Below are 72,089 nucleotides of genomic sequence, written 5' to 3'. Positions count from 1 at the left end.
TATAAATTCAGAACTGGAAGGACTATCTTTAAAGGTATTCAACTCAATCCCCTGATTTTACCAAAGAGCAAATTAAACTGAGAGAGTTTAGGTTATTTGCCCAGGATCACACAGCTAGTAAATATCTGAGGCAGGATTCCAACTCTGACAACTCTTTACCACTATATCATAGAGCTTGGGATAGTATATCTAAAATGCTTTGCTGACTTTAATTCTCTATATGAATTCTAGTTACTTCAAGGGTATTTTGCCTGATACATTTTCTTAGCAGCTAATTTTTAACCAGTTTTTGCTTTCTTCTAGACTTCCCAGTTTCTGCCTCTCTCCTGATCAATAGCTTAGTTGGGTGTGGAGAAAAATAAAATATGCCCTTAATTATTTCCATAGCAACAATCTCAGATCCATCTGTTGTCTTTTCGGAACTGTATTCTTTCATAGACTCCCCTCTTTCTACTTCCAACTGTTGAACAATACTATGCTTTATTCTAGGTAGCTTAAGAAATTTTTAAGAGTAATTTTGACTACACATTTCTTCTTGTTCACTGACTTTAGAAAATAACTCTTGGGTAAGATGTAAATCCATTCTTCACTTTTCCAAAGCAATTCTAATAGATGGAAACCCTTTCCAAATGGAGAGATTTGTTTGCCTTTCCGGTGGTAACCAATCCTTCCAATTTTTGTCATCATGGCTATGTTTCCATTTTTAATGGGAAGGCTGGGGCTTTTGATGGAACTGTTTAGTCACTCTATTAGATGTAAATGTGAAGAACAACAGTTAAGCCTGATTTTGAGAAGCTTTTCTTTCACAACAAACTCATGCCAGTTTCTTTGCTCAGTGGGAGTTCTCACTACAGCTGCTGCCACAGCTGTTCACCTCCAGAGGCAGAAAGGTAATCTTAGGGCCTGGAGCTATTGCAGATAAATAACTATACCAACTACAGGTGGCATCAAGCCCAAGTTCTTTGCAAGATAATAGTGTTTATTCATTAGTCGAGTCAGTATTAGAGGGAGTGTCTGGAGCTCTGGGGATCTGGAGAGAAAAGAGTTATAGGTATGTCCAAAGAGGACTTGAGGCAGATTTCCTCAATTGTTCTTTTAGTACTGGAGTTTCTGGGAGCACTTAAAGGAGCAGTTGATCACAAAGCATTCCCACCAAAGTCTTTAAGAGAACTAGATCCTGGAAAGAGAGCTAGTCTATTTGGAATCAGCCTCTAGTTTAAAGGATGAATAATGAAGCAAGTAAAGAATAGCCCTTGTGATAAGGGAAAGGAAGAATGGTAGAGGTCTCTGCAGTATTTGGTACCAAGTCTCATCCTTTTAAGTTATCACTCAATATAATTTAATCTGACCTCTAGTCCCACATCAATTACTTACTAGTTGTGTGTCTTTGGCCACACTTAACCTGGCAGCTGTTGAATTCTGCCTGAGACATTTATTATCTGTGTATCCCATGGTGAGTTTCTCCGTCAGCAAAAGATAAAGTATAATCTACTTCCTTTTTTCTTTGTTCCAAGGCAGATACATCATGGAGCCTCTTAGTTCTCTAGGTGTCTTTCTAAGGCTATAAAGTATAGAATGTGCTGACCTGAATTGGTAGAGTCTCCTATTCCAGTAAAATTACAGAACCAGATCTCTAACCTTAATCAGGCTCCTAATTGAAACCTGATCCTAATCCAATATCTAACTCTAATTGGACCCTTAACTCCAATCTATCAAACCCCTAACTTCTCCCTCTCCTTAATCCCCATCTCTAATTTCTTTGTGATGGAGGATGATTTTTGGATTAGAAAAAACAATCAAAATGGCTAATAGGAAATGGTATACAAAATATATAGGGAGTAAGAAAATTTCTTATTCTTCTTATTGGATTCAGCTATATCTCAGAGTACTGAAAAGAGTAGCTGACTTAATTGATGAGCCACTTTGAAAAATCATGGAAAATAGGAGAAATGCCATAAGAATGAAGAAAGAAAAATGTCAAAATTCTCTCCTTTCTCTAATGAAAAAGGAAAGATAGTAAGCTATGGGAAAGAGAGCTTCACTCTAATTCCTAGAAAAATTCTAAAATTGTTCATTGAAAGAAATAGTAAGGGAATAATCAATGAACATCTACAAGCTGGGATCATAAAGAACCAGCATGGGCTCACCAAGAACAAACTAATTCCCTTTGTTGCTAGCTGATAGAGCTGAACTGATAAATGAGAGATGTTATATACTTTCATTATATTTTAGCAAAATTCTTATGAATAAGATGGAGGAATGCAAGCTAAATGATAAGTCTAGTTAATTTGATTTTGGAACTGGTTGAATGCATAGAACCACCAGAATGTTGTTCCTTGAGTCCATTCCTTAATCCAATCCCTACTATTTCAATGTCATTCTGAGAGCAGATCTCTAGGGGATACTAAGGAATCTTCACTTTTGAAATCTATTTGAAATCTTTATAATAACTTGTATAAAGGCATAGGCAACACACCTATCAAATCTGTTTATGATGCAAAACCACATTGGAGGGGGAAAAGGTAGTAAAAATTTTGGCTGACAGACTACAAATCCAAGAAAAACATCCACACTGGCTAGAACAAGGGCCAATTTTATTCAGATAAACTTTAATAGAGATCAATGTTAAAGTCACATACTTAGGTTCAAACAATAAATTTCACAAGAGAGAAATAGAAGTAAGTCTAGCAAGCAATTCATTTGAAAAAATTCTAGGGGTTTTAGTCTGCAGCGCAATGTGAGTCAACAGCATGGTACCATAGAAGGAAAAAAAAATTGGAATTACACCAAGAGCTATGTTCAAGCACTGAAAAAGCTGTCATGTGGAAGAGGAACAAAGATTGTTTTACTTGTACAATTGTACAGATAGAAAAAAATATTGTTTTTTGCACAAGGAAAACTCTTATAATCAGAGCTATTCAAAACTGACATAGGCTGCTTTTGCAGGAAGGTGCTTTTTGGAGCAAAGCAGCACAGTGGATAAAGCATTGGCCCCAGAATCAAGAATATCTAAGTTCAAATCTGCTCTTAGACATTTGCTAGTTTTATGACCCTGGGTAAGTAATTTCACCCTGTTTGCCTCAGTTTCCTTAATTATAAAATGAGGAAAATAATTGCATCTACCTCCCAGAGCTGTTGTGAGGATAAAATGAGAAAATATTTGTAAAGTGTTTAGCACAATGCCTGACACACAGTAGGTTTTATAGATATGCTTGTTATGAAATGTGAATAAGTGTACTCTCATAACAGAGTTTGAAACAAAGGTTGGATGACTATTTGTTGGATAAGTTATAGGGAACATTCTTTATTAAGAACTGGTTGGACTTGACAATCCTCAAAATCCCTTTCAATTCTAGGATTCTAGGATTTTAGAGGTGACCACCTTTAGACATGCTTGGGCTATGAATTCAATTCAAGAAATGTTTATTAAGCAGCCACTATGTGCAAGACTTTGTGTTGAAAAGAGTTGTTCACAAGTATCTCTGGTAATCTGGAGATAAAACTCTATGCTATTCTAGAGGTAATGTTCAGCACACCCTGGAGCTGAAGGGGTCAGCTATGATAATAATTGTTGTCAAATCCAGCCTAAAGTTGTCATAGTGAGTAGTAATAGCTGAGTGTTTGAACAATGTGGCCAATCCAACCTTCCAATAGAATTGGAATGCTTGGAAATTTAGTTTATGAAAGGACCTCAGTGTCTGGTATCTTATCCTGTCAGGTGATCTTCATAATCTTCCTAAGACAATTCATATTGCAGTGATTCAGTTTCTTGGCTTGGCAAAGACTATTTTATGGAGAACTCATACAGGACAGTGCTCACAAGGTGGTCAGAAAAAAGTAATACAAGGTCACTCTCGTAAGAATGTTAGAATTGATGGAAAACACTGGCACAAGACTGCCCAGAATGGCGTGCCCTCATCATAGATGGTGCTGTGTTCTATGATCAAAGTAGAATTGAATCAACTCAGAAAAAACTCGAGATGCACAAAGTTACAGAAATCACCCCAAAAGTTTATGTGGATTATTTGTGTGTGACCTGTGGCAAAGCATTCCAAGCTCATGTTGGGCTGATCAGCCATGGTAAGACACATTCATTTGATTCTAACATAGTGATGTCATTTTGGTCCTTTTCAAGAAAGGAGGACAACAATCAACCAGCTAGCTGAGCAGGTCACCGATACACCATCCCTTTTCTGTTAGACTGAGTTGATGCCATTTTGTCTAGCTATACATGGTGGAAAAACTCAGGATGCTTGGTTTCTAAAGCTGGCTATGGCATTTATTTGTTCTGAGATCATAGAAAAGCCCCAGAGTTTTTCTAAACTTCAATTCCCTCTCCTGTTTTTATTAAAGGGTGGGTGGGAGATTGAACTAGATTCTTTTTTATAAAGCTTTTTATTTGCAAAACATATGCATAGATATTTTTAACATTCACCTTGCAAAACCTTGTGTTCCAATTTTTTTCTCCCCCTTTACCCCCACCTCCTCCCACAGAAGGCAAGTAATCCAATATGTGTTCAGCATGTGCAATTCTTCTGTACATATTTCCACAATTATCATGCTGCACAAGAAAAAATAGATCAAAAAGGAAAAGAATGAGAAAGAAAATACAAAGCAAGCAAACAACAACAAAAAAGTGAAAATATGTAATGATTCACACTCCATCCCCACAGTCCTCTGTCAGGGTGCAGATGGCTCTCTCCATCAAAACTGGCCTGAATCTCCTCACTGTTGAAAAGAGCCATGTCTCAGAATTGATCATCTTATAATCTTCTTGTTATTGTGTACTGTGTTTTCTTTGTTCTACTCGAACTAGATTCTCAAAACTTTCTACTTCTAAGTATCTGATCAGGAATATCATGAGAGGTCATCTAGTCCAACTTTCTCATTATAATGAAAACTGTAGCCCAGAGAAGTGAAAGAACTTGGCTAAAGTCATACAGCTCAGTCAGTCAATAAGCATTTTTAAGGACTTACTATGTGTCAGGCACTATGCTAAGTGATGGGGATATAAAGAAAGACAAAAGACAGTTCTTGCTCTCAAGGAGTTTACACTCTAATGAGAGAGGGCAGAGCTGGGGTTTGAATCTCGGTCTGCAGATGGCAAATTCAATATTCTTTCTGCTATGGCTTAGAATTCCAGAAAAATAAACTTGATCTTTTAAAAATGCATTCATTAAACAACAGAAACCACAAACACACCAACAAAAAAGCAACAAAACATGACATAGTGGAGGCAACATAGATCTATAATTAGTAAAACTCAAGTTCCACTCTTTGCTCCAATGCTTATTAACTATGTCACTCAATTTCCGCTGTGAAATGGAAACAAAAAGATTTGCATTATCTATCTTGTAAGATTGTTGTGAAGAAAACTATAAACCTCCAGGTATTGAGTTTTTTTTTCCTTTTCATTAATAATTTTTTTAATTTTACCAGACAATTGGGGTTAAGTGATTTGCCTAGGGTCACACAATTAGTAAGGGTCACACATTTGAGTGTGGTTTTAATTCATGTCCTTTGGACTCCTAGGCTGGTGCTCTCCTGAACCACCTAGCTGCCCTCACTCATAGATTTCAGAAAGAAGAATCATGGGATGTTAAAAATGAAAGGGTCATGAGGAACCTGTTCCTTTGAAGTTCATTTTGATGAGTGCTCTATTGTTCTCAGCCCTAGTTTTATGCCCTTAGCCTTTAGGGAAAGTGTTGTTTAGCCAAGCATGGGGATGGAGACTTGGAACAAGTCACTGGCAAACTCTCTGGAGATATATGTTGGAACATATTTTATAGAGAATTTCTCAATCCTTTGGGATGAGATATTTTAAGAAAAAGAGGTCTTTTATTCTTCTTTAAGACACTCTATCATTCTTCCCAATTAAAATGGCAATTGAACTCTTCTGTCAAGATATAGAAAGTCATCATTGATCTAAGTGCTGAAGTAAATTGAAGTCAAGCAGACTCATCTTTGTGAGTTCACATCTGGCCTCAGACACTTACAATCTATGTGACCTTACACAAGTCACTTACCTCAGTTTGCTTCAGGTTCCTCATCTTTAAAATAAGCTGGAGAAGAAAATGGCAAACTATATCAGTTTCTTTGTCAAGAATGCCTCAAAGGGGGTTATGAAGAGTTAGAAATGATTGAAAAACGACTAAAAACAACAACAAAAATCAAATTGAAAGCATTCACCTAGTTTGATTTCAACTTGATAAATTTTAGCAAACACTCAGTAAAGTTACATGACTTGCCAACGATTGCACAGGTTAATAGAATCATACATTTAGACCTGGAGGGACCTTAGAATATGAAAGCTGAAAGGGATCTTAGAACAGAGATGTTTGGGCTGGAGGATTACTGAGAAAGAATAAAGGAAAAACATTGTCTAAGGTCTATGTTGCAAGACTGTGTTAAGCATTCAGGACACAGACAAAAATAACAATAACAAAAAAAATTAAAGTCCCTGCCTTCATGGGGCTTACATTTCTAGAAGGAACAACAAATACTCATAGAAGAATGAACATTTTGGTTTGGATAATTATCTACCTAGGAGAGATTATAAATCAGAACTGGAGGGGAGGAAAAAGGGAAGGGCAACTGGTTGGCTGTGGGGAGATACTTCAAAGGCAGGGACTGGGATGCATGGTCCATGGCCCATGGCCTGGGCTTTCCTGAAATACAGTTAAGACTTTCAAACCGTAAAGTACATTTAAACACTGCCTAATCCAACCTTTCAACTTCTAAATAAGAACCTTGAGGCTTGAGAAGTAATAAAACATTCACAGAAGTAAATATGGAGCCAAGGCTAGAACCCAGATCTGACCTAGATTTCTTTCTTTTATATTACATAGGCTACATAATTTCTCACCATTTACTTTCAATTATTGGTCAGTCTTATTTTGGGGAGATTTTTCCTCCATTTAACTAACTGCTAGATTAAAATGAATTTTCAAAGACAACAACTTGATGTATGCTTCAGATAAGACAATTTCTCCCATTCCCCATATTTCTACCAACCCCTTCAAGGAGGTAATAACCCCTTTATTTTTCAGACCTTGTCTCTCATTTTTGAAATACATTTTTCTAATATTCCTATTACATAAGGTACCATACTATTTCTGTGTTGGCATCATAAAGCTTTTTTTTTTCTTTAAATCTCCTAAAATTACAGTATATAGGTCTAATGATTCTGCTCACAATAGGTATTTAGTAAATAGGAGTTTGGGCATTTATATGCTGGTGACTTTTAACAACCAGCTTACTGAAAAAAGAATAGAGAATGTTTTTAATTAATTGATTAATTAAAATTGAAATTTTCTCCATCTCTATCTGAAATTTAAAAGATCAAGAATACAATAAACTAAGCCCTAATGTGTGATGTTTACTATTTTCCAACATATAAATGCTCACACTGAAAATTTAATCATCAGCTTCCTATTTAAGCAGTATATCCTGAGATCTTTGATGCCGTCAATATGTCAATATAGTGAACTCCATGATGAGGAATATTTCTCTATCAATTGATACCAATACCTTCTTTACAAATTATAATTATTTGAGAGTTGTCTCAGAATAGCAGAATTTGAACCTTGATCTTACTAGCTTTGAGACCAGTTCTTTGTCAAATAGGCAAGTTGCTGCTACACTTGATAAATAACAACAAAGAACAATATTAATAGAATATGACCTCCTTCAGGATAGGGACTTAATTTTTTTTAATTTTTTTTTTTTTTTGCTGTGTGTTTATATTCTCACCATTTAGCATGCTGTGTTCCAGGATCCAGATTAGAGTGGTTGTGAAGCACAGTGAGAACATGAAGATGGAAAAAGGCTCCCTTCCCTCGTGGAGTTTACATTCTACTAAAGAGAATATGACATACACAAAAATAAATATGATTTAAGGCAAAATGTCACATGGGCAAACGTTTGACCTGAAAGCAATACTCTAGCATAATTTGAGGAAGGAGGGAGGGATCACTTTTAACTTTCACATCACTTTAATAAATGTGAATCAAATGGAATAGACTCAAACTGAGGAGAGGCTAAAGTTGTTGTTTCCAACAAGGGGTGATCACTAAATTCTGTTTCTCTTTAAGGTTCCGGAAGACCCAGGGCCAGGATGCATCAAATCCAACATTGCATCAGGAAGCAGGAAGAATTGCATAAGCCGGGTTTTGGCAGCCCCCAGCTTTCTGAAGAACTTGTTTTTCCCCAGGACATAAGAAAACCAAACCTCCCTCTGGCCCACTTAAATAAGGAGAAGGTGGAATGCAGCCATTCTTGCTTCATCCAGAAGACTCCATGCCCCCACCCATGACTCAAAGAAAGAGGATCTTGGACACATTACAACATACTTCCATAATAGTACTCACATCAACAAGCGCTTCTGTGGTCTTCTACATTTTATAAAATGTTTTATTCCCAATAGTCCTGAGAAATGACTCCATTTTACAGATAAAGAAACTGAGGCTCAGACTTGTCCGTGGTCACATAATCAGGAAATGTTAGAAACTGGCTTGGAACGTAGGTCTACTGGCTTCTAGCCCATTGTTCTTTTCACTGTTGAAACTCTATTCCATGATAAGCTGTCTTATTCTTTATACACCCTTTTGCTTTCCCCCCTCATTTTCTTATCTATAACTATTGTTTAAGCTTGGACATTTATCCAGCTTTTCCCAGTTCCCCAGAGCAGCCTCACCTCTCTGTGCTGGAAGTTAATGAGTTGTTTAAAAGTATTGAGATGAATTAATAAGGTGAAATCCAACAGGGATAAACAAGAACTCTTATGATTGAGTATCAAAAAAATCAGCTGCATAATACAAGATAGATGAAAAACATCTGGGGATTTTAGTAGACTGCAAGTAGAATGATGTGACAGCCAAAAAAATTAGACTTCATTAAGAGAGGCATAGTTTTCATGGATGCAGAGGTAAAAGTCCACTATATTCTACCCTCGTTAGATTTCATCTGGATTGTGTTGTTCAATTCTGGGAAATGTGGCTTAACAAAAGTCCAGAGGAGGGCCACCAAGAAAGGTGGCAAAGGACCTTGAATCCATGTCACATGAGGATCATTTGAAGGAATTGGGTGAAGTTAATGTGGAAAAGACTCAGGGGGCATATGATAGCTTTGTGTAAAATTTGAAAGCTTATATTAGAATGAGGGTTGATGCATGGAAGTTAGAAATTAGAAAAACTTGTTAAAACTTAGAGCTATATAGAAAAGTAGGATGGACTACCAATCAGAGATTAGATAACCGCTTATGAGATGATTCCTTTAATGGCCCTTGAAATCTCAAACAACCGTCATATTCTGTTTCAGTCATAAGATACTCCTAAATGTTGTGCATCTTCCCACCTAAATATAAGTTTTCCTTATTATGGCAGGATTAGGGTTACTTGATTGCTTATTTTAAACCACTGTTTCTTTTGACTTGTCAAATACAATTATCACTGACTATGTAAGCAAATTAGACTATTTCCATGACTTTCTACTTAAGATATGTGGATCCTATACCCAATTCCCCTGCCAGTTCTTTCTCTGGCCTTATCTTTCTCTATTCTTAGAATCTTGCCCTTCTCTCCAAACAGATTGCACCTCCCACCCCAACATGCACACTCTGTGCTTTCTCACTTTTGTTCCTTTTCTCGTGATATTCCATAGTGCATAGAAAGCAGGCATATTGACCAATAAACTGTGGATACCTTTTACCTCTCATTGATTATCGAATGGCCTCAGGATCAGGGAGACCTGTGGTCAAATTCTGCCTTTGGTACATACTTTTTTGTGTGTGATGTTGGGAAAGTCAATTAACTTCTCAGTACTAGTCCAGGCAACTTTCTAAGACAGATCCGTGGCCAAGGATAGAATGTTAGTCTTGGTATTGGAAAGATCTAGATTCAAGTTCTGTCTCAAACACTATCTTTGTGAGCCAGAGTTAAGTCACCTTTTCAGATTCAGTTTCCTTATCGGATAAAGGAGAATAGTAATACTATCTCTCACAAGGTGGCTTTAAGAATCAAAAGTTTCAACACATGGCACTTTAAAAACTGTAAAGTACTAGGTAACTGCTGATGATCATAATTATAATATTTATAAAAACTATATAATATTTATCAATTATAATTATATTACATACATACATGCACACATGCTTGTATGTGTGTGTGTGTCTGTGTATGTATGTGTGGCAATTGGAGTTGTGACTTGCCCAGAGAAACACAGCTAGTAAGAATCTGAGGTTGGATTCAGGTCCTTCTGACTCCATTATATATACCTGTATCACCTAACTGCCTCTAGTGTTATAATTCCAATAACTAACATTTTTAGTTCCAGAGAAGTGGATATCTTTAGTATTAGTAGAGGAAGCAGAGGAAGTCTTATTTGGGAGGTCGCTGAATCAATGAACTCTCAGGGATAGTCTCTTTTTCTATACCCTGTGCCTGAAATGCTCTTCTTATTCTTTCTCCCTATTAATAAGCCTCATCTTCCAAGGTCCAACTCAAATGTTACCACCTCTTTAAAGTTTTCCCAGACTGTCCCTTTCCCCATTTCCTCTAACAGATGAGATCTCTCTCAAGTCTGACCTTCAGTAGTAAGCCTCCTGCTTTGTACTCCGTCAGCTGTTTACTTTCCCCTGGGGAGTTGTACGACAAGCTCTTATGAATTTCTTTATCACATTTTTTAATCTCATCATATTGGCTGCAATTTGGACAGCTTAACCCCAGACTTCACCCTGGTTATGGCTTCAAAGCACAAACAGGGAGCACAGCTTGGCAAAAGTAGGATTACCTAGAAGAGTTAGTACACATTCCAACAACATTTGGCTTTTCTTTTGAAATAAAAAGAGATCTTCTCAAAACATCTGAGCACAAACACTGACCACTTAGCAATATTTTAAAAATAGAATATGTGGTTGCATACAAATCAAAAGTAAACACATGCCACCAGAAAGGCTGGATTCCCACCCATGTTAAGGGATAGCAGGCTAGATAAAACTGAGGGGAACAAAGGCATCAACCAAAATATTTGAGAGAGATTGGGGGGTAGGGAGGCAGAGGAGGAGGGAGAGGAGGAAGGAAGGAAGGAAGGAAGGAAGGAAGGAAGGAAGGAAGGAAGGAAGGAAGGAAGGAAGGAAGGAAGGAAGGAAGGAAGGAAGGAAGGAAGGAAGGAAGGAAGGAAGGAAAGAAGGAAGGAAGGAAGGAAGGAAGGAAGGAAGGAAGGAAGGAAGGAAGGAAAGAAGGAAGGAAGGAAGGAAGGAAGGAAGGAAGGAAGGAAGGAAGGAAGGAAGGAAGGAAGGAAGGAAGGAAGGAAGGAAGGAAGGAAGGAAGGAAGGAAGGAAGGAAGGAAGGAAGAGGGAGGGAGGGAGGGAGGGGAGGGAAGAGGGAATGGAGGAGGAAGGAAGGAAGGAGAGAAGAAAGGAAGGAAGGAAGAAAGAAAGAAAGAGAGAGAGAAAAAGAGAAAGAAAGAGAGAGAGAAAGAAAGAAAGAGAAATAGAGAAAAAGAAAAGAAAAGAAAGAAAAAGAAAGAAAGAAAGAAAGAAAGAAAGAAAGAAAGAAGAAAGAAAGAGAGAGAGAGAGAGAGAAAGAAAGAAAGAAAGAAAGAAAGAAAGAAAGAAAGAAAGAAAGAAAGAAAGAAAGAAAGAAAGAAAGAAAGAAAGAAAGAAAGAAAGAAAGAAAGAAAGAAAGAAAGAAAGAAAGAAAGAAAGAAAGAAAGAAAGAAAGGAGGGAGGGAGGAAGGAAGGAAAGAGAGAGAGAGAAAGAAAGAAAGAAGGGAAGGAGGGAGGGAGGGAGGACAAGTGGAAGACTCATTTTGATGAGGGCAGAGTTCCAAAGTTAAAGGTTACTAGTTTTAGAGCTATAAAGGACCTTGTTCTTTTTTAGATCATCATTCTTATTATCTTATGGATAAGAAGGTTGAAGTCCATAGTGGTTTAGTGACCTAATATCAAACAGGTAGTAAGTGTCAGAGATGTGGGGTTGGATTTAAAGAAATACAAATATTAATATCTAAATACATTTAAATGCCTTACTAGAGGTTTCTCACTCACAAATCATAGTTTTATCTGGCCCAGGTTTTCTCCTGCTTTTGCTCAAAATAATTTAGACTTACTTTTTGAAACTCCCCCAATTTTTTGTGATCCCTACATTTAGTTATGTGACCTTCATATGGGTTGCAATCTACAATTTAAGTTTTGCCCTAGACCTCTTAGCTGCCTGTCACTAACTCAAGAAATAGTATGAGAATTCTCCCAGGTATATCATGAATATTTCAGATACTAAGGAAGTGCTCACTCTGGAATCACAGGACCTGGATTCATGTCCCATCTCTGTTGTAACTACCTGTGTAACCATGTATAAATCACTCATCTATCCAAGCTCTAGTTTTCTCATTTGTAAAAATGAGGGGGCTGGTTTAAGAGGCGTCTGAAGTTCCTTCCCAACTTTGCTTTATGATCCAAAGTTCTATGAATTATTTCCATTCAGCTTTGTTCTAATTGTAGAAAGAAGTGAGCATGATAGCTTCTTGGTTGGGCATTGTTCTTTGTGGGCATATATAAAGGAGTGAGGTGGGCAGATCTAGTCCTGATCAACCCTCATCCTCAGCTCTCATCACTTACAATCCCACGCACCTCCTCCAATCCTGTTTCCCCTCTCTTTTGGCTGTCCACAGATAAACACAAGTTTTGAGAGACTTTCTTCTCTGGGGTTTCCATTTTCCTAGGCTTCTTCTCCTTAGATCACTCCAGGATAAATAGATGCAAAATGAAGCAGTTTGTGCTATTTCTCTTAAGGATCACTACAGCCCTTGGGATACCTCCCAGTTTTTGAGGTTCCCCTTTATCACAGAAACAAAAATTATTGAGGTAAAAGTGAAGTATGAGACAGCTAGGTGCTGGCCCTGGAATCAGGAGGATCTGAATTCAAGTCTGTTCTCAGATATTTGATATGTACTGGCTATGTGACCCTGGTCAAGTCACTTAATCTCATTGCCTTGCCCCCCCCAAAAAAAGGAAAACAAAAATAAAATGCTGAATAAAATAAAACAATCAAGAATGGCCTATGCAACCAAGTGACTATTTCCTTATTTATATAAAATGGTCTTGTTCAAAACTCTCAGCCTGGTTTTAAAATAAGATTGTTAAAGAAAAAAAGCTCTCAACGAGTAGGTGAGACTTAACTCTACTTTGTGCCTGTGATAAATCCAATGTGAGTTCTCCACTGCCAGCTTCATCAAGAGACAAGTTGGCAGCTTGTCATATTGTATTTAATTTGACTTGCCATAGACACTCAAGATAGCAGAATGCTTAATCCTGAGCATCCCAGAGGCCTTGGGCTTGGATGGACCAGACTTAGGCCCTAGGAGTGTCTTCCAGCCATGGTGCTGTGCCTGGAGAAGGAGAATTAGGGACTAGATCACCAACCCTTGCTTCCATGTGCTTTTTCTGACTGTTCCTATAGCCCTGGAGCCATTTGGGAATTGCCTTGGCTATGTACGGAGCTACCCCCCTGGCCCAAAATGCTATGGAGATAGCCTCCTAAGGGATTCTACATTGATGGGGAAAAGGGGCAAAAGCACCATGATCTCACAAATAGCAGGATGAAGGAAGGAGCTTCAAGAGTAGCTTGTCCATATATCATGTTCTTGCTTTGAGATAAAAAGTTATCTCATTTAATCCTCACAACAACCCTGGGAAGGTGCTGTTATAATCCCTGTTTTACAGGTGAGGAAACTGAGGCAGATAGAAGCTAAGTGTCTTACCCAAGTCAGCCAGGCAGAATTTAAACTTAGGTAGCCTTTTCAAGCATTCTCTTCAAAACCTTGGAAATAGAGTATTTGGATCTGAAAACACATTTTTCACTCTGTGTGGTTTGGATTGGGGGCGAGTGGTGGGTGGATGAAGACTGGAAGTAATGAGTTTAATCTGTTAAGAGGCAGATTTCAGCTCATTATAGGTAGCTGTTGAGAAGCATCTTGTCTTAAAATGGGTGGTCCCTGATATGTTAGCTGTATGATCATAGAAAAATCACTGAAACTCAGAATTGTACAGAAGTGTTCTCCCAACTATTTTGACAAAATACCCATCACTTAAAAAAACACTTATAAAAAAAATCTATGCATGTACCACTGTAATTATGTGCTACATTGTGAAACATATTCCAATAAAAAGATGAGATAAACAATTTGTAGTTATTTTTTATTATTGGTGAGATACATAAAAGTGAGATAAACAATTTAAAGTTATTTTATTTTTATTTTTATGGGTTCAAAACCCTTTTTGTTATCACTAAAATATTAATTTTTAAATTTTTAAATATTGAGATGAATACCATATACTCTATATTCTGAGCTGTTAACTATGCTTTGTATTTGCTTCTTAGAATTTCTAATGTATCCTCTATTGACTGCTTCAATATTCTGGGTGTTTTAGCTAAATTCTTTTTATATAACAATCACTGTTTCTTAAAATTTGTTTTAAAAAGTTTTTAATTATTAATGTCATGACTATAACTGTAATAAACTTTTAAATTTTCTCCTTTAAACAAGGAGCAGATGAACAGTTGCCATCAGATTGTGCTTACGTGTTAGCTCATATTGTGTAGGAGTAGGGAACTTTCCCCTTATGAAAGTTTATTGTGGTCAAGGCCATTAGCTTTCCAGAGGCATTTCCAGATCCTTAACTCTTCCCTCTGCAGTTTTTACCTCCTGAAATGACTTTTTGTGTTTTTATGTTCTCTCTCAGCAGAATGAAAACTTCTATTTTACAGCTGTAGAAACTGTACAGAAAACTCTTTGGGGTACAAAGAGATTAAATGATTTATATAGGGCATATAGCCACTAATTGGAGATTTGTTTTTTGTTTCTGTCTTTCCATCTTCAGCACAATGCTTATGCTTCTAGGGACACTTCATACAGTCTTGCTTCTTAAACGAGACCCAGATGGGGGTCTCCCCACAAAGTGGGGGGGTCACAGAATTATAATTTATTAACAGTAGATGTTTGATTTGTATACACATTTTATATCCCTATATACAACCATCTAAAGATTTGTCAGGTGAAAAGGGGTTGTGAGTAGGAAAAGTTTAAGAAGCCCAAATACATAAAGGATGTACTTGGAGTCAGGAAACCTAATTTGGATTCTGTTTTAGAAATTTACTAGGAATTATTTAATCTCTTTTTGCCTCAGTTTCCTCATGTGTGAAAATGGGGGCAATAGTGCCTGCCACCCAGGTTTGTTGTAAGGTTCAAATGAGGTAATTATATATACAAAGTGCTCCATAAAATTTAAAGAGCCATATTAATATGATTAATATTATTGTCATTACCTTGCATAGATGATAAGGGGGACTTAATAAATGCTTACCCTTGGCCTAGCACAATACCTGTACATAGCAGGTGCTTAATAAATGCTTATTGACTGACTGGATTGAATTGTGTTGCCCATTGGTTGGTCTGATTTGGGCAAGAGAGTCTGAGCAATAACAATTTATTTCTTTCCAGTCTTTATCCCAGACTTTGTCTCCCCTGGTCCAATTTTCAGCACTTACCTGAAGTTCTACTTTCTTCAGAAAGGCCTTTTATGTTCCTCCCCACTGCTAAGGTCTTCCATGTGAGATTACCTCCTATTGACTTGACATATAAAATATAGATATATATGTAGATTTATAACACATATCTACCTAGTCATTTGCATTTTCTATCATTAGAATATGAACTCATCAAGGGCAGGGGTCATGTAGTCTTTTTCTGAATCTCCCTGATTAGCACAGTGCCTAAAACATAGTAAATTCTCAACAAATCTTTGTTGTCTAACTGATTAGATCAGGCTCAGTGATATTTGCTGCTCTCTTATAATGTTTGGATTTGCTTGAACAAACTTGAAGAGAACATTTATTTTCTTATAGGCCTAACATCTGTAATTCATAAAGCTTCTGCCAGGCTGATAATGAAACCTGATTTTTGACAAGGAAGGTCTCCCTCGCAGTTGGCCCATGAATGAATAACTGGGATAATATGGTTTATACACTTGTAATTACAATTTTTCTGTAATTACAGTTCTTTAATTAAAAAAAAAACCCAGCATAAATGTAGTGTCTACTTACTAATTATTAATACTTTTAAAACTAAATGAAATCCAAATATAATATGGAACAATCTTAAAGGAAATAAAGTATTATGTAGGGAGTAGTATCTTTCAGTAGGAATCAGATGAACTGAGACAAACTTGTAATTACAATTAACTAACTGGGTGCTGTTGGACAAATTGTTTCTTTTGGGTGCCTCGGTTTCTTTAACTATTTAAAGAATAGTCTCTAAGATCTCTTGGAAAGTCTATTTTATGTTCCAAAGTCCCTCCCAGCTCTGATGTTTTATGTTTTGAGGTCCTTCCCAGATCTTTCTAAGGCCTCCCAACTCTGACGGTCTATGTTCCATGGTCCCTTGTAGCACTTACATTTTAAGTTCTGAGATCCCTCCCAGCTCTCATGCCCTGTTTTTTTATATTCTATTGCCCCTTTCAGCTCTGATATTCTACATTCTATGTATCAGCCAATTTGGACATAACAAATGTCTAATAAAAAGAGCTCATCTACTGTCAGGAAATATCAATATAAAATGGAGGTGGGCAAGGAGCTATAGAATTATTTGTGAGTACCTGCTTTGTGCATGGCAATGTGTTGGATAGAGATCCCTAAGAAAGGAAGCACAAGTTGAGAAGGCTCAAAGAAAAAAAAAATAAGCTTCTGGCACAGGTATAAGAACAATTTGCTTGTAAACTTTAATATTTTCTTACAGTAGAAACATACAGTACAAGCTACACTGAGTATTCATTTTACAGTAAAGCCTGCCGATATAATGTAAAAACTAATCTATACCCAAAATGTAAAAAAAAAAAAAAAGGCATATTATTTTTTCACATCATCTGCTTGTTTTTTCTCATATATATGGTATTAATTCTATAAGAATCATTTACTCTCTTCCAGCACTGCATGACCTAGGTGTCAGCTGCTGCAGCCAATTACCACATTTGTTCCTTCTGAGGGTCATGAGAAGGGTGAGACTGCATGGCAGCAAATGGATTAAGTTAGGAGTCAGGTGACTAAGTTCTCACCCACCACTTTGCCACTAACTGAGAGACTTTGGGCAAGTCCCAAGTCCCCATTCTGGGCCTTGGCTTCCATCTGTGGATGGGGCCATCACACCAGATCGTCTCCAAGGTCCTTGTCAACTCTACAAGCCTAGGATTCTGCCACGAATCTCTCCACTACAGCCTTGTATTAACTCAAAGTGGGGAAACTGTTTCCAAATATGATTTCACATTCAAGAGGACATGAAAAGCACAGCTTTCCATCCAAAGAGCTTCATGCTACAGCACGAGATTTGGATCTTACCCAATCTGATGGGACCTCCCCTTTAGAATATGGCCTTCTCCCCAGCAATAGGGTTCCTGGAGAGTCTGGCTCTTTCTTGAGTGACACTCAGAAGCTTCTGTACAAGGAAAATATTGTGACTCTCTACTTTTTTTCTAATACAACAGATAATTTTAAAATACTCTAGCACTAAAATTCAGAACCACTGGGTCCAATTTTGCCTTAGAGCAACACCAATCAAAGGTATTTCGGGCTCCCCTAAAGGCAAAATTTGGTCCATCGTTTTAATTCTGTGACATTAGAATCAATTGTCCCTGTACAGAAATGGCTCAGGCTCACACATGTTAGGCCACCTTGTCGTTAGTCAACAGGATATGGGATTAGTTTGAAGAAGAGGTATCCAATATTCCAGAATCCAAGAAGTTGACAAGAGCGTGTAGGGATGCCTTCCTCTACATGACCACTTCAGGCTCAATATTAAAGAGCAAATCATCGTTTCCTCTTCGAACTTCAAGTAATAGGGGTGACTCCTTCATCACAGCTTCCTGTAGTTCGCTGGAGTTTTTCAAGGGACGGCCATTTACTTTAACAATGATGTCTCCATCTTTGATTCCACCTCTGCAAAAGAGATGCATTAGAATAATTACACAGATGTAAGTCCCAAGTGGCTTAAGATCAGGTGTTCACCTGTGGCTGAGGTTACTTATGCTCACTTGGATGGAGTTAGAGAAGGTAAACTTGATATTATACTGTTGCTACTTTTTGTTGCCTAGGAAACACAATATGGTATGTTAGAAATATTACATATAATTACTCAAATTTAGATTTCATCTCTTTTGGTTTGAAATATTTTAATAATCTCCAAATTAATTTCTCAACTTCTAGTCTTTCTTTTCTCCAATTCATCCTTCACACAATTTGAACATCAATCTTTATTTAATTAATAATAATTAATAATAACATATTCTAGAATATTAATATATATTATATATCAATTTAGTCATTTCAGTCATGTCGGACTCTTTATGATCCCATTTTCAGCTTTTCTTGGCAGAAATATCAGAGTGGTTTGCTATTTCTTTCCCCAGTCACAAGTCACACTAGTCACAGTCAGACTAGTCACACAAGTGTCTGAGACCATATTTAAACTCAGGAAGATGAGTCTTCCTGACTTCAGGTCTAGTATTCTATCCATTGAGATACCTAACCACCTTTTCTAATATATAGACCTGATCGTATCATTCTCTTGCTCAACAGATTTAAGTGACTCTAGAACAAAATGCAAATTGCTTTATTTGGAATTGAAGGCCTTATAGAATTTAATCTCATTTTATAATACTCCCTTTTCACATATTTCCCTCCTGAATTGGGTCAGGAAGTTCATAAGATGTTAGAGCTGGAAAGGCCTTAGAAGGAATTTAGGCCAAATGAAGAAACTGAATCCCAGTGAACCTAAGACTTATGAGGGTCACTTGGCTAGTAAATAGTAGAGCTGAGATTCAAGCATGACTCCAAATCCCTGACTCACAAATCTCTTAATTCCCAGATCAATATGCTTTTCATTACCCTACATAGCTTCTTCCAAAGAAGTGATCAGAGTGGTCAACAAATGCCCCAATTTAGATTTCCTTTGGTTTAATGTGAAAAGTTAAAACTAAATTCATACCCTAAGACCCTTTACCTTTAATAATTACAAAACATGACTTAAATAAGAACTATAAATCTTAATAGGTTTCAACTGCTTAAATGATGTCTTTTGGACTCAAAACTACTTGCTCGCTCACCTCTGAGATGGCGAATTTGGGACTACTTCATGCACATAAATCCCACTGCTGACATCAGGAAAATCAGGATTGTTATCCTTCAGTTCTTCCACCAAACTGAAAAGAGATGGAAAAAATTATCATTATTTGCCTTAAAATCCACCTAAGAAATCTCAGACTGTAATAATCAAAGCACTTGCCTTAGACTGCTCAAAGGTAAAGTGACAAGGATGTAGTAGAAAGATCACTTGTCTAGACACTCTTCCTACACTACTCCCTTTTTCAGCTTTGACATTCAGTGTTCTTAAGTCTCTTATCATTTCTGACATTTTTTGTTCTAAGATCTCTTATGCTCTGAGGTTCTATGTTGTTAAACCCCTTAAGCTCTGACATTCTGTACTCTAAAGCAGTGATTCTCAAAACTTTTGTTTTTTGGGGGGTCTGTTTGTTTCTTTTGAGTATCTGTCCAAAAAGTTTTTATGTGGGATATATATGTGTGTGTGTGTGTGTGTGTGTGTGTGTGTGTGTGTGTGTGCCTTACTGGGAAAAAATATTTTAGATTTGTAGACCTCCTAAAAAGATTTCAGAGACCACAAGGATTCAACGGACCACACTTTGAGAACCATTGCTCTAAAGCCCCTTCCAGCTCTGACATACTATGCTCTAAAGACCCTTCTAGGTCTGACTACCATATTATAATTTTATCATGAGTCAGATTAGTCATGAGAAAGAAAATGAATATACAAAGACAACTGTAACAGTACTTAACATATTATGGGATCCCCAGCCCCTTCAGACACCTACACTGGAGTAATGGTTCGCATCCGTATACCAATGAAACGCTTTTTCACATCTGGAAAAGAAATGGTGGGATATTGTTAGTTTCAAGTGATTAGTTTCTGCTTTGAGATAATGATCCTAGCAGACAGAGCTCTCCCAACATTCACATCCCTGCTTCATACCCTCAAAGGTTTAAACAGGAAATTGGCTTTTTATTCATATAGTATATGGTACAATGTAGTACATAGTACCATGTTAAGAGAATCTTCCTGACCCCAAATCCAGTGCTCTTGAGTCTAACTACTGAGCATTAGAAAAATACAAAGAAGCACATAATTATTTAAATTATATTTACAATAAAAAAATGTTAAACATACAATTTGGGCAATATAGCTTTATTTTCTATCATAAGAACAACTGTATAATCACCAAATATAAAGGATGCCTCAAAAGTCTTAGTATAGTTTTAGACAATAAAGCTCTAATAATTTAATAATTATTAATTTTCTTGTTAATTTAATTAATATGTTTAAATAATTTAATAAATTCAAAAGTTTAATTGCTTAAAAGCACTCTAAATTTTTGAGGCACCCTCCATTAAGGCAACAGAAGGAATATTAGATCAAAAAACAAAGGGAAACTTCTAGTCTTAGCACCATCATGGACTATCTTTGAGCAAGTATAATAGAGTCTGGGCTCCAGTCTTTCCATTGATCAATGGGGATAAATTGTAGTTTTATTGATTTTATGAGGATCAAATCAGGTAATGAATATGAACCAGCTTTTCATGTTATAAGCCTTAAATATCAGTCTCATTGGGCTATTATTTATTTTTTTTCCCATTGGGCTATTTTTAAAAAAAAGATTTCTTAATCAAGATTGTGTGAGCTTTTTTATTATAAAGACATAGATAATATCAATTCCAACTAGGGCATATGACTTTGAGAAATCATCATGTGTTTGGAGTGAGCTCATTCACATTTTTAACCCAACTTTTCTGTTACTCCCTGCTGTTAGTACTATGGTAGTAAGTCTATATCCTGTTTTATATTTTAGGTTACTTGATTATAAGCTATGTGTAGGCAAGGAATAATGTTCTTGTCATCTCTGAATCCTTCCAGTTTCTAGATCTTTGTCATTCAGTCTACTTATCCAAAGTTTAACAGTCCAGACATATAGTTATCGCATCTCCTCAAATATGTCCATGGATGAGGATTCACTACTCCTTGGGGTGGCCCATGCAATTCCAGGAAGAAGAGAAAGAAAAGAAGTATTTATGTTCTAATTGTTAATAAATTTCATCTTATATTAAAGAAAAATCTGCTTCCTGTCTTCCACTCATTGGTCCTATTCCTGCCCTCTGTTGATCCGACATGTCATTTTACACATAAAATTAAATTACTTTTTCTTAAAGAAATAAAAGTAATGTGCCATCAGCTGCAGACATATTTTAACCAATGAATCAGTTCTCTGTGGACAGATTTTTTCCTTAGAATTATAGTTCATCTGTAAGATCTTTAGGGATAAATGATACCTTAAAATTTTGGTAAAAAGTCTCTACCCCCTCTCAGTGTTGACAACTACTGGGTAAGTAACAACAATAACAAACATTGGATTTGGGAGTCAGAAGGTCTGGATTTGAATGCAAGCTCTGCTATTAATTACCTATGTAGCTCTGAGCAAACCATTAGTCTTGCCCAGGCGCATTATACTCTGTGACTTGATAAGTGCATCGAATGATATTAAAAAAAAGTCCTACTATGTGAGATTAGTGTGGGAAAATTAATGCTAACCTACTGTGTAGGCTCTTAGCTATTTTAAAAGCCAAAGTATACTAAAAAAAAAAACTATCAGGGTATACTTAAGGAAGAGAGAACATTTAGGCTAATTGGATATGTTTTCTAATTAATAAAGGATCAACTAGATTTTTTTTTTTTTGCTCTGTTGGAAAACCAAGAGGTTTTATTAAGGACATAAGCTGAGCAGCTAAATGGCTCAAGGGATAGAGCACCCAATAGAAGTCAAGGAAACTCATCTTCCCGAGTTCAAATCTGGTCTCAGACACTTAACCATGTGACCATAAGCAAAGTCTCTTAATCTGGTTGCCTCAGTTTCTTTTTCTGTAAAATGACCTAGACAAGTGACAAGAAAACCTCCAATGGGTCAGGAAGAGTAAGATATAAGACTGTGTGGTAAAAAGAGCACTGGAGACAATGGTTCTGGATTCCAATTCTACTTCTCTTCACTAACCAATTCACTTCTTACTGAATCTCAATTTCTTTGTAATTTGGGAGTATTGTTTCTAGCCCTACATACCTCCCAGGTGTGTTGTAAAGATGAAATGATACAATGGATATGAAAGTAATTTGAAATTTCATGTTTAATCATTATTCCCTTTTTAGTAAATATATGCTGAACACGGTGAATTTTTGAGTATTATAATTTTGTAGGTAAGTACACAAGATTATTACTCTATATACATTAGATCCTTTTAGGTCCCAGGGCAACGATTGCAAAAATTCCAGAAGAGGGAGCTACAGTGTAGAAGTGAGTTTTCTAATTACATGTCTTAGAAATTTCTGAAAGTGAACCCTATTTATTTGTTTCTCTGCAGTTGTAGTTCAGATGGTCATATCTAAAGTATCAGGCATCTCCAACTCATTAACTTAAAATGGTCACCTTGCAACAAAGTCTGTCTGGGATCAGTTGATCCCCAATTGATAAGGTTTTCATTCCAAAGTTCTTCTGATTTCTAGTTTGGATTGTAGCAGTGCTGACGGATCTTTGGCTAGTCACACAGTACCTAGCACATAGTGAACAATTGATGTCTGTTGACTGTGGATCAGAGGCAGCTTGTATGGTGGACCCCATGGATATTGGGATTGGGAGTAAAGATTGGGCCTGAATCCCAGGAATTTCTTCTTTCTAGCTCTGTGATTCTGAGCAAGTCATTCACCTCTCTAAGATTCAGTTTTCCATATGTAAAATGGGACCAATATTACCAATATTACTTAAACTGCAGTGATTCAGAATAATATAACGTATTACATCGGGAATATAAAATATATGGTAGGCTACAAAGGGTTATAGAAATATGAACTAATTACTCTACAAAACTCAGGGGTGGGGGGTAAAACAACAACTGGGAAATAAAGAGAACTAAATTCATAATTGGAAGACCCAGATTTAAATCCTATTTCTTCTTACTTCTTGTGTAAATTTGAGCAGGTGATTTCATTGCTTTTAATCTCACTTTCCTCAATTGTAGCATGGAGAGGGAAGAAGTTGTGCTTAATTATTTAAAAAATTCTTTTAGTTCTAACTTTTTTGATCCACTAGAAAATAATTTGATGGCATTTAAATCACTAGGTAAGAAGTGGAGGGCTACCCTTGAGTCAAGAAGACTGGGTGTAAGAGTTGCCTCTGATACATTGTGGCCATGTAATTTGGGGCAAGTCACCACTTTAGGATGAGGACTTCTCAGAAGGTCTCAGGAAGGAAAATTTATAAGAATACTAAGTTGCAGTATACCTGACCATTAGCTCCAGTAAAGGGAGTTTCCCTTCTCACAGTTTCCAACACCATTGAAATTATATAAGAAAGAACAAGAGAAGGTTTGGTTTCCACATGGTTCATAGAGATTGGTGGGGATGGATTCACTGCCATCACATGAACTTTGGTGAAAATTATCCAACATGGCGCTCAAAAAAGCACTCTATTCTCTAAAATGTTTAATAATAATAATAATAATATGATATTTGACATTTATATAGAACTTTATGGCTACAAAAAATTTTCCTAGCAAACATGATCTCATCCTTACAACAGCACTATGAGGTAGACAGTTAAAGGATTACTATATTCTTTTGATGAAACTGATGCTCAAAAAAAGGAACCCAGGAATATAATATGTAATAAAATTGCTTAGTTTGTATATATTTGTATATATTTGCATGTTGTCTTTCCCGTTAAGTTGTAAGCTTCTTGACTCTTTTGTATCCCTATAACTCAGCACAGCTTCATAACAATAATTTAATAAATGTTTATTGATTGGTTATTGATTGGAGATTCTGCCTAGTCACAGAAGGTAGAAATGGGAGCAATGGCAATAGAAAGGAAATTTTCAACTCAGGCTAAGAGTTCCTAATTACTATACTTGTATAACAGTGGAATTGGCTGTAAAATAGACTTAGAAAATAATGATTCTTCTATCCCCAGAGGTCTTTGAGTAAAGTCTGGATGGTTGCTTGTCAGGGATTTTGTAGAGGGGATTTCTGTCTAACTACGGGTTCTTGAGATTATGGATTGATTAGATGCAAATTACATACAAAAAAAGTGAGTCTATGTAGATGGGATATTATAGCTATACAGGTTTTGGAGAGGTAATGGAGATGAATGCCTTCATTTTACAGATGTGGAAACTGAGGTAGTATGGCAAAGTGACCTATGCACATAGTTCCATAATTCCATAATTAGGACTCACGTCTCTTAGCTCTTTTTACTCTATTGACAATGAGTCTCTGTAACATTCTTTCATCAGCCAAATTAAATTTCATATTGCGACTATCCTGCAGGCCAACAAACTAGAAACTCTGGCATGAGCTTTGGAATGACCAAATGGTTTCCACTTCAAGGGCCAGATGTTACACCTGAGAAGCCAGAGGAACCAGCCGGGAACGAATCCACAGCCTGTCTCAGAGCGACTCCCATTTCCATGGGCTCAGTGCTTACAGATGATTGTTGTCACCTTTGGTCCATTTCCACACATGTCATGGGGCTTCAAGGGTTTGAAAAAAGTGGCATTAATTATTCACACTGTAAACATCCAATGAAAACTTCATACCAGTTATACATTGTACTAGGATTCCTAGTGAGGATTATGACAACTGGAAACATTAGAAGATCTTTAATTTAAAATGCAGAGATAAAAGGACTTTAGATTAACAGAGTTTGGATTATCTGATGCTTTTATTAGAGGAAATATCAGACCTTTGGGATCAGCTGGGAGACCCAACCTATGAATCTTTTTTGGTAAATGGAAAATGGCTTAAACTTCTGAAGAATTACAGTAGTGGAAAGTATTTTCTTTCACTGGCAAGTGAGATGGTAGACACTGTACGAAACAATATCTGTCCTCTAAGAGCTTATGTTCTTAAATATAAATGCACCCATCTACTTTGTTTGGTCCTTTGTAGTACAGACATATAGAGAAGTAACAGTTCCTTGGTCTTCTCTCTGGTTAGACCATATTGGGAAACTGTTCAGTTTTGGAGTTCATGTTGTTGAAAGACATTGATAAGCTAGAATCACCAATGAAGGACAATCAGATCACAATCAGAAACCAAGTCATATGATGATTAATTAAAGGAATTGGAGATATTGAACTTTGAGAAGAGAAAATTTGGGGTGGAATAGGAATAAAAAGGGGATTGTAGTTATCTTCAACTATGTGACAAGTTATTATATAGAAGAGGGATTTGTGAAATTCCAGAGAAAGACAAAAGGATGAATACATGTTAGCACAGTATAAGGAAGAATTTTCTAACAACAAAAACTATCCAAAAGTGCAATGAGGTAGTAAGCTCCCTTGCAATGTCCAAGATGATGTTGGAAAGGCACCTATGAGAATCATTTAGAAGAGATTTCTGCAGTGGGAGCAGAGTTGGTGATCTCTTAGTTCCCTTTTAGTTCAGATTCTCCTGGAGAGAATATGAGAAGAAGAAAACCAAAATGGAAGTTTAAGCATGGTGGGTGACCAAAACTCGACTGCGGGAGGTTCAGTTTCCTTAGATGGTGGGGTCGAAGGGAAAGTGATTATAGTTGACATCTTCTCTTTTCCAGATGATTATGATGACATCTGAACTGGAGCTTTAAACCAATGGAATATTCTAAGTTAGCAGCTGTTTTTAGAAACTTACAGATTCAGTTTTAGAGAATGGCAATGGGGAAATGGCAACAACAACAAAAATCAACAAGTGACATCAATGGTGTTTTAAGGTTTTTGAAGCCCATTACAGACGTCACCTCATTCAATCCTCACAACAACTCTGTGGGATAGGTATTATTAACCCAAATTTACAGATGAGGAGACAAAGGCTTAGACAGGTTAAATGCCTTGCTTAAAGTAATAGAGTTAGTGTCAGAAACAGGTTCAGATATTCCCATTTCCAAGAAATGAACAGGTAAAACTGTGAAGGAGATTAGATCAGCAGATGATGAGAAATATAATGGGATCAGAGATGATTCTGTATAAGAAGGATCATCCACCTGAATTCAAGGTGGAACATTATTGGACACCATTGATTTTATTAAGGGGTGCAATATCATTCCTCACTCTACTTTAATGCTTTGCCATTCTCTGGGCTCTCTAACACCCACCATTTCAATATTTCTCCCAAAAGACCTATTAGATAGGCACTGAAGAGACCCAAAGAAGTAAGAATGATTCTACCAAGATTACAGTCAGAGGAAGAATGAAGAACAAAGCAACAATCCTTCTTCCTGTCTGTAGGAGGTGAAAATGTTTGTTGCTAACAAGAAAAGGGGAAATATTGAAATCAGGGAATAAGGGATGATACACACCCAGACATAAGATACTAAGGATTTGAATTAGGAACTAATGATGACAGGAGTATATGATAATGGAAAGAAGGCAGGTTCTGCATAAGTAGCTTGGATTTTAATTTTAATCTTCTCCCCTACTTTACTGTTCAAGTTATATTGAGCAAGCCACTTCCCCATTTCTGGGCTCAGTTTCCTTTTCTGTAAAATGAATGAGTTGGAATAGAGCAAGGTATTGTAACAACTTTTGTTCTATGGATCCCTTTGGTAGTTTGGTAGGATATATCCTTTCATGTTTAAAATTTACAATATAGGGGCAGCTAGCTGGTATAGTAGATAGAATACCAGCCCTAAAGTCAAAAGGACCTGAGTTCAAATCTGAACTCAGACACTTAACACTTCCTGGCTGTGTGACTCTAGACAAGTCATTTAATCCCAATTGCCTCAGAAAAAAAAAAAAAAAAAAAAAAAAATATATATATATATATATATATATATATATATATATATATATATATATATATATACATGTATATGCATATATATACAATATAAAAAATTTAGGATTACAAAGGAAAACAATTTAAACACAGTTATCAAAATATTAAAAAAAAAAAAAAAAAAAAAAAAAAAAAACAAGTTTAAAGACACCTTCCCCCAACCTATCAGGTTAAATGTCCCTGGACTAGCTGATCTTCTAAAGTTCTAATTCTTATGATGCTATGAGATGAATATTCCCTATTGAGGATAGAAAAGGAAGAAGCTGGGCATGGAAACTGCCTGAGTGTGCAGTGAGGTGAGTGATGGGACACAGGAGAGAGAAGGAGAAGCTGGAGATAACTCAGTGTCTCCAATCTTTGCAAAACCTCCCAGGGAAAAGGATCGAAGCTAATATCAGAAGGCAAGATCAGCAACATCTTCACAACATATTGCTTTGATCCAAGGCCAAGGGACTATTTTCTTCTGCTTTGGCTCTCTATAAGAAGAGAGTTGTTGGGCTTGGCACTGACTTGTCCCTGGTCCAGGGCTGGCTCCTGTGCTTTATTCTCAGACACCAGCCTCTGTTTGCATCTCCAAGTTAACTGGCTGAAGCTGAAGCCTCACTCTTCAGGGGAGGTGGGCATTTTTAAGGGAGAATTATTTTTTGCTTTTGTTTTTTCAATCTTCTGAGGGTTGGTTTTTCTAAGGTCTCCAGGCAGGGACTTTACCTTTGTTTTGCTTGTCATAGGACTCGGTAAGGAAGCGTGTGATACGATCTGAAGGAATAGCAAAAGAGATCCCAGCTGCCACTTTTAATGTGTTTATTCCAATGACTTCTCCATCCTGTGCAAAGAAAATGGATTAAGTGGTCACTAGAGGACAATAAAGAAAGCCACATTGCCCACAACTTTAAAAAAGAAAGATAAAATTAGTCCAGATTTCTAAAAGGAACAGCACCTCAGTCATTATAAAATGTCTGACTCGAAACACTTCCCCAAAGTACTCCCTTTTAAGGCTAATTCCTTCACTTAAAATGCCCAATTTCCCATTTTATTTTCTCCAAACTCAAGGAAGAGCTGAATGAGCCTGAAAGTCTTGAGTGGGCTTTCCAAGAGACTCAAGAAAAAAAAAATGGGAATATTCTCTTTAGACATGCATTTTACAGGTAAGGAAATGGAGAACCACAATTAAATGATTTGTTTATTATTACACTGCTAGAAGCTTTCATACTTTTTGTTCCATCCCCCACACTAATTTCTAAATAACCCATATATTTCCACACAGGAAACAAAGGCTTAAAGAAAGGTCACATCAGCTGGCTCAAATTAGGTATACAAAACAAGATATTGAGCCACTGAACTGAGAAACTGATAAAAATCACCCCAAAAGAAGAAGTGAATGAAAGGTAACTGTTAGCACTGAGCAAGAATGCTTAATAAATTAATTTACATTAACTTCTCCCCAAAGAAGGAGTTTCCTATCATTTTTAAACATGGATTGTATGATGAAAGAGGGGAAACATGTCAAGGAGGAACATACAAGGGGAGGACCAGGAAATCTGTTAACTTTGTCAGCCCCAAGCAATGGGTCAATGAGAGAGGGACCTTGCAAGTCAGGATAGGAAATAAAAAGGTTCATTCTGCTATTTATACCCTGCCCTGGACAGATCATCTGCTTCTTACAAGAATCATAAATGAACCAACTACTTCATATCCTCCTGAATCCTTTTTATCTTTATGGCACATTTTTTAATGCTTAGAACCATATAATTCTGGAATGGTTTTTAGCCTATAGAATGTCCAACACAGATCATAGATTATTAGACCAGAATATTTCTTTCTGAGATCACCTAGTCCAAACTCCTTATTTACAGATTTAGAAACTATGAATTAGAGAAAGGAAATTATTTCTTTAATGATTTAATTTAACTTAATGATGCTAAAATCCTTAGTACTATCTGATGTTCAATATCAGAAACTGATATGATTTTATCAAGTTGACATGACCTTAGAAAAAGAGCACTCCCAGATACTTTGCTGATGAATCCTAAAGACAATGGGATTTTTCCATCTGATTTGAAGCTGAAACCTCCCATATGTTTTCTCTCCCATTTTAGAAGGTGAATTCCTGGATAGCTGAGACTATCTTGTTTTTTTCATTTTATCCCTAGTGCTTTGCAAACAATAAGTGCTTAATAAATACTTCATTCATTCCTATATTTGAAAGAAAAAATTTCCAACAATGAATGTTCCTTTATATCTTACATTTCTACCTTCAGTGTTCCTTCCATGCTAGCTAACTGATTAGCAATAACTTATCAGTTCCCAGATACACCTAAAGAGATTTTGGTCTGTCTCACATTAATTGATCCTGAAGTTACTTGAGATATAAGGAGGGTGAGAGCTTTCCTTCAGTGGAAGTCTTGGGGAAATCAAGAAGCATTCTAAATGGCTCACAGACAGACTTCTTGGAAATAACTAAAGCCAAAGCTCCTAAAAGTTTTTCACTTAGCAGTAATACTATCTGAAATTGGAAACTTAATCTTGTTTTATGGAAAGACTAATGATCCACTTGTGGATTGCCTGGGACCTTTGCTCTTCCATCATGCTCCTTCTTGATAGTTATGTCCAGGCTCATTAACAGGAAATTCCTGGAAATTTAAAGAGATTTTTGAACTAAAATCAGTTTTTAAGCAGATACTTACCAGATTAACCAAAGGTCCTCCTGAGTTTCCATACTATAAAAAGAGTGTAAAAGACAACTATTAGATTTTCAATCTTAGAGGAAAAAACTTGACTGTATTGAAAATATAATTCAAAGAAATAACATAAAACACTGAAGCTGGAAGGAACCTTCAACTGTAGCACACAGTTTCTAATCACCTTTTAATGGTATTGTCTCCCTAAGTAGAAGGTAAGCTTCTTGAAGACAGGTACTGATTTGTGCTTTTCTTCCTGCAGTATGTTTAGTACATGCTCATTTAAGGAGTGATTATAGTTGGAAGGCATTGAGAACACAGTAAATAAGAACTGAAAGAATCTTCAGTAGAGCTAGAAGCAATATTAAAACATAAACTCAGAGCTGAAAGAATCCTGTTTCAGAGTTAAGTTGCCCAAAATCACACAGCTGATCAATGGCAAAGCTAGGGGAAGAAACAAATCTACTCCAGTGCCCAGTTTTCAAAAGGGAGCTCCTAAAATATTCTTACTAAATGGTAGATTCACTGATAAAGGTGTACAAACTCCCAAGGCAATAAACTTTGAAGAGAAAAAACTTTTAAACAGATGAAGTTTTGGTCTATTTGTTAAAAGATACAGTCTCATTAGGTCATACCTATTTTTGGTACATGATTACAACCCATCTTGGTGGGCCATCGCAAAGATAAAATGGATTTTAAAAATCAATCATAAAGAACTATATAAATATGGGTTATGATTCGTGTAGAAGCACCCAGAGAAAAACAATAAAGCTCTGTATAATGATTCAAGAATGCAGTAGTGATCTCTGTTTCACAGGAAGTATCTGATTGGAGGCATGTTTTCCTAATGCAATAATTTAAAAAAAAAAAATCACTTGCATCCCTTCTCTCTAGCCTTTTTTAAACACTAGCAACTCCTTATGATTCATTTTTCCTAAGGTGTGCAAACCTAAGGGGATGGTGTAGACATAAATTGTCTGGAGGAAAGGATCAGAACCACATCATTTTTAAAACTTTTTTTTACTATGAACATCATCATCTGCAATCCCAAACTTTCAAACAAAGAAGGAAGTATTACAGATGAAATTTCTCTAGCATAGAATTTGTTTTTTAAAGTTATACATATATAGGGGGCAGCTAAGTGGCACAGTGGATAGAGCACCAGCCTTGAATTCAGGAGGACCCGAGTTCAAATCTGACCTCAGACACTTAACACTTCCTATCTGTGTGACCCTGGGCAAGTCACTTAACCCCAGCCTCAAAAAAAAAAAAAAAAGTTATACATATATAGGTGTGTGTGTTTATACTACACCTCTCATAAAGTTGCTTTTTGTTTTGTTTTTAGATTCTGTGTGTGTATGAGTATGTGTGTTTTGTTCAGTGACATTCTAATAACTCTTCTAGTTCAGTGAAAATCCTTCTCACTTTTTCACAAACCTATAAATGTTCCTGATTTGAGTGGTGCTTAAATTGGAGCGGCACTTTGGTAAGAAACATCCATTCATCATTCACTCCCTATTCCCGTGAGGAAAAGGTTGAAACTTTCTGAACTCCAAGGTAGGAGGCATCTTCCCTGCTGAATTAACAAGTGTAATTTAATGCCAAAAACAACAATGAAGATTTTTTTAATGCTGATTTTCTATACAAAACTTCAACAAAAACCATCTTTCTGCTCAAGTCAGATAACATCTGGAATATTACATTCATTTTGGGGCATGATATTTTGGAAGGGACATTGATATATTGGATTAAGTACAGGGGAGAGTGACCAGGATTATGAGGGGACTGGAAATTATGGCATATAATAATTAGTTAAAGGAAATGAAGTTTAGCTTGGTGTCTTAGGGGAGACATAAAGGCTATCTTTATATATTTGATGGATTGCTCCATGGAGGAAGGATTAGTTACTCTCTCTACAGAGAATAGCAAATAGATGATAATATAAGAAAGAACTTTTTAGCCATTAGAATTATAAAATAGACTTCCTTCCTCATATGGTGAGCTCCTCATGATTCCTGAGTATCCAAGCAGAAAATGGATGATTATTTGTTGGATGTGTTGGAAAGAAGTACTGAGATCCTTTAATAATCTCCTTATTGACTTAGTTTAAATGAAGAGCATAATCTCTGTCCTATGTAAAGCACAGTCCATAGTTTATAAAATAGAGGAAGCAAATTTATTTAGAATAAGCCCATATCCATATCCATATCCACTCAAGGAATTTAGTACTATTTCACAATATTCTTTTCTTTTGGAAAGATAATCACTCATTTTATCCATTACCAGACTAGAAGGCTTAATAAATGTGAAATTTTAATGATATGAGCCAAATAGGTAAGGTAAAGTGATACTGATAGTGCTTTCAGCCCTTCAGCAAGGCAGAAGCAACAAAGTTAGCAAAAATAATCAGTCAAAACAGGAAAATAATAAATGAGCTCTTTTCTTGCCTAGCTTTCTCTTCCCAGGCAAGCTTTTGTTGTTAATTCTGAGCAGAATTTATGAAGTTTTCCCCAGCATTGAAATTCTTATTGATGACATTGTTCCTTAGCTCTTCCATACAGACATGTTATATATGTGTGTATGTACATATATACATATACATATTACCTCACAGGATGTAGTGAATATGAAGTAACATGACATTTGTAAAGCTCTTAGCACATGCTTGACACATAGTAGGTACTTAATAAATGCTTCTTCCTGGATATCTTTAACATAAAGAAGATCCAACTCACTTCCAGTTGATCAATGATGGACAGAAACAACTACACCCAGAGAAGGAACACTGGGAAGTGAATGTGGATTGTTGGCACTACTGTCTATCTACCCAGGTTACTTATACCTTCGGAATCTAATACTTAATGTGCAACAAGAAAATTGGATTTACACACATATATTGTAGCTAGGTTATATTGTAACACATGTAAAATGTATGGGATTGCCTGTCATCTAGGGGAGGGAGTAGAGGGAGGGAAGAGATAATTTGGAAAAATGAATACAAGGGATGATATTATAAAAAAATTACTCATGCATATATACTGTCAAAAAATTATAAGTAAATAAAATAAAATAAATTAGATAAATGCTTCTTCCCTCCCTCCCATCCACATCCTCTCAGATCCACATATTCATAAACAGAATATTCATAATAGTAATATATTCATATATTCAGAATAAATATTCATAAACAGAAATCAGCCCATCTACAAATTACTCTGTCCCCTGAAAATTATAATGATGTTGGACAGCTCAAATACAGCGATTAGCATCAACAATATTATTAAGCTAAGGGCATGACTTACATTGATGATGGCATCTGTCTGAATGTAGTCCATGTCAGAGTCTTTAAGACCCAATTCCTTCCCATCTCGCTGGGCTGTGCTGACAATCCCTGTGGTGACTGTGTTTTGCAAGGCAAAAGGACTCCCAATAGCCACCACAAATTCTCCTGGCCTCAGGTCTGCTGAATGTCCCAGCAGTAATACAGGTAGTTTTTTCTAAAGAAGAGAAAATTGAACAAAGGAAGATGAATACCAAAACATGCCCATGCATTTGACAAATACATTAGTTGTATTTCTCAGGAAGAAAATAATGTTACTTTTTAATCATATTTATAGTTTTATAAATGTGGGGTGCTCTCAGTAAAGGAAGGATTTTAAAGGAAGGATCCTTTTCCAAAGCCTATCAATCAAAGCTCTGCATCTTATTATTTTAAAGAATTAATTGCCCAGGGATGCTGAGGTGCAAACACACTTCTGTACAGCCATAGAAACAGCATGTGGCTGAGACTGGACTTGAGCCCAGGATTTCTGGAGCCTGAGGTCAATTTTCTATCCAGTTAATCATGCCCTCAATGAAGGTAAAAGTAATAAACTTTTGCCCATTAATATTAATAAATAAAACAACAATAATAAGGTTATATTTTGGTTTCCAGATAATAATCACTAACATTTATGAGGCAAAATACTTTAGAAATATTTTCTCATTTGATCTTCACAACAAAATGTTATATTATTATTATATTATATTATTATCTTGTCTTTGCAGATGGGGAAACTGAGGTAATCTGAGATTAAGTGACTTGCCTGAAGTCACACAACTAGTAGATGTCAGGCAGCATTAGAACTCAGATCTTCTTGATTCCAAGCTCAGCATTCTATCATGGCACCAGAGCTTTATTTGGAGTTATTGTTACTATTGTTATTATCATTATTATTTTGGCATCAGGAGAAATCTGGGTCCAATACTGCCTATAACACCAAACAGCTACCTAGCCATGGAGAGCTGTTTCATGTCTCTAGGTCAGTTTCCTTATCTGTAAAATGATCACAATACTTTCATTCAATACCTCATGGAGAAAATGTGTTGTAAACCTCAAAGCAGGGCAAAAAGTAGGCAGCTAGGTGGGGCCATGATGGATAAACTGCAGGGCCTGCAGTTAGGAAGACTCAATTTCATGAGTTCAAATCTAGCCTCAAACACTAACTAGCCATGTGAGGCTGGGCAAGGCACTTAATCCTGTTTGCTTCAGTTTCCTCATCTGTAAAATGAGTTGGAGAAGGAAATGGCAAAGCACTTTAGTATCTTTGCCAAGAAAACTCCAAGTGGGGTCATTAAGAGTCAGATGCTATTGAAATGTTTGGACACCAATCACAAAACTTTAAAGTGGCATAGAAACATGAGTTACTGTTATTATTATGATTTATGGCACTCTGTAAAGTGTTTTTAATCTACGGAAGCAGTGGTATAATAGAAAGAGTATGAGCTTTAGATTTAAAAACCTGCCTTTTATACATATTGTACTTGAACAATTGTGGACAAATCATTGGGCTTCAGTTTTTTACCTATAAAAAATAGGGATGGGGATGGCTTTTAAGATCCCTCCCATTTCTAGCTCAAATATCCTATGATCTTCACAATCAACTGGAAATTGAGACCCAAAGGCAAAATTCACTCAATCCTTAATATATCCAAAGCTTTCATCCTCAAGAATGATAATCCCAACGTCCCATCTAACTCATGGTACAATTCCCTCCTACGCCAGCTCTCTTTCACCCAGCTGAGTTGAGGGAATGCAAACTAATTTGAGTTTGAGCCCAAGAAAAGTCTAATTATAGTACCTATCTATAAAAGTCACACAATGCATACCAGAGCCAAATATAAACTGTTTCTGGATGAAAGACAGCCCAGTGTAGTGGAAAGAACTCTGGCCTCTTATTAATTCACTATATGGCCTTGAGCAAATAAGAGCTGGAAGGGGCTAGGTGTTCTCTAAGAACAACCTTTTATTTTAACATTGGAAATAAAAAAAACAACAACATTGTTCATATGCTTATCTCTCTTATTCCCTGGGTCCCCATTTCCTCCCTCTGTAAAATGGGAGCATTAGACCAGATATCTTTAAGGTCTCTTTCAGCTCTGAAATCCTATGTCTAATGTTGGTACACTCCTCTTTGTGCAGATCTCAATTGTGAAAACCCAAATTTGCATGGGAGGTAAAGATGTAAAGCTTAGAAATTCCATACTTTCTCTTTATCCAATAAGACTTTCTCTCAAAGTATCAGAGAGCGAGTTTCAAGTTGCTTAGACACTTTCAAAATTAGACCAAACCTCTTACTCCATCCTTTCATAATTAAATGGGTTCAAAATCAAACTTTGTGTCACTTCTCTATTCTAAGCCACAGATTTCTAATTTGTAAAATTAGTAAGGGAGGCTAGATCACTTCCAAGATCTCTTTAAGTCCTATGATCTTGTTGGTCCTAATCCTTTGCCATCAAATATTAAATGGAAACTATAACGCCCTGAGTCCTTCCTACATGGATTTGGTGAGATGAGAGGCCCTTTCAATTTTTTTAGATGATCATTCCAGACTTTATTAGGACTATTATTACTGGGGAGCAAGTGCTTTGGTTGGCCTAAGAATTAGGAGACAGGGAGTCTATTTCCTAAAGTTTTAATTTCATGACCTAAGTCAGTCTCTGAGCCTAAGACTGATATTTGTAAAATAATAATATGTACTTATCCACACCCTCCCACAGGTTGTCTAGAGGTCAAATTTTAATAAGTAAACAGGAAATTTAGCTGGAAAAAAAGTTTTAGAGCTGAAAGGAACCTTAGAGATTATCCATCCCACCCTTTAATTTTATAAGTGAGAAAAATGAGACCTTGCCTTCCTAATTGAGGACTCTCTCCCCAGGACTAACATTTTAGCTAGGACCCCAGCCAGGCTTCACTTAACTCTTGTCTGGACTCATTTATTTAAATTTTTCTTCTCTACTCGTCACCCTAGAGAAACCCTTTCCCTGAGATCCTGTGTGGCTGATGGGTGACTCCTTTTCTGAGATTGCCATTGTGGGATGCTTTATCTTATTCTCAGTAGCACTATTCCTCTCAGCTGGTTTTTTGTTTTGTTTTGCTTTTTTGCCTCTTTCTCCATCCATTCTTCTGTTTTGTAGATCCCCGGCATCTTTTGTGCAACTTCGATCTAAAAGATTACCTCGAGAAGAGAACTTAAAAGCATTCTAGTCTAGTCTCTTCTTTTCAGAATTCCATCCATTGATCAAAAAATATTTACTAAGCACCTATTACATAACAGACACAGTGCTAAGTGCCAGGGATACAAAAAGAGGCAAAAAACAGTCTCTACATTCAAGGAGGAATCTAATGAGGATAGACAAAACCATGAGATATTCTACCCAAATCACATAGGGATTGATAGGTTCTTATACTGGAGCTCAAACTTTAATGTGATTGTTCATTACTTGTTTATCAAGTTATGAGACTTAGGGTTTGCTGATCTTTGTCAGCTTATCTTCATCCTGTTTTACTCAAACTCCACATCCAAATTCAGCATGTGGGGGACGTCTTGATGCTTTGGAAAATCCCCCAATTTATTTTTGTGCCTCTGGAACATCTTCCATCCATATTGTGATCACTTAGCCAGTAGAGATGCCCCATATTTCACCCAATCTTTGACTACCCTCCTTTGTTGTTAATATGTGATTATTGGCCCTCAAAAACAAGGTCTCTCAACCAGTGAGATCCTATATTTTATCAGATTTCTTTTGTAAATGCAAGTCTCAAACTTTATAAATACAAGACTATGGAAGAAAAAGCCATGGCAGATCATGAAGATGCTATGAAGTCCATTTCAATAAAGAGGGCCTTGGGATCCTTTAATAAAGTGCTATTGGTTCAGAAATCTGCCTCAGTCACTTTTATTTTATTATAGGTTGGACAATTTTCATCCCCATATACATTCTCTTCTCTTTCTGGTATCCCATGAGCCTATGATGCCCTTGAAAAATTCAAGAATTCAAATCTTTTTCTGCCTAATAAAGACACTACCTTCTCTACTTATTTACCTTGGGATTAATTTTAATCGTGGCGATGTCAGACTTCTTGTCAATGTCTTTGATTGTTGCCTCATAGGTGTCCCCACTCTGAAGCTGAACTTTCAACTGCTGTCGTCCAGAAATGGCATTAGTACTTGACACTACGTGGGCATTAGTCACAATTAAGCCAGATTCTGAAATGATGAATCCAGATCCACTGGACAAGGGCACATTTCGCCCGAAGAGAGGATGCCTGTGGCAAAGCAAGCAAAAACAGAGATCTTTGTAGATTGTGTGGCAGTGGCTGGAAGTTGATTATACTCAAAGTTCATCAATCAATCAATAGCATATAGACTCATAGATGGGGAGAGTAGAATAGGTCCATAGAATGTAGACTATAGAAAGTTAGACCTGAATGGAACCTTAGAACACAGAGCATAAATACCAGCCTCAGAAGAAGCCTTAGAATACAGTGATATTATAGTTAGAAGGGGACTAGATATGATCTTATTTAATTTCATCATTGTACAGTTGGGGAAACTGAGGTCCAAAGAAGGTAAATAACTTGCCTAAAGCCACATAAATATTAGATACTAAATCTGAAGCCCAGCTCATTTGATTTCAGTTCTACTTCTCTTAGCTTTATACCACAAAAGCAAGTTATCAAGATTTATTAAATACCTAGCATGTTCCAGACTCTGTGCTAAATACTGAGAATATAAAGAAAGGCAAAACACAGTTAGCCCCAGCCCTCATCATCATCAGAGAGGTGATGCCATGACATACAAGTGAATTGGATTTAAGTGAGGGAGGATTGTGCAAGGTCACCTGCCTCATTTTCCCCTCCAGAGCCATCTGGGTCCAGTGGCCAGATACGGATAAGGATGACTGGATGTGGCTTTGAATGCAGTGGGAGACCCAAGCCTTTTTTAAGCTAAGGACTTTCACAGATCCCAGTTTGACTGAGGCAACACCCATTCAGTGATTAAGGCTGGATAAGTATTGAAGCAGAGAATGTTCTTGGTGATAATTTCAAAGGGAAGTCACTAGTCTTCATGAGAAATTGTTTTACCAGCTGAATAATTCAGGCAGTCTATTTCAATCAGTGAATGATTAAAGGAAAAGGTTTCTTTAGGCTGTTGAGGAAAAAAATCAAAGGGATTTTGGGGAACATAATAGCATTTTAGGTATTCAAAGGACTACCAAGCAGAGCAGGAATGTTAACTGGCCTCGAGGGAGAATGGGTAGAAGTTGTTCTTGCTTTGTTCAGTCACATCTCACTCTTTGTGGGTCCCATTTAGGGTTTTTTTGGCAAAGATATTAGAATGGTTTACATTTCCTTCTTCAGCTCTTTTACAAATGAGGAAATTGAGGCAAACAGGGTTACGTGGCTTGCCCAGGGTCACATAAATATCTGAGACTGAATTTGAAATATAAAAATAAGTCTTCTTGATCCCAAGCCCAGAACTCTGAGCCTCCTAGCAACCCAAGGTCAAAAGGGAGACCAGTTTTGGCTCAGTTTGAAGAAATCATTCCCCAACCATCTGAGATATCTAGCAACCAAGTAGGATCCTATAATTCTATCATCCCCTACCCACAAGTCCAAGTAATTGGATTTCAGAGTTTGATGTGGCTGTTTAATAAAAGGGTAATTAAACTAAATGGGGCTCAGTTCTGGGATGATTAAAGAATAACTTGTTTACTTTCTTGATGTAAATTAACTCTTTAGTGTCAAGAACATACCACTTAGCCCACATAGTGCAGCCATATATCAAGTTAAATGACTGAGTTTGGAAAGAATCCTTCTAAGCAATGAAGATACTTGGGTGTTAGTGCTAGATCACAATTATTTTACTGTGTGAACTCAGACAAGCCTTCTCATCTCTCAGTTTCCCCCTCTATTCACAAAGGGGGTGGTCAAAGACACTCCTTTTATTATGAGTAATTTCCAAATTACTTAATTTCCTTGAGCCTCGGTTTCCTCATCTGTAAATAAAAGTGTTGAACTAGTCTCTGAGGTTTGTGCTCCTATGACCCCTACCACCTGATATGCTCCAATTTAAACTTCTTTGTTCTGATATTATTTGTTCTATGTTCCCTTCTGCCTTCAATGTTCCCTTCTGACTATGAGTCAACATGAACTCTTTTACAGAAATTCATTTTATTAGCTGACTAAGCCAATCTGTTGCCCTGTCTGAAACCTGTCAGCTCGGTAGCTTATCTGCCTTTGTGGAGCACCTGCAAATTTCTGCTGATTACATATGTTTTGTCTCACCTTTCAGACAGCAGACTCCTGAAGGGTGGGGACTATATTTGTCTGTCAGCATATACCCCAGGCTCCTATGTCAAGTTCTATGAACTCTGTGGAAGGTCAATGAATGTTTTTTGACTGATCGTTATGTTTTGTTCATTGGATCATTTTTATCAGCATGGACCAGTAAAAAAGGCAGTCAGGCCATTTTGTCAGTATAATCCAGGCAAAAGGCTAGTGCCTGAGAATAAGCAGACTTTGTGTCTAGTATGGGCTCCATCACTAACTGAGTAACCCATTTCATAGGGTCTCAGTTTCTTCATTTGTAAAATGGAATAATAATAATTGTCTTCACAGGATTTTAAGATCAAAATAAAACATGTGGAAAAAAATGAGCATCTTCATATTGCATTTTCAAAAATGCAAAAGTTAAGCGACATTAACATCAGCTATAATTATTGGGCAATTGGATGGCACTGATAGAGCGCTGCATCTGGAATCAGGAAGACATGAGTTCAAATATGGTCTTGGATATATACTAGCTATGTGATCGTAAGCAAATCACTTAACCCTGTTTGTCTCAGTTTCCTCATCTGTAAATTGAGCTATAGAAGAAAATGGCAAACTACTCTAGTATCTTAGTCAACAAAACTCCTGGAGGGGTGGGGGGGGATGCTAGGTGGTGCAGTGGATAAAGCACCAGCCCTGAAGTCAAGATGACGGAGTTAAAATATGATCTCAGACACTTAACATTTTCTAGCTATGGGACCCTGGGCAAGTCACTTAACCCTAGCCTCAGGGGGGAAAAAAACTTCAGATGGGGTCATGAAGAATCAGCTAGGATTAAAAAAGACTGAATAACAAATTATTATTATTTCCTCTTCATCATCATCACCATCAGCAGCAGATGTCTATATGGGATAATGAAAAGAGCATTAAACCTGGAATCAAGAGTGCCAGGTTCTAATTACTGGCTGTGTGACCCTAAAATGAGCTATTTAAACTTTCTAAGTCTCAGTTTTTCCAGCTCTAAAATTTTATACTTCCTTCTCACTGGGTTGTTATGAGGAAAGTACTTTGTGTAGAATGCAATTTTTTGTTGTTATTGTTAATTACATTGGTGTAGGAAATTCTCACTGAGGAAACTACTTCTATTAATCTAAATTAGTCATTTCTGTTTGGCAACTTGCAATCTTGTTCTGCCTTGTTCCTGTATCATCTCTCACCTCCAGTTTTCTGAATCACTTATTGCCTTCCCCCATTAGAATGTCATCTCTTTGAGGGTAGAGACCTTCTTTCTAATTGACAGCAAAAGAGGCTGTATTGTATGCCTTCTAAAGTCTTTTGGTTCTTTGGTGCATAACCCACCATCCTTACCAGACTGAAATCTCTTCCAGAAGAAATAAAAACAAATAATTGAATTTCAAAGTTTAATGTGATCATTTAATAAAAGGGTCTTTGTAATCAGGGTTCTTTAGTTGGTAATTAAAATAAATGGGGCTCAGTCCTATGATAATTAAAGAATAAGTTGTTTACCTTCCTGACATAAATTAACTCTTTATTGCCAAGAATGATTTTAATAGAGTGGCCATTCATCAAGCTCAACCCTCAGGTCTTGAAAGGGTCTCTTTAAGCAATGGGATGTAATAGAGCACTGAATCTTTACAATCTTATTTTTCATTATTTCTTCCATAGAACTGATCACAGGATCTTGATCAACTTCATTGAATTTGAAAAAAATATTCTTACTGAACATAGAAATTATGGCCATTCCATCAGTCTGTCAGTCACATTGATCCATGGTCTTCACCATTTGACTTCTAAGTGATTTTTTCCAGAGTTGTACACATTAATCCTTTTTATACACTCAAATGTTCAGTCAAATCAGTTGTCTTGCTGTTTCTTACACATGTCTCCCATCTAACAGTCCTTGTCTTTGTACACACAGGCTGGCCCTCAATCTGGGAATGTATTCCCTCTTAACTTCTTCCTCTTAGATCCAATTTCCTTCAAAATTCAACTAAAATGCTGCCTTAGATCCTGATTAACCCCCCATGCCATGTGTTTATCTTAAAAACATTTAATTTTTACTTGCAACTATATTGTAAGTAAATTGTACAATTTGTATTTATTTATAATCAGGTTGACTCCTTCCTCTTCCCCTCAGTACATAGTAGACATTCCATAAAGTTTTGCTGATTGACTGATTATCGTGATATCTAAGGTCCTGAGTAGACTATATGGAGCAGATAAAAGGCTTAATTCTTGGCTTCAGAGAATTTATAGTCTCTTCAAGGCAATTTTCTCTTTGCCGAGTTGTTTTTCAATTGTGTCTGACTCTTTGTGACCTCATTGGTGTTTTCTTTGGCAAAGATACTGGAGTGATTTGCCATTTTGTTCTCCATCTCATTTTACAGATGAGGAAACTAGCGTTAAGTGACTTGCCCAGGATTACACAGCTAGCAAATTTCTGAGATTGGATTTTAAACCAGATCTTTCTGAGTCCCAGGTCAGTGCACTAACCACTGCATCTTTTAACAGCCCTATATTAGGGGATGAGAATCATTAAAAAAATCAATAGTGATTTGTCCCCTTGGTTCCTCTCATATTCTACTTTTTAAGGTATTCATGTGCATATCTGATCCTTTGTCCTTCATTCTTGAAGAAGACCATGACTTCAGGGAGGTGATACCATAACATGGAAATGAGTTGAATTTATGTGAAGATGATACCTGTCCTAGCCACTGAATGAACGATAAACTCATCATGTGAATAAATTGTAAACACCTTGAGAACAAGCATAATTTTGCTCTTTTAAAAATGCCTTTGTATTTTTCAAGTCTAGCATAGAGATGGCACATAATCAGTGCTTCATAAATACTTGTTGAAATTAATTGACTGAAATTAGTTATCATTTGAACTGGAAATACTTAGAGGACGGTTGGAAGTTGGACTGGCAAACCTGGAAAGGCTTATATGAACTGATGCTAAGTGAAGTAAGTAGAACCAAGAGAACATTGTGCACAGCCACAAGATTGTGTGATGATCAACTATGATGGACTTGGCTCTTTTCAGCAATAAAGTGATTCAAGAGAATCCCAATAGACTTGTGATGGAAAGAGCCATCAGCATCCAGAAAGAGACTGAATGTGGATAACCTTTAGTGTTTTCACTTTTTTGTTCTTGTTTATTTGGTTTTTTTTCCTTCTTGTGTTTTGATCTGATTTTTCTTGCACAGCATGACTAATATGGAAATATATTTAGAAGAAATGCACACATTTTATTTCTATTGCATTGCTTGCTGTCTTGGGGAAGGTAGAGAAGAAGAAGAAAACAGAACAAGGTTTTGCAAAGGTGAATGTTGAAAACTATCTTTGCATGAATTTGGAAAAATAAAATACTATTTTAAAAAAGAAGATGAAGAAGTTGGATTGGCAGAAAGGCAACCAGAAAGAGCATTTGAGTATGAGAGACCAGAAGTCAGAAAGGGCAGGATACAGGGGGCTGAAGGTGAAAAGGAGAGAAAGGAAGGAGACAGACATGGAGAACATTGTCTGGATTGGCAGGGAGGATTTAGATTTTATTTCCATCAAAGGAATCATTGACCAAGGACAGAAAATAGACAGGAGAGTTAGAGGGGAATGAGTGAGAACTGGTGTGGCAAACATAAAAGAATTACCTACCTCAGAAAAAGTTCAATGTGAACCACTGCCGGTGCAATCTTTTCCACCACATCCGCAATGAAGTTAAACTTGTACCTCGGGCTGGTGAACTGTTGGTGACCTATACTAGCAGAAAGAATTGGGTATTTTAATAAGAAGATACAGCTTTCGGGATTTACCTGCGGGGAAAAAATAGATGTGGGAGAGCTGAGCTCTCTTTGGTTTTAATCAGTTTAATGACTATAATGACAAAGCTCTCTCCTTTGTCACTTCTTAAGTAAAACAGATAGGAAAATCTGGAATTTCTCAACAGATGAATCAGAGAAGGGAGCAATTATTCCTTTTGTAGATAACATCCTTACTTGAAAAGGTATCAAGAATATTCCCATTTTTTTGGATTCCAATGGGAAGTTTAAATTTTCAGAGTTTTTTTTTTTTAAGATTTATATGAGATTTTCTCGAACACATAGATTTGAGTTCCAATTCCAGCTCAATTACTATTTTGTGAGCATAGACAAGTTATCTTTATTGGACTCAGTTTAAACTACTATAAATTAAGGGGATTATACTTGAAGCCTCCTTCCAATTCTAAATTCCATGCTACTATAAATCATTATTATATATTATTAAATAGTTTATTGTTCAATATCATATAATAATACAATCTATTATGCAGTAATAAATTATATAGCTAGCATTTATATAATGCTTTTAAGTTTTATAAAGTGTTTTCCATGTTATCACATTTGATCTTTATCCCTTTGGAGTATTATTATTAACATCATCATCATCATCATCCCCATTTTTACAGAGGAAGGAAACTGAGGCAGTCAGATGTTATACTTTGCTTAGGATCACACCTAGTACGAACCTGAGCCAGGATCTGATTTCAGGTCTTTCTGACTCCAAGGCAACACTTTATATCTTGATACTACTTAGCTGCCTTACAGAGAGGTTTAATTGCATTAAGTGGATACAGGCACTTTGGAAAGCAACATATACATTATGAATCAACACAGGCTAGCAGATAGAATACTGGATTTGACTTCAGGATGACCTGGGTTCGAAGCTTCACACACCTTCCATCACTGTTCTGAGATTTAGTATCTTCATCTATAAAATAGGGGTAGAGGTAGCTCAGTGGATAAAGCACTGAGTTCAAATCTAGCCTCTCAGAAACTTACTAGCTTATCCTAGGCAAGTCATTCAATTTTTGTCTTAGTTTTCTCATCTATAAAATGGGGATAATAACAACACCTATTTTCTAAGGATGTTATGAGGATAAAATGAGTTAATCTTTATAAAATGCTTTGCAAATCTTAAAGCTCTAGACAAATGCTAGCTGTTATTGAGTGCTAACAGGAGTTTAAGGAAAGAATATTGTAAAACTGAACAGATTTTAGACATGGGAACTATGATGATGTTTCTGGCCTTCAGAACCATCACCCTCATTTTAAAATCTAGAGTCGTTCATGATTAAAACAAAGAATTGTTTAACCCCAAATACCTGGAACTTGAAAAATATAAACAAGCAAATACACAAACCTCATCCTCATTAACAAGGCCTTATTCAAAATCTATCCCTCCAATATTCAACAAATATCTAATTAGCTCTTTCAAGGAGGTAGCTTGGTAGCATAAAAATACAAACTTCAAAGCCTGCTGTCTACCGTGTTACTTTGGGTTCTTCATTTAACTATGTTAAGTCTCAGCTTCTTAATCTATAAAGTGAGAGTGTTAGCAGCATTTATTTAGTACCTACTATGTGCCAGGTACTGTGTTAAATGCTGGACAAAGCAAAAGAGGCAAAAAAACAAACAAACAAACAAAAAATAAACCACAAACAATCCCAGCCTTCAAAGAGCTTACAATCTAATGAGGGAGTCAAGCAAACAAACATATGCAAACAAACTACATATAGAATATGGAAAGTAATTAATAGAGGAAATGCTCTAGAATTAGGAGCTGGAAGAAGCTTCACTAATAAATTGGCTTTTAGTAGAGGCTTAAAAGAAGTCAGGAAAGTCAGTAGTCAAGAGCAGAAAGAGAATGTTCCAGGAATAGTCAGAGAGAATGCCCAGAGCTGAGATTTGGAGTGTCTCATTCATGGAATAGCCAGGAGGGGAGTAAAACGTAAGAAAACTAGGAAGATAGGAGAGGACTAAGTTATAAAGGGCTTTGAATGCCCATCATTGGATTTTGTGGTGACTCCTTGAGTTAATAGGAAACCACTGAATTTATTTTCAGGATGGGGATATGATCAGGCCTTCACTTTAGGAAAATCATTTAAGCGATAGAATGGATTGGAGTGGAAGGCAGGCGGACTCACCAGTTGACTATTATAATAATCCAATTGTGAAGAAATGAGGACTTATAGCAGAGGGGCAGCAGTGTCAGAGAACAGGAAGCGTAAAAATGCCATTCTTTGCATTGCTTCTTACCTAGCTTCATCAGTGAATGGAAGTTGCCTCAGTCAAACTGAGACTTTTAAAGATTTTTAACTTTAAAAAGCCCAGGTCTCCCACTGCATCCCAAAAAAAGCCATCCTGGTCTATATCTGGCCACTGACTCTGGAGAAAAAAGTGAGCCTGGTGACTTTACCAGTTGTCCCTTACTCAAACGTCCCCTCCTCAATGTCATTACCATCTTCGAGAATGAAGGACAAACAACAACAATGGCAAAGGAGCAACCAGCAGCCTTGACAACGGTTTGGAAAACTGAAGTGAGATACAGTGAGGAGGATGACTATTTTATGCCTGAGGGACTAGGCAGATGGTGTTACCTTCTATAGTAACAGGGAAGATAGAAATGAGGAAAGGTTGGGGGGGGGGAAAGAAAACGAGTTGGTTCGGACATACTGAATTTAAGATGTCTACTGGGCGTCCGTTTCCAAATGTCTGAAAGATAGTTGGAAATGCAAGTTTGAAAGTCAGCAGAGAAACTGGAACAGGAATGGTAGATTGAAAATCATCAGCATAGAGATGGTCATTTAAAGCACAGGAGTTGTCGAGATCATTAAGAACTCTTCAGATCAATTTCATGAAATCCATAAGATTTGATGGGAAGAAAATTAAATCTTTATTTTCATTGACCTTTAACTGAAACTTAGCAATTCGTTTAATGATGTAAGGGCATTATTATGAATAGTATACACAGGTTTCACTAGATTGTTAAAGGGGTTCATGATACAAATAAAGGTTAAAAAAATCTTGTCTATATGGTCTCTGGCTCTGAATCTTCTATAGGCAGAGTACAGAGTTAGGCCTTGGGGGAGAGGAAAAAGTCTAAAGGGCAGATTTCTCGATTATTATAAAAATATTTTACATGGCTACACATATATAACCTGTATCACTTTGCTTGCCTCCTCAGTGAGGAGGGCTGGGGAGGGAAGAAGAGAGAGAATTTGGAAATCAAAGTTTTAAAAACAATTTTCGAAGTTGGTTTTATATCTAACTGGGAGAAATAAAATACTAAATAAAATAATCAACTTTTTAAAAGATGCAGGTTTCTGTTTTCAAGGAAATTATGGGGTATTCCTAGTATCCAAGTCTAGTACAGAGAAGAAAAAAAAAGATAAATATAACTATAATAAACAACATAACCATGGCAAGTATATTATTGACTTAGATAAAAGTGTCAGAAGGATAAATGAATATGCTAATTAAGCAAGTTGTATAGATTTCCATGCTGGCAAGGTGTTATGAAAGCATGTTTTCAACTAAAGAATGTTCATTTTGCATGAAGTCAGCCAGGGGCAGTAGAAAGAATGTTAGAATTGGGAGATGAGACCTGAGTGTAAATCTTGACTCTGCTTCTTACAAATTATGCAACTCATCTCAGTTTCCTCATCTGTAAAATGGGACTAACCTCTGTATTACATGCCATCAGCAGTGGTCCTAAAAAAAGTACTTTGTAAAGTATAAAGTACAATGTATACGTGAATAATTATGCTTAGTGAGAAGCATTTAATTTTGCCTTGGCCCAGGTTTGCCAGGCAGTTCGTGAACTTTGATGAAACTTTTTTGATGGATTGAATTTCGTTCACCGTTACCAAACAAGCCAAAGGCATTTAAGAAATGACTGGCTTTCTTTTCTTTCTTCATTTATGGGTGTGTGCCAAGGTCTCCCACTTAGCTGTGGAAGGTATTGACTTAATTTGGAACAAACAAGGCTCAGTGTTTGCCTTGAAAGGCTTGAATTAAAAAAAAAAAAAAAAAAAACTCATATACTCCCCCTACCAAAAGGAAAAAAAAAAAAAAGAAAGAAAAAACGTTACTGGAATTCAATCTACCAGCAAACTCCTGACATGAAAGATGAAGCTTGGTACTCAAAATTAGCTTTGCTGTCCAGCTGTGAAGGCAGGCGATCTCAAGAGTTGGGTAAGATCTCAAAAATTGTTTAATTTAACTCTTTAGAGCTGAGTTCTGCTTCTTTAAAATCTAATCCCAAAATCTAGCTGTTCCATTTACTACCTACATTTGCATGGACATGCAATTTAACTGCTCTGGACCTCAGTTTCTTCGACTGTAAAGTGGGGAGATTAGGAAAGATAATAGTGAATTTAGTGATCATATTGTCTAGTCTCCCCATTTTAGTTCTAAATTGTTTGAATCTGTGATACAGAAAAGAACGAGATCTCCCACAAGATGTTATACAACCTTTATTTGAATATCTCCAATGATGCTGAACTGACTAGTTCACTAGAAATCCATAAGTGAAAAGTTCTTTATCTTAAGCCATAATCTGCCTCCTGCAGTTTATACTCTTGCTTCTAACTCTGCCATCTAGGGCCAAGCAGAACAAATTTAATCCTCCCTTTCTCTTCAGACTGTGATCAAACCCTGAAGTCATCTTGTCTCCTGTTTAAATATCCACAGTTCACCTCAACTGTTCTGATGCCCTCTCTATCTTTTCAGGTAATATCCCTTTTAAAGTATATAACTCGTAATGGAAGGCACTACTCTAGAAAAGCTCTGATGACTATAAAGAACAGTAGACTTATCACATTCCTTTTGATGTAAATTGATATTCAAGAGAAAGGAAACATTCCTCTAAAGCCCCAGGATTCCACCCAAGAACCTTCTTCCTACATAGGACAGTGATTAATTATTAATATTCATATGGACCTTGGAATTTTTAAAAAATACTTTAAGTACATTATCTAGGGCTCACCACAACTCTAAAGAATCGATACAGTGAGTTTCAGAGAGGTTAAGATGCTATCTATGATCACACAGCCCATAATCTCAGAGGCATGATGAGAAACTAATTTTTCCAGACTCCAGGACCACTTCATTCCTTACACCACTCTAGTAAATGTCAGAAAATTCAGGGAAAAGATAATGGCCAGAAATTCTACAGAGGACTCCAATTCAGGAAATATATAGAAGTCTCTTATTAAGGACAAACTATAGATCGGTACTCAAGGAGGATAGAAACATTTGTGATGAACTTATTTTAGCTGTTGCTGGTACCCCACTAGAGAATAGGTTCTTTTGGGTCCCAGGCAAAAGCTTCTGTTCTCCACTAGTCTCCATCAGAGAAGGAAGATGGATACAGCAGAATACTCATGCAGGTTGGATGACTTCTGTGTTGTTTAGGTAGTTTATCCCAAAACCAGGACTTGAGAGTCCTTCTAGAGCTTTTTGTACTGCCTCTTCTGTGAGGTCCTTCCTCACTACCACTCTATGTGCCGGCAGTCAGAACTCCTGCCTCTCTGCCTAGATTTAGCTCCTATAGCATCCTTGTGGTCCGCTGCATAGGAGGCTCCATGTTGTCTCTTAATACTGATGTAGTATCCTATTCCCCAAATAAACAGCTGGAGTCTAACCTCTGAGAGCAGTTTATTTCAGAATCTATCTGATTATAAGGCTAGAATCAAAGTCCCCTTGTACCAAGTTAGCCCTGGAGCACAGGTCAGTTTTGGATGGGTGGGGATAAATAAAGTGTCATGAGATGTGGTTGTGTTTTAATAGCAGGAGGCTCTTTTAAGTCTCTACATTTAGCAGCCAGCAGGAGTAAATCTCTTTGATGGATTACTACAGAATAAACAGAGTGGGACAATTTGGCAGATTTAGAGTTTGCCACTTGGTTTTATGTCAGTCCAAAATTATTAAAATACACACACACACACACACACACACACACACACACACGAAATAAAACATCTTGCTTACATAAGCATCTAGTTAAAAGCAAAGCCTAGCAAGTCCAGCTATGATGACCATTACTCTTGGGTACACTCAAAGTGTAGTTGAAAAAAAAATATGGGAATAATTTTTTCATTTGCATGTCACAAATAATTCATGAGGGGGGAATTCATCTGCTTGTGTCTTTGTTGAGTAGCTTTATGGAATGACCTCAATTTACTAAAGCCCAAGTTTAGGAGCTGGAGGAACTTTTCATATACAGCCCATGGGGGAGGCATGGGACAGTGGGGAAACCCTGGAGTTAGAGGTGCTTGATACCTAGGCTATCAAGTGAGTTTAAGCAAGTCTATTAATTCTTCTCTGGTCCTCAGTTTTCTCTTCTGGAAGAGGTCAGATTAAATGTCTTCTGAAGTCCTAGCCAACTCTAGACCCAAAGATCCTATGTGGTCTGGATCAGTGACCACTCTACAGACAGAGAGTCTAGCCCATCCTGAGGTTAAGTGATGCTCCCTTCACTAAAGAGACTTGAAAGTATTTGTAATGCCAGCTACCACATTGCCCCCTCCAGTTTCTCCAAATGATCTTTGTGGGGCATGAGTTCATGGTCTGTTACCATTCTATGATCTTCCACTGGTTGTCAACATCCATCCATCCAAAAACATGGTATACAGAATAAAATATAATGATCCCAATATGTCTGGACAGGGCAGAAGGCAGAAAACTGGACTCTGGGCTGTCTTCTCCATCCTGGATACCATGATTCTCTTAATTAGCTTTGTAAAAAATCTATAAATCTGATGTTTTATTTACTTTAATCCTACTCCTATCCCACAATCCTTCTAAATCTTCAAAAGAAAATTGGATCACCCATTGGGAATGCTGCAGAAGGGATGCCTGCTTAGCTTAGTTTGAACTGGAGGATTTTCATGGTCGGTTAATTGATTAATGACTGCTGTTTGCTAGTCATTGTGACAGAAATTGGGAGTGTAAATATGAATAAAGAATCAATCTCTACTCTCAAGGAGCTTATATTCAATGGATCCCTCTCAGCTCTATCTCTATGGAATCCTGGGAAGAAATCTAGGGATGTTGGGGTGGAGAAGGAAAGAAGATCCAAGATTTTTAAAATGCTTCCCATTGGCACAGATGAATCCTTAAGATTAAAGAATTAGATGGAGGAAAAGAAATTTACATTCCCCCAAACCAGGCTTCCTCTATATGCTACACCAGTTTGAAAAGATCTACATTTAAAAACAAAAATGAAAATAATTCCCACGCTGGGTTGCTCCTGTCTTCAAGCCAGCATTCTGAAGTCAACCCTCAACTTAGATGGAATTTTCTCTGTCCACAAAAAGTAATCCATAAATCCCCCAAAAAACATTGGTCCCCTGGAACAATAAAGAAAACCCCATAGGGATCTCTATTGTATACTTCTGTGAAAGAGAAGGTTAACAAAATTTAGTAGGACTGGAGAGAAGCAGGAGGCTGTGCCGGTTAGGAATTTGTGGCTTTTCCCATAGCTTAAAACATTCCTGTATGGCTGCTTTTTGGGTGGGAGGGATGGGGAGAGACTGAATTTGCATTCATTTGGAAGGAAAGGAGACTTCTATACCTTCAAATGGAATAAAGAGATTCAGAATTTCCTGACCAGAAGAAGGAAAATATTTTCTTTGGCAGTCACCATGATGTTTCTGAAATCAGTAGGAGTTTAGGAGGCAGTGTGGTGTGATGCAGAGAACCCTAGATTTGGAATCACAGAACCTTCTGACCACCTGAATAACTTTATATAGGACCCTTTTCCTTTTCTAGGGCAGTTCAGAAAATGAAAGCTTTGATTTCTTGGAAGAAGTAAAGTAGAACTGCAATCAAGAAGACCTGAATTCAAATCTTTACTCAGTCACTTATTAGTTGTGTGACCTTGAACAAGTCACTTAAATCTCAGTCTGCCTCTACTTAATCATCTATAAAATGGGGACAATAATATCATCTTCCTTTCAAGCTTTCATTGTGAGCATCAAAAGAAATAATGATTTATAGTGATTTAATGTATTTTATAAATGCTAAACAACTATTCTGTCTTTAATTTCTTCTTTTAAGATTTTTTTTCTGTTTTTGATCTCTAAAGTATCTATGAGTAACTTCTCAATAGACAGAGAAGTTGAGTGCTATCCAGAAGTTAAGTGATGCCCCCAGAGAGACCCCTCTGAGAGAGAAACCACAACATCAGCCACTATCCCACTGTCTCAAAATTCCTAATTCATGTTCTAAAATGGGTTCTTTGAAACTCTGAGAATTACCCTCCAGTGGTTTTAAAATTATATCATGAAACAGGCTTCTTAATGCCTCTTTTTCTTTTAAAACATCCCCCACCCCAACCCAGCACCTTCCCTCACTGAATAGCATCACTCAGGGCCAAGAATAATCTCAGTGGCTTCTGTATAATGGTTTCTATAAGGTTTCACCAAGTCCACTGGGTCTGCTGAAATTTAGTCACTGTGTCACTGGAGTAGGGGATGGAATAGGAGGTCGAAGTTAACTGAAAACTGCAATCACAGCTGAAAATTCCACAGAACTCAAATACACCAGGGCAAACTGTCCTAGATTATGATTTACTATCTTTTCTAAAAAAAAAAAAGAAAAGAAAAGAAAAGAAAAGAAAAGAAAAGAAAAGAAAAGAAAAGAAAAGAAAAGAAAAGAAAAGGGAAGAGAAGAAAAGGGAAGAGAAGAGAAGAGAAGAGAAGAGAAGAGAAGAGAAGAGAAGAGAAGAGAAGAGAAGAGAAGAGAAGAGAAGAGAAGAGAAGAGAAGAGAAGAGAAGAGAAGAGAAGAGAAGAAAAAGGACAGAAGGCTTCTCGTTTTTTTGAGTTTATTGTACAGACATAGAATTTTCCACTTATTCTAACCAGGAGGCTGCAATCATATTGTAAAAAAGGGCTGTGACTTTGGATTCCAAGCCCTTGGATTCATTTTACTTTACTATCCCTTGGAAAAATTTCTCTCTCTCTCTCTTTACCTCAATTTCCCCATCTGTAAAATGAAGTCCTTAACATTGATCAAAATCTCTTAACCTGGGTATGAAAAAATTTGGTAAATTACTTTGTTATCCTATTGAGAAATTTCCAAAGTATATAGTATTATTAATGAAAAAGTTATGTTAATAAACATTTAGTAACTTTATGATTTAAGATTGTTTTATACTCATTTCTTGATGAAAATGGATATCTTTAATTTTATTTTTCTATATATGTATATTCATAATAAACTCCAAAAAATTGTTTTTCTTTTCATACTGAATTGAGGCTATGGCAATTTTTGGAGATCAAAAATCTTGGAAGCAACTAGTCTCATTAATTTTAGGTCATCTCAAAATCTTATCATACTCTAAAATGCCAGAGTAACCTAAGCATAAAAGTAGAATGATTTCCATTCTCTATAGCACAGATAAACCGGGCATTGTATCATTTGTATTCCAAACGCTGAGTCAGTAGAAGTGATCCAACATTAAAAATGTTGATGAAAATTTATTTATGTTTTCTTCTGAGAAGAGGGCAAATCTTACTAGGCTCAAGAAATCTAAGCTCTTGGACAGTCTAGTCCTTGACTTCTGGTCACATTTCCATGCATGACCCTATCAGGGTCAGGAGATTTCAAGATATGAAGGGGCTTTGAGATCTTTTAGTCTAATCCCTCAACCCTTGTTGAAAATATAAGAAAACTCAGAGGCAATAAGGTTTGGTAAACAAAATTATTCTAATAATATTAAAAAAATATTGTGATAAACATTGATGAAAGCTGATAAGAATCATATTCAGAATCTGAACCTATCTTTTCAGACTATATTCAGTGCTTTTTCTATTAGGCCACATTGACATCTCTCTGACATATATTATACTTCTATTCTATGGCATTTCAGAATTATGCACTTTCTATCAAAAATAGTCAGACTCAATTACTGTATCTATGAATGTATATTTTATTTATCTCTCTCCCTCTGTCTCTCTGTCTATTTTTCTCTGTCTCTCTTATATATATATATATGTAAATATATACACATACATGTGTATATATAAGCATACATAAAGTATGCACGTTTATACAGTATATATTATATAATATGTGTATATCATACATGCACACTCTCACACAAGGTTATGTGTACATATTACACAGTACATATGCATGTATATAACATATATTATACATACATGTGTGTCACATGTATGGTCATGCCTCTTATGGATGTGCACATGCATGCTTATACATAGATAATATACAAACATAGTACATAATACATATACTGTATAAACACATGCTATATGTGTGGTTTATTAATATGTAAATATATGTATATATTATAGACATATGTATAAATATAATGTGTGTATAGGTATATATAGTTTCCAAAGCACTTTTCCTAAGTCACTTCATTTGATCTTCATACACCTTGTGAGGAAGACAGGGGAAGGATAATTCCTGAGAAAACCCAGACACCAAGAAATGAAGCATAGACTCTTGGAGTTGGAAGGGACATTGCAGGTCAATAAATCTAATCCTTGCATGAAGCATAAGTTTCTTCTGTAACATCCTTGACAGATGATTATCTACTTTAAATATCATGCCATTCAAAAAGTTCAAGTTTAGGGAAATAGTCAAGGAAGATATCAAATAACCAACATTTTTAATTTGTAAAATTTTTCTCTGTCACTTTAGATCAAAAAGTCAACCAGCCATAGCAGTGATGTATCTGGTGTCTAATGTCACATTTCAAGAATGAGTCTCTTATATACTTGTGAGTCACAGAATGTCAAAGCTAGAAGAGATATTGGGGCTCTAGGCCTTTTATTTCCTAAATGAGAAAACGGAGGTCCAGAAAGAAAAGGTGACTTTTTTCAAGATAAACAAACTGATCAATAAAGTTGGGATCAGACCCCAGGTAAATATGAGTCCAGGACTTTTCCTCCAGTTCTTTCACATTTTAAAGGAAAGAAAGAGTGGGAAGAAAATTCAATCCTTTTGTTTCTCTCTAAATCTATTGCTTGGCAACTTCTCTGAAAACTTCTGCATCTCACTTTAATTGAATACCAAATTTTCTTGATGAATGCCAAACTAATCTCAGAGCCTGATCAGAAAAAATAAATAACTTTTTGGCTCATCCATTCAAGCACTAGCTGAATAAGTCCCATACATGAACCAACATAGGAACAGAGCATTCCCACTGTGGAATTGTGTTAAGCAGGTCGTAGGTCAGACAGACAGAAGTTGTCTCATCAAAGCAGATTATTGTCTGACTTGAGTCCTAATAAAAAAAAATCTTGGCTCAGCTTGTCTTCATTCCATCATTATTCATCTGAAATTCTTTGTGTAGAGGGAAATGGAAGGCAAGATCACATCTGGATATTTTCTCATTGAATGGTAGTCTTGAGACTCAGAAGGCTCCAAAGTTAATATCATAACTTTTTAAAAGTCATTCACTTTGAAGCAGGTAAAAGGGGAGGGGGGAAGCATTCATTAAGCACTTATTATGTTCTAGGCACCATAACCAGTGCTTTACGAACATTGTCTCATATAATAACTTGTTTTCTTTCTGATGTTTAGATCAGTATATATGTGAACCTTAGAGACTATTTAGTTCACTGCCTTACCTGAAAAATGAACCCCCTCTATAACTTCCCTGATAAGTTATTCAGTTTCCAGTTGAGGACTTTGAGTGACAGCAAACCATCTTTGAGTCTGCTTGTTGCAAGAGAGTCAATATATTATATTCAATGGAATATTTAATTTTGTGTCAGGAAAAGACTGCTTTGAATGCCATCTCTGACACCTAGTAGATGTATGACCATAAGGATTGTACTACTAAGAGTACTTAAAGGCATCTAAAAGGTACAATGGATAGAGTGCTGGACCTGCATTCGGGTCTCAAATCTGACCTCGGATACTTTTAGTTGGACAAATCATTTTACCTCTGTGCACCTCAGTTACTCCAGCTGTAAAATGGAGATATAATAGTACCTACCTCCCAGGATTGTTGTGAGGATCAAATAGGATGATATTTGTAATGTGCTTAGTAAACCTTAAATGCTAGTTATTATTATTATTGATATGATTATTGCCACAACATAGGATTGTTTTAAATGTCAAAGTGTAGACAAAATAAGGCATTAAGTGCTATGTAAATGTCAGCAGGAGATATTAGAAATTTCTTTAAAGAGTGATGGCCAATCTCTTTCCCTCCAACTTTCATCCCTGGGTCCAAGTAGAATAGGTCTAACTGTCCCTAGGCTTCAAGGCAGCTATCATGTTTCCCCTAAAACTTGTCTACTTTAAGCTAAAGTGAAAAGAAACAAGAGCCCATTTCCCTTAAATTGTCTTCAGATGATGTGGTTTCACAGTCCTTCCCATACTCTTTCCCCATTCTACTTCTCAACCCCAGGGAAGTCCTCCAGTAGGTATAGTTCAGCATCCTTAGCAAAGGAATTACGAACATACTGCTCTGGATTTTTCCAGGACAATTATGGGAGTTAAAGATTTCTCAGGGGGCTCTCTAAATGAGTACAGCATGAGAAAATGATACTACAAAGAACACTAGGTCAGGCCAAAGGAAATCCCTACAATAATCCTGATTCTGCTACTGCGTTTCTTTGGATAAGTCACCTTTTCTGGGTCCTCAGTAATAATCCTCATAAAGATGGAGAATATTGTTCCTCACAAGTCTATAAATTCATGAATCTGTCTGCAAAAGAATCCTATATAAGAATATATCATGCATCAATAAAACTTCACATTTTTTGCCATGATTAGTTGTTTGGTTGTAAAGTGAAGCAATTTTGCAAATTAAAAACTTTGTTTGTTAAACATCCAGATCATGTGACCCTCTGAATGCTTTGAATCACTAAGACAAATTTTCTTTTACCAGGGTACGGCAGAAAGTATGGCAGGAATGCATACCATCCTATGGCCTGGCTGACTTCTAAGACTGACTCTAGCTCAGATTTTACCATTCATTTAAATTCTCCGTGTCTGAGTTTCTTTACATGTAAAATTGGTCATTTATTTATTATAACACATCTAAATACATAAACACATCATGAATATACATAACATATTTATATAATTAATGTATATAAACACTATATAAAGCTATGTACATATATGTGTATATTTGTCATTGGAAAATTTTTTTAAATCATCATTTTGGGGGCAGCTAGATGGCGCAGCAGATAGAGCACCAGCCCTGACTTCAGGAGGACCCGAGTTCAAATCTGGTCTCAGACCCTTAACACTTCCTAGCTGTGTGACCTTGGGCAAGTCACTTAACCCCAGCCTCAGGAAAAAAAAAAAAAAAAAAGATCATCATTTTGCAGCAAACCTGGAAAAGAGCTTCTTTGAACTTGGCTAAGTTGCTTAGTGAGTCAACAAAAGATTATTTTTAAAAAGAACAAAAAAAAAAAAAATGGGGCAGCTAGGTGGCACAATGGATAGAGCATTGACCTTGGATTCAGGAGTACCTGAATTCAAATTTGCATGAAAACATTTACTAGTTGTGTGATCTTGAATAAGTCACTTAACTGCAATTGCCAACAAAAAATAAAATAATTTATCCCATTGTAGAAAAAGCCTTTCTAACTTGGTAAGGCTAACTGATCAAACTCCATTGGTATGACTGTTAAGTAACCCAAGGTCAGGCCCATACTACAAGATAATGGGAAATTTTGTGAATATCTATATTTTGATCTACCTATCTATTTTTAATCTCTATCTACAGGTATCTATCTACTTTTGGAAAAGCCTGCTTCCATAATACTTCTCTTATTCTTATGGGCTTTCAGGTTATCTGCACATTTAGATTGTCCCCAACTAGAATATAAATCGTATGCGAGCATACACATGATTTAAGGAAAATAATTTTGGCTTTGAAATCTGAGGATGTGGATTCAGTTCTGATCCATTCTGCTGGTTAGCCATGTAATATTCCTAGGAAGTCTTGCCATCTCTTTGAGCCTTTAAAGGTAGGATAATAAAATGTTCACTATTTTATGTAGTCTTTATGAACAAAATGCTTTGTAAACTTTTAAGGACTAGTAGGGATTGAGCAGGCATTGTATCACAGAAACAATGTGATGATAATAGATTTCCAAGTTAGTTCAATACCCTGCATTGTAAAATAGAGTATATTATTTCTGGGTTCCAAAAAGGTTTTTAAAAATATAATACCTTTCCAGTCCTAGTTTCAGTTAAAGTAGGCTTCAGATACTTGAAATGTTATAATATTTTTATAGTATACCTTTAGCTTCTATGCTCACCAATTTCTTAAGAAAGATGGCAATAGTTTCTTTTTGAAAAGGGAAATTTTACATTAGAAGTTTACTTTTTATGAGATCATGCTTTGTAGTTAGCAACCTGTACAAGACAGAGTAGGGGAAAATGCTGGATTAGAAGTCCAAGCTCCTCAGTTTAAATCCCGATTATGCTACTTAAAATATGTTATGACCTTGGGCAGATCTCTCTAGGACATGATTTCCTCATCTGTAAAAGGAGATGGGGGTAGGATTAATCCAGATCAACTCTAAGATGCCTTCCAGGTCTAGAGCTATTTGCTCACTGATATTATTTAATAATCTGATTTCTGTGAGGCAAATCAGCTTAGAGAGATGGAAAGGGAGAAGGGGTAGAATGTTTACATAAAGTACTTTAAACCTCTGTCCTTGGTCCTGTTCTCTTCAATATTTTTCTCAATGGCACAAATGGCATGCCTTACCTATTCTGCAGGTGACAAAGTCAGAAGAGACAAGTGAATGAATATACTTGCTAAGAATTAGAATCTAAAAATATGTTAGCAAGATGAACCTATTTGCCAATGAAAGACAGAGTGATTGGCCCTTGGCCCTTTGGAGAAAAATCAAAGCTACCAAACAATTCTAGAACCTTTCAGTATTTTGATGATTTGATTAGCCTTTTGCTCTCAGAGCCTAAAGAATAAAACAGGATCAGTGGGGCCAGGTGATGAATGGGCTCAACAAGGCCTGGAGTCAGGAAGAACTGAGTTCAAATCTAGTTGTGTGACTCGAGGCAAGTCACTTACCTTGTCACTTAACCTCATGTGCCTCAATTTCCTCATCTATAAAATGAGCTGGAGCTGGAAATGGTAATTCACTTTAGTAACTTTTCCAAGAAAACCCCAAATGGAGTCACAAAGAGTCAGATGTGACTAAAATAACTGAACAACAAATGTTGCTCAATCCTCTAGAGATATCAATGAATATTGTAGAGAAGATCTATGTATAAAGTTGGGGGGAAGAGAATAGACTGGAAGGTTTATGAGGTCCCTTCAAAGTTACTACTTGTATTTTGTTGGGCAAAACATTTTTCTTCCTTCGGTCTCAGCTCATTTGTAAATGAGAAGGTTGAATTAGATGGTTTTGGAGATTGCTTCCAGCTCTGAAATTCTATGAGCCCTAACACTCATCTTACTTTCATACAAGAAGCCAACTTTTTTTCCCTTTAAGTGCTGTATCTTTGGCCAAAAGGAAAGGCAGGATCCCCAAGGATCACTCATAAGTTCATCTGCCATAAACTCCCACCTGACTCATTGGAACAGCTTCTTATTTATTCCTTTAAACTTCTGCTCTTTGTTGGAACTCAGAGGGTAAACCTTCTAACGGTCATATGGGTCTTGGGATTCTCTTTGTTCGGAAACGGCAGAGGCCAGAAAAGTATTGAAAAGGTTGTGTTTGGGAAGCAACAGCTACAGATGTCAAATGTTCTGGTCTTTAAACATCCTAACTGGTGGAGTTTCTGGCTCACTCTACCTTGGCCAAGCTTCTTGGCTTCCCAATGCCTGTCAACCCAGATGTGAGACTGCAGCAAATACAAATCCTTGAAAACCAGATGTTATATCTGAACTATGGTATCCTGGGGAGAGGAGAAACACATACACATACACCCAAGTGATCTGTATGATTATTCCAAATTCTAGTCTTCAGACAAATCTGCAAAAAGGATTTAATAAATGAGGCACCTTTAACATTGAAATAATTAAAGCTGAAAGAAACTGTCAAAGCCTGTTCTTCATAGGTATACCAATATTGGATGGATAAATTCTTTATCTTAAGCTGCCTTGAATATATAATTTTGAATTAATCACATGTTCTGGCCTTGATTTAATTGAGATGTCCAGAATATATCAAGAAGGCAAGCTCAGGTGCTCATGTTGTTTGAGATGAAAAAGACACTTTAAAAACAACAACAACAACAACAACCACCACACAGAGATCAATTATCTTTTTTGAGCTGGTCAGCATCCACAGAAACTTTTGGCCTGTTTTCCACTAAAGCAAATATCAGAGCATTTCTCCATGAAAACTTTATAAAGTGTTATGAGGGATTTGGTTAGAAATCCTTTCCAATTGAGCTCAAGCCATGAGTAAAATCAAGTGCCCTCAGAAATAAATTGAGTACCTGAAAAGGCCATTTATCATATTCGGTTACATTCTTTGGTACTGGCAGCCACATGACTCTAAGAATGCAATTGCAGGTCATAAGTTAATTTTTAAGATGAAAGGATGGCTAGTTGGAAATTTTTCCATGCCAGGTTAATAACATCATAAGAGCTAAAAGGACCTCAAAAGTAATCTGGACCAATCTTCTCATTTTATAGATGAGGAAACTGAGGCACACGGATGAAAAAGAAGTGCTAAAAGCTACACATCTTGATACTGTCAGAGCTAGGAATTCTAAATCAAAGTCTTTTGTTCCTTTAATTATAGCAGGTGGTCTTTCCCATAGGACACAAAGATGGGAAAGAGAATTATAAACAAAATGCTAAGGTCATTCAGCAAGGGCTTGGGGTGGGGTTGTTTGGGGATGGTAGTAATGTCAGAAGACTTCATAGAAGAAAAGATACTTGAGCTTATCCCTGCAATATAGGTAGGATTTCAGCTGGTAGGAATGGATCATGGAGAAGGGTATTCCAGCATGGTGAAGTATAACTAATAATAATAGTTATTCAAAGTTGGCAAAGTATTTGACCTATATTATTTCACTTGATCCTTTTTTGATTTACCCAACTTCACCTAGCTAAGTAAATGTCTTGAGGTAAGATTTGAATTCAGGTCCTTCTACTTCCAAGTCCAGCACTGGATCATCTAGGCTTGACCAAGCTAACTTACAGAATTTGGATGTGGTCTTTTTTGGGTGTCTTTTTGCTGTTGATGGTGATCTGTGAACAAAGACCAGAAAATAGCGAGTAGACCTAGGTATCAGATTGTAGTGTGAATGAAAGAAAGTGTAGTATGGAAAGATAAGTATTTATATTTGAAAGGAAGGGGAGCACCATGCAAATTTATTTCAGATGACACCTAATAAGTTGTGGGACATACAACCACTGGTCTGTAGAAAGGCTCCCCGTGATCTTTATCCTGTGATTTTGGGAAATCAGAGTAACTAATGGGTTAGTAGCCCCATCTCTACCTCCCAGGCTGAAAGAGCTAGAAACCATGGAATGCTGAGTACATACAGAGATAGGAATTGCAGAGGATTTCTTCACAATGCTCTGATTTGCAGCTACTCTCCTGAGTTGTAAGAAAAAGGATTCCCATTCTTGCTGCCAATCACATCTAATTTGGAGATCATCTAGTCCAATTTGCTTACTTAATGGATGGAGAAACTAAGGACTGATGAGCTTCAATCCAATGACATGGTGCCTTAGCTGTTCCATGAACAAGACTTTGGACATTCTTTGAGCTTTCCTTGGAATACTTTTCTTCCTTTGAGTCTGACTACTGACTTCGCTGGTTTGATCTAAGTTCCAGCTAAAATCCTACTTTCTACAGGAAGCCTTCTGTATCCCCCTTTTCATTCCAGTGTCTTCTCTCTGCTCATCATTTCATAAATAGGAAATGTATAATAGCTTTGTCTATATTTGCTTGCAAGTGGTCTACTCCATTAGATTATAGCTCCTTGAGGTCAGGGAACTATCTTTTACCTCTTTTATATCTTCAGTACTTAGCATAGTGCCTGGCACAAAATAAACACTTAATAAATGTTTATTGATTGATTGGATAATTAAAAAAAACACTGAAGTAGTTCATATTTTTATAATACTTTCCAAAGTTTTTTGTACATGTGCTCACTTGATTCTCATAATAATGCTGTGTGGAAGGGAATTTTAACCCCATTTTACAGAAGAGAAACTGGATCCAGAGAGGTCAAGTGAAAGGATTTGCCTAATGTCTAAGTACCGATTCAAATCCAGTTCTTCCCTGATTCCAAGGCCACTATCCTTACTACTCTGCCATTCTGACTTCAAGAATTGTCAATATCCTTCTGATAACTCCTGTAAGTAAACTCCATAGTAGAAGATTTGAGATGGACCCACCTGGTACCAAATTCCACACTTGATTAATTCATATGACAATAAGAATTTTGTGTCCTAGAAATGGCATTAGTCCTGCCTCAATATTTTGAAGTCATTTTTACCAATCCAGCCATATATTTTTCTCCTCTACAAAATGGAGAAAATATTTCTTGTGATATCTAATTCTCAGGGTTTGGGAGAGGAACAACTGAGATTATGAATGAAACTGAATTGCAAAGTATGATGTCACTGTGAGCTGTTACAATCCTCATAAGGGTATTATGATCATTTTATATATGATGATGTTTTAATGTCATTTCCTATTGAATATAGAAGTGGAGCCATCAATTCATTTTAGTCATTATTGAAAACATCTAATAAAGCATCAGAGAAAAGTGGGAAAATTTATGGTGAATATAAAGGGAGACAATGTAGTGCTATAGAAATAAAGAAGGAAGAGAGAGACAGATGTATGCACATGGGGAGAGGAAGGGAGGGACAGGTGGAGAGAAGGAGAGGAGAGGGGGAGAGGGGGAAAGAGAGAGAGAGAGAGAGAGAGAGAGAGAGAGAGAGAGAGAGAGAGACAGAGACAGAGAGACAGAGAGACAGAGAGACAGAGAGACAAAGAGAGAGAAAACAGAAATTATCTAGTCTGTACCCTTCATTTTTCAGGTTGGAAAACTGAGACCTAAAATGACTTTTCTAAAGTAAAATAGTAGAGTTGGGACTAAAACTCACATTTTCTCTGACTCCTTAGGTGATGCTCTTTTCACTACATTTTGTATTTCTTCACTGGGGATCAAAATGAATGTTCTATACAACTTCCTGGGTAGATTCAGCTCAAAACCAGTTCAATTAAACAATTGTAAAAGTTGGAAGGAGGACAGCTAGATAGTGCAGTGGATAGAGCACCAGCCCTAAGTTCAAATCTGGCCTTAGTCACTCACTAGCTGTGTAATCCTGGGCAACTTCACTTAACCTCAATTGCTTCATAAAACAAACAAAAAACCTGGAAGGGCAAGAACTTAAATATGCTCTATGATTGAAGAATGCTGAGATCTTTTGGTCCCTAAAATGTATCCTCCTTCAAAAGGGAAGGGAGGACAGTCAGACCTATGATTTCACTATGTAGGGAACTCCCTGTGCTTTCTTCACCAGTGCTAATCAGGATACATAACTGAAAAGTATTAAAGAATTGTCTAGAACACTGAGAAATTAAGTGACTTGCATAGGGTCACCCAATAATAGAGTTGAAATTTGAATACAGGTCCTATCAGTACTCTATGCATTATACATACCACTCTTGGCTTTTGTGGTAAAGTTATAATAATAATTTCATTTTTCTCTAGCACATGATAGGTGCTTCCCAAAAAAACTCAAAGTAGATTATGCAAGATTCATGATTCTAGAAAAATAAAGGAATTTGCAATGTATATCTTGTAAATGGCAGACATGCTAATGGGCTATCTAGAAAGGATAATGAATTTACTCCTTAACACATCAGAAGGAATTAAAACTTGCTTTACCAACACTGGGAGAGATACAAAACTTTAAGAGAATGGAATTCAGATTAGAGAAAGTTTTGAATGAGAGGAAAAGAAAGAGAAGTGAATCTTGGACCTGGAAATTATTAAATATAATCATTTCATTTTACAGGTAAGACTAGTATTTCAAAGGTGGGATATAACTTATTCTAGGTCACATGACAAACTAATTGCAGAGCTAAGATTATAACTCAAGTCTTTTTTATTTATTTTAATCATGCTGTACTGTGTAACCTTGGGCTAATAACTTAATTTGTCTGAGGCTCAGTTTCCTCATCTGTAAAATGAGATGTCATCCCGAGAGAATTTCTGAGATCCCTTCCATCTATAATTCGGTAATCCTACAATCCTATAGGTTTTTGTTAACTATTTCCTAAACTATTGGACTCTGCAGTTGGAAGGCCCAGGACAGCTATCACTGATTTGGCTTTCTTCCCATTTTTGCAGCAACCCTCTCTGGTCCATTCCCTTTTGTAGTCAGCTTCCCAATCAAAACACATCTGTTCACTGAGAGAAGCAGCTTTGCAAATATCCCTGGACAAGGAACCAGATGACATTGTTCCAATCTTCGCATTTCTGCTAATTCTCTGGACCTTAAAGAACAGGTTGGATTGCTAGGAGAAGAAATGTGTTGTTGGGATAATTTTCCCTCTCTGAGCCAGTTTCCTTACCTTTAAAACAATTATCTCTAACTTCTCTTCTAGTTCTATTATCTTATGGGTCCAAGTTCTAAGACTAGTTTTGAAATCCCTTTTAGAGCTATCCAAAATTGAATGGGCAATCTGGGGAGGGAGTAGGTAGGTGTCCCCCTTATTAGAAACCTTCAAGCAATGATTAAATGATTACTTCTCCCGGGATGTCTTAAAAGGGGGTTAAGGTTGAATAATGGCTTGGACTAGATACTCTTTCCAAATCTGAGATTTCTGATTCTTTGACTTTAGCTCCGATATTCTAAGCCTTAAAATTCTTCCCAAATCAGACATTTTTGGTTCTAGATTACAAGGTCCCTTCCACTCTATTATTCTGTTTTCTAAATTCTAAATTCCATCCTAGGATTTTCCCCAAATCTGACACTTAAAAATTCTAAGTTTCTGTCAATTAAGCAAGCAAGAAACATTTATTACATCACTAACAAACGCCAGGCACTGCGCTGAAGGGGTTGGGGATACCAAAAATAAGCAGCCCCTGTTCTCAAGGAACTCATAATCTAACCGAAGAAAGAAGCAAAGAAATTTATACATAGAAGTATTCCACAGGATAGGTGGGAAATAATTAGAGAGAGAAAGAGCACTAGAATTGAGAGGTGGGGAAATTTCCTGTGGGAGATGGGATTTTAACTGGGATTTTTTTTTTTTTTTTTTTTTTTTTTTTTTTTTTAAAGCCAGCAGTAGGCAGAGAATAGGAGGGTATTCTAGGCTTGGGAAAGAGCCAAAGAAAATGCCCGGAGCTGAAATTCTTTGGGAACTTTTTTTTTGGGGGGGGGAGGGGAGTTAACACTTTTTACACTTTGGGCTTCTAAAGTCCCCGAAAGCTCTGCCAGTCCTCGTGCCAGCTCTTTCAGACTCGATCTTTGTGCTTGTCCACTTGGCCCCCAGCTGGGCACAGTGGGCCCGCGCCCCTCTTACCCGATTCACAGGCACCCTTCTGGATCTGAATGACCGCGGGCAGCCCCTGCTGAAGGGCTTTGCGGCTGGCAGCCTTCAGCCGGCACACGTTGTCGTAGGTTCGCCCGTCGCTGCCGCACACCTGGTAGGTCAGCTTGCACTGGCAGACTCCCTTGGCGAAGCGCTTGCCCGCCGGGTGGCCACACTCCAGGCTGTCTCCACAGGGGGGGTCGTCCTTTCTGCCGCACGCATCGCCCTCGGCCGCGGCGCACACCAGGCAGCAGTTACAGCGGTCGGGCACGTAGCCTCCGGGGCAGCTGGGAGTGGGGCACTTGGAGACGTCGCAGCGCGGGGGGCACGCCAGGGGCTCTGCCCGGCCGGGGCGCAGCAGCGCCAGCAGCCCCAGGGTACACAGCAGGAAGGTGCTGTGAAGCATGGCGACCCCTCTCCGCTTAATCTCGGGGCTTAACTGCCTCAGCTGCAACTAATTGAAACGACCCCTGCAGAAGCCCTGTGGGACGGCTGAGAAACAAAGGCAGACACGCCAGTCGCGCAGACCAGGGGCGCCAAAGGAGCGCGGGCCGGCCGGCGGACGGCTGATGGGATTTACTGCAAAGCCAGTTTAGCTCCAGCTAGAGGTGGCAGCCCCTGAGCCAGCCGGCTTGCGTATCCCTCTCCGCAGGGGTCAGAACGCGGGGAGCACTAGCCCCTGGCGGGCTGGGCAGGGGTCGGTGGGAGGAGGCAGAGCCCTGACACACGGAGCTGGGCTCTAGCAAAAGCTCAATTCGCGGGAGACCCGGGCGGGCTGGAGAGATGTTCCTGGCACATGCAAAATGCGCCCAGGGTCCCTTAGGCTCTCGCTGGGTGAAGGCAGCGGCTTCTACCCTTGCTCTGCTGGCAGGGGAGCGCGGAGCCGGATTTTAAAGCCCAGCCAGGCATCCAATGCTCCACCCCCTCAACACACACCCCGGGGAAGAAAAGGGGGGGAGTGGGGTGGAGAGGACTCCCCAAGTCTGGCTGCTGAGCTTTGACGCGGCAGCCAGGGATTATGGGGAGCCGTAGTCTTGCCGCGGGAGGAGGCAGGGTTGCGCGAGCCTGAGCTGGAGCGCAAAGAGGTATGTATGTGGGCTGTGCCTTAGAGGCAGCTGCAGCTGTTTTAGGAGGAGGCGTCTGGGACCAGCTGCGCGCCCAGCCTCCGCCCAGACCCCACCTCCTCAAAGAGCCACATCTCAGCACCTCTCCCCGCGTGCCAGCCCCTAATCTCCCTCTTCCTTTTCTCTCTCCTAACCACAATCCTCCTCCTCCTCTTCTTTACCTTCCACTCTCCCCTCCCTCCTCTCGCACCTCCTTTGCCTTTCTATAGCTCTCTTTCTCTTCAGTCTAGCTCTCCTGATCATCTTCACCCTTTTCCCTTTCTGAACTCCTAATGTTCTTTCCCTCTACTCCCCTTTCTTATTAGTTCTCTACTCCTTCCATTTTCTTCCTCTTTTCTGCTTTTTCTTCCTCTCCATCCTTTCCCATCTAATTTTTTTTTTTAACATTCTATACTCTACTTCCCTTAGTTCTCTGAGCCCCACTTCTTTCTTTGTCTCCGAGTGGAATAGTTTGTCTTAGGAAGTAGTAGTCTCCCTCACTTGAGATGACCACTGGTAAGTTTGTTTTAGTGAGGATTCTCATCGAGGTATAATTATACTAGAGGTCTCTTTCAGCTCGGAGATTGTGCAATTGATTGAATGATCATTGTAGTTTATTTCAGGGCCTGTGGTTCCTGTTGGGACATCTTGGCTCCTATTTGCCTGAAGTACTCCTGGACCTTAAGTAAAATTTTAAAAATGTATTTTCCTTCTTCTCTTCCTCTTATACCTCCACCTTCCAGAAGGCAGGGATTTTGAGGGATGCCTCATTGTACCACTTTGAAATGTTTTCATATTTGTATATTTCTCCAGGAACAAAATAAATATTTGATGTATCTTTAAAAGAAATAAGGTTAAGTTGTAGAGTAATATTTCAAACAGACAAGATTGTAACAAGAGAGAATAAGGCCAAGAGTCATTCCAAAGGGTCAAAGAGTCATAATACATGCTTCCTTAGGCTAAAATGTACAGATCTGAGAGTCTGTACATTTAGAAATGAGACAATCTTAATAATTTGGCTTTGGTAATTGGAATGGGAATGGAATAGACATAGTGATCAAATAAAGCCTGCACTTTACCTTACTGGCTGCTTCTCTTAGTGACCCATTTCTAATACCATAAGTTTTAACATTCATTCACATTTTAAAATTCATTTTTAGCTATTTTGTATTGAAAGTAGAGATTCAATTCAAGGTCTTCTACCTCCAATTCCAGTGCTTTCTCCTTTCTTTAGCACTGACAAATCTTCCACTGAGTAAAGAATTATTATTATTATTTTTTTAAATAGCCAAAAGTTACTTCAAAGAAAGTAGACTGCAAGGTTACCATGAGTCAGTAGTGTGATGCATCATCCAAGAAAGCTTATTCAATCTTAGGATGCATCAAGAGAGTCATAGTGTCCAGGCCTAGGGAAGTAGTAGTCAATCCTTCTGAACTCTGCCTTGACAGGACACATCTGGAGTATTGTATTTAGTTCTGAGTATCACTCTTTTTAAAATAGTATTTTATTTTTCCAATTACATGTTAAAACAACTTTAAACATTTATTTTAAAATTTTTTGAGTTCTGAATTTTCTCCCTCTTTTCCTTTCCTCACCCCTCCCTAAGACAGTAAACAATTTGATATAGGTTGTATATATGCAATCATGTAAAACATATTTTATATTAGACACGATGTGAAGAAGTAATTAATAGTTTACAAAAGGAAAAATAACACAAAAAATAAAGTGAAAATAATTTACTTCAATCTGCTTTCAGACTCTATCAATTCTTTTTCTGGATATGGATAGAATTTTTCATCATGAGTCTTTTTGGAATCATCTTGAATCATTGGTTCAGTCAGAGAAGCTAAGTCTCTCACAGTTGATCACTGTTACAATATTGCTGTTACTATGTATGATGTTCTCCTGGTTCTATTCACTTCATTTTGCATTAGTTTAACTTTCCAGATTTTTCTGAAATCTTCCAATTCATCATTTCTTATTGCACAATAGTATCCCATTACATTCATATACAACAATTTGTTCAGCCTTCTCAATTGATCAGTATTTCCTTGATTTCCAATTCTTTGTCATCACAAAGAGTTGCTAAAAATATTTTTGTGCATTTAGGTCCTTCTTCCCCTCATCTTTTTAAAAAATATCTTTGGGATACAGACCTGTTAATGGCATTGTTGGATCAAAAGCTATACACAATTTGATTATCCTTTGGGCATTATTCCAAATTGATCTTCAGAATAGTTGGATTGATTTTGAGGACCACCGTTGAGAAACTTTGGTAACCTGAAGAAGTCTCTAAAGAAGAATGACCAGAACATTAAAAAAAAGTTATGTTTTTTGAGGATTACTTGAAGGAAATTTGGAGAGGAGAAAAGAAGTCTGGGGGAAGAGGGAGCAACCTTGCTAGTTATATTCCCTAATTTGAAGGCCTATCATGTGAAAGAACAATTAGACTTATTCTTTTTTAATTAGCTTATTGATTTTTGAACAGTTCTTATTATAGGGAAGCTTGTCTTTATATTGAGCTGAAATTTTTATCTTTGTTCCTAGTTCCCCAGTGATATGGAAATGAGAACAATGATAAAAATTTCAGTTCAATATAAAGACAAGCTTCCCTATAATAAGAACTGTTCAAAAATGAATCAGCTACCTTGGTAGATAATGAGTTTCCTATGATTAGAAGTATTTAAGGAGAAACTAAATGAATACTTGACATGTTCCAGTAGGGGATTTTAGCCTATTTTTGGTCATGGGCCCTTTTGATAGTGGGGTACAGCCTCCTGAGAGAAAGGTTTCTAAATAATTGAAGAAAATGCTAAATTTCAGGTAGAAGATAGTGAAAGTAAAGATATGATTTCCCCCCCCCCCCTTCTATGCAAGTTCATGGACCTCAAGGGTTATCTGGGCACCAATCAATTAATAAAATTTTATTAGTCAAAAATAAATTTGCATTAAGTGCCTACTATGTACAGGAAATGCAAAAGAAGGCAAGACAGTTCCTGCTCTCAAGGAACTTACAGTCTAATAGCTAAGAAACTCTGATTAGAGATTCCTGTTCACATATGGATTAGACTGTACAGAGGATGAGGTTTGTGAGATTGTATAAATCTGAATTTCTTCCCTGATGCCTGAAACTCCTTTTAAAAAAGACCAAAACCTTGTTTTTTTCCCTGAATATCTTCACATATGACTTAGGGTGAAAGCCTACTATCTTACGTAAATTATTTTATTACACTATTAGAATGAGTTGACTAATTCTATTTGGTGGGGATAATGAATGTTTCATAAGGCTCTTTCTCCAATAACTAAAAATATTTTGGGATGTTGCAAAATCAGAGTTGACAACTACTGTCTTACTAGCAGGAAAAGGGTGGAATTTATCCAAAGGAAAAAACAGATGAATTTGTTGGTGCTAATACCTCATCCTTAGTTCCATATAGAATCAGAATGATCTTTTTTCTCTATATTTTCTCCTCCTTTCTAGCATTTTTCCTGGAGAATCCATTTCCTTATGTATGGGGATAATACTCTGTGTACTTTCTGTCCATGTTTGTTGCAAGGACAGCCTTATAAACATGAAAATTATTAGAGTTTATAGAGGTTTGAGTGTTTTGACGGTTGGTTTTGGGGCCTACATTGAGCTAGAATAGATTTTTCTCTTCTCTCCACCCCCTGCGATTATAGATAAGAAAAATGGGGTTCAGCAAGGTTAAGTAATTTACCCAAAGTCATATTAAGTTAGTGGCAGAGCTTAAATGATAACCCAGTTCAGTGCTTTTTTCATATTCTGACCATTCTGACTGTATTGACATCTAAAAAAGACAAAAACAAGGAAAAATAGTAAAATTTGAAAGCAAATTAATGTTCTGTAGGTAGGGTAGAGCAAAATGAAGAATTCTTAGCACAGTGCAAAAATTTAAAACATTCCCTTATTTTTTCTTTTTTACTTTTATTAATAGCTTTTTATATTACTTTCAATACTGAATGTCCCTTCCCTCCTCTAAAGAACTATTCTTAATAACAAAGAATAAAAACTAGAGAAAAAAACTAGTTCAGCAATACCAACAATATATTAATTGAATGTGACAGTATTTAAGTATTCCACATCCATAATCCTTCCTCCCTGCTCTCCTAACTTCATTTCCACATATATGTCTTTAAAGAAAGCAGGCAAATACATTTTCTAAATTCTTTTTCAGGTAGAAACATATTGGTCATTATATTTACACAAAATTACCTTTTAAAAAAAAAGAAAACATATTACTATAATCATTGTAGAGATTGTTTTTCTGGTTCCACTTACTTAATTGTGCATCAGTTAATGTAAGTCTTCCCAAGTTCTTCATTTAATTCATGTCATTAAACATTTTATTTATATATTTCATTTTTATGTTACCTTCATTTCCAAATTTGTTTCTTCTCTTCCTTGGCCTAAAGGACCATTCATTATGAGAAAGAATAAAAAAGAGAATGGGGGAAAAGGTTGTTCAGTAAAACTCACTACTAAATACATCAACGAAGTCTGAAAAATATATGAAATGTTCCATGCCAATGGAAGATACATATATATCTCCTCATTTTTGGGGTGGTGGGAATAAACTTCATCTTTATAATTACACAGCATTTAATTTAGTTTTTTGTTGTCTTTTGAGGATCTCACACAAACCCGCACACATGCACACACACCCTCACATATGTACACACACACACACATTTATATTTGAGGATGTAGTTATCATTATGTTGCTTCTCTGGTTCTAATTACTTCATATATATCTTTTCATGGTCCTCTAAAATTCTTCATTTTAACTAGTAAATTTGATAAAGGCATCAGTGTAGATTAGTTTTCCCTCTTAGTAGTTTATTGATTTTAACCATTAATTAATTTAATTGAGAACTGATGAGTAAGTCAGCTCTATAATTCTACTTAATAAAATATACTGTTCAATAAAAATCAAACTGTTCGAATTGCTCAGAGTTCCAGAACAAAGCTTCTTAAACTTTTTTTCCACTCACAACAACTTTTTGCCCATGAAATTTTTCTGTGATCCTGGATATATAGATATATAATTCAAATATTTACTGATATGAAATCATAATTTCATGACCCCCACAGTCAGTTATGCAACTCCACATGGGGTTGCAACCAAGGGTTTAAAAAGGTTTGTTCTAGAAGATGAATAAAGATATTGTCTGCTGAGTAAGTGGCAAAACTGGGATTTAAAGCAAATTCTAACTAAAGTTCAAAATTCTGCAAGAGACACCAAGAGAGAGGAATTACAGCTCCTTGGAAGAAGTGGCATTGGATTGAGTTTTGAACAATTTCTCTCCCTCAGTTATCTGGATTGGAAACGTGCTAAACATTGGAGAAAGGAAAAAAAAATTGTGTCTTGAGTTTATATTTTACTAGGGAGGGATGAATTGAATACAATGCATGCACATTTAAATAAATATAAACTCTATACCAAGTATGTGATCTCACATATATAAAAATAAGCAAATATGAAATTTATGGAAAGTTCTGTCATTTTCATGCTAAAATTTTTTAATAGTCCACCTTTGCCTGGATAATATAAGTCAAAATCTTTAGAATATGGTGTATATAAAGTCCTCTGTACATTCTATCTCCCATCCATCTTTCCAACTGCATTTCCCACTGCTCTGCTCCCTATACTGTACTGTCTTAAAAACTGCATTAGAGACTTCCGGCCAAGATGGCGGAGTGGAGGCAGACAGCTGCTTGAGCTCCTCGTTTTCTCTCAGAACTTACTTCATGACAAGCCTCTGACTTAATGCTTGACCCAGAAAGAAATCCACAAATTATCACCAAGAGAAGACATCCTTGAAAGTCGCCAGAAAAGGTCTGTGTTTGTTCGGGGGAGGGTCAATCAGACTGGGCGCAGACTGAGGGCAGACAGCCAGAGCAAGACAGGCAGCTCACACAGCTCAGACCGGAGGGGGAGGGGTGTGATCTCTGCCGTTTCTGTGAAAGGGCTTTTGCCCCAGTGTGGATGCTCCGTCTTGGCAACAAGCCAGGAGCGGTGGAGAGGGTGTAAACACCGGAGGTGAAGATTAAAACCCCAGAAAGCCAGCGTCTCTCAGAGCCCGGCCACCCCCAACCCCCACCTGGACTGACTTGGTGCGTTCTCAGAGCCTCAGAGCGCAGACTCAGTACAGTCATTGCTGTTCTGTTAGTGGCTTTCTGCTGCCCTACCCCCAGTCTGTAGAGGAAGCCCATTAATACCATCCAGCCCTATCCCCCGCAAAACAGACTAATTGTTTCTCTTGTCAGTTTGTTTTCTTTGATTCCTACTCTGACAAAATGAACAAAAAATTCAAAAGGGCTCTAACCATTGACAGCTTCTGTGTGGAGAGGGAGCAGACTTCAAATGCTGAGGAGACTAGGAACAGACTG

At 37.1% G+C, this 72,089-nt stretch overlaps 1 protein-coding gene across 2 annotated transcripts; it reads right to left on the bottom strand.

The window, feature by feature from the left end:
• Positions 1-16,751: 16,751 nt before the first annotated feature.
• Positions 16,752-65,666, bottom strand: HTRA3 (HtrA serine peptidase 3). Of its 2 annotated transcripts, XM_074273508.1 has the most exons (9): positions 64,565-65,666; positions 42,918-43,017; positions 37,014-37,236; positions 32,951-33,145; positions 29,655-29,687; positions 27,679-27,793; positions 19,934-19,982; positions 19,151-19,246; positions 16,752-17,984 (listed from the first exon to the last, which is right to left on the bottom strand). In XM_074273508.1, exons 1-9 carry the CDS (start codon positions 64,977-64,979, stop codon positions 17,819-17,821), a joined length of 1,392 nt encoding a protein of 463 aa, XP_074129609.1. In that variant the 5' UTR covers positions 64,980-65,666; the 3' UTR covers positions 16,752-17,818. The 2 variants fall into 2 exon arrangements, with proteins under 2 accessions (XP_074129609.1, XP_074129611.1); XM_074273510.1 differs by lacking the exons at positions 16,752-17,984; positions 19,151-19,246; positions 19,934-19,982 and adding an exon at positions 24,853-25,777.
• Between the last annotated feature and the right edge of the window lie 6,423 nt (positions 65,667-72,089).

This window comes from Sminthopsis crassicaudata, chromosome 6 (genome assembly GCF_048593235.1).
Source record: "Sminthopsis crassicaudata isolate SCR6 chromosome 6, ASM4859323v1, whole genome shotgun sequence".
Classification (NCBI taxonomy): domain Eukaryota; kingdom Metazoa; phylum Chordata; class Mammalia; order Dasyuromorphia; family Dasyuridae; genus Sminthopsis; species Sminthopsis crassicaudata.
Note: the sequence above shows the minus strand (reverse complement) of the source record. Positions and strands in the feature narration are given on the sequence as shown.

Coding starts and splice junctions, on each gene's coding strand:
- HTRA3 (XM_074273508.1), bottom strand. CDS start 64,979: ATGCTTCACAGCACCTTCCTGCTGTGTACCCTGGGGCTGCTGGCGCTG. Junction 19,983..27,678: donor CTATGACAAGCAAAACAAAG/GTAAAGTCCCTG, acceptor TTTCTTTTCCAG/ATGTGAAAAAGCGTTTCATT. Junction 17,985..19,150: donor CCAAATTCGCCATCTCAGAG/GTGAGCGAGCAA, acceptor TCTCTTTTGCAG/AGGTGGAATCAAAGATGGAG.